We start from the raw sequence: 71,445 nt of genomic DNA, 5'->3' as shown, positions 1-71,445 counted from the left end.
GGTGTACAAGGATTAACAAAGATTATTGTCCACCACTTAAGAAGGTATCAGCTTGTGTACAAAGGCTCTTTGCGACTAAATATTAGAGCCACTTGGATAATAACATGCCTCTCTGTGGACCGACCTCTATCCCCTGAATGACTGTCTCATGTGCTTTGGCTTTTAGTGATGTGTGGAGCCACAGTGGACAACAAAGCATGGATTAGACTCACACTAAGGGCTTGACTCAAGTAAAAAGTAAGTGGATTTAGGTCCCACTCCTATTCTCAGTGACGCTGGTGAAAAAACAACACACTATTGTCTCAATCGCACATCACGCAGCAGGGTGCATATGCTGCTCTTATTGCCCCACCCCCTCATTCCCCCTCAGGATAAACTCACTCAATTGTCTCCTAATCCACAATCACAGGATTTCTATTCCTGTTTGATAACAAAGTCTAAACCAACGCCACCACACAAAATACAGTAGATTAATGTGAAGCCCACGTCTCAGATGTCTGTAAAACATTTGGGAAACAACCCAGAAATGAGTCACTGACATTGAAATAGTCCAATAATTCAAAAGTTAAATGTAGCACTGCCATAAATGGTTTGGATACAGTGATTTATTTAGTGTAAAATCTTAGTGGCCGAGTGGTGGCCTGCATGTTCATGTGTGCTGGTGTGTTGTGTTAACAATATGTAGAACAAAAAATAATAATAATTGTTTTAAAACACGTTTTAAAACACGTTTTAACTATCCTTAGTTATATTTCTCTTTTTATGTACTTCTTTTTCCTGTATTATTAATACAGCACTTAATAATGCATGTGTGAAAGGGTGTCCCTCAAAACTAGAAATTGCCCTGGAAAAAAAGGAGAAGCCAAACTGCAGTATCCTAGAAGGTGGGCACACCTTAACATAATTTTAAATATTAAAGACATTTTATTCCCCACTTCTGTGGGGTTGTATTTCAAGCAGATGAATAATGAATAACATTCAGACAAGCACACTATTTTCTAAAACTGATTAAGCCAAGCTGCAGGCTTCCACAATTCTGTTACTGAAGCTACAGAGAAGTGAAAACAGAATTGCATTTATACAGTAATGTTAAAATCCTACTGGGGATAGACAGGTGCAATTTGATCAAAAACATTTATAATTTATGCTGAACTCTTTTGCATGGTAATGTCCTCATTGTGCGGTTTATCACATTTAAAGTCATATTATATTGATGTATGAATCCATACATTTTTATTCTCTGTTAAGTTGCTATTGTCAAATCAAACGTGAGGGGGAACAGTCGTTGTAAAACACAATCATGCAACAATAAAAGTTCAGTTGCTGTATTTGGATATTGGAGAGCCAACAATAGACACAAGAGTGCATGACTAAATTCCACAGCCTTCTTTGACTTTTCGGCAGCCAACTTAGACTGGAGCCACAGAATAAATGAAAAAGCCCAGACTGTCAGTGAGCTTTGAGCACAGTGCTGCTTTAACCAAGAGAAGAAAGTCTTTTTGTGTTGCACTGGCTGTGCTGCGGTAGCACTTCAATAGTTTCATTACATTAAGATGAGAGAGTAGCAGGTGGCCAGCCTGATCGATGCAGAGTTAGTGACCGCGGCCTGGGGTCCACTTCACAATCAGCCCGTCACATCAAATATTCAGCGGCAGCAGCGGTGACATGGTGAGCCACTGCACCAGAGACAAGGAGAGAGGAAGTCAGACCCTAATGACAAACACTCATTATCACCAGCCTGAGCGCTCTCATCGGAGTTTCACAGTTAAAACTGACACTTATCCCCCAAAGATTATAGCTCTGTGCATCAAATATTAAAGCAACGGCGTGAATTATTGATCCCAATCAATGTTCACAGATCAGAGCTCTCAGCTGGCATAGGAGTCAGTAATGAGAGTAGTATAAATGTCCCAGTGTTTGAACCTGTATATCCTATCAACAAGTGTCACTTTCACATCAGTGAAACTTTACAAACTCTAAGATAAGATAAGATAAGATAAGCCTGGACACTGCGTTCCAAATTATTATGCAAATGACATTTTTCTAAGATTTTCTGAATTGTCAACTCAAATGAGAGTCAGCATAATTTTCAAGTCTTTAACTGGTAGAGGATCATTTAAATGTGGAAAAAATCTCCCAGTGATAACAGTATTTTTTTTCAAAAATGAATATAGTAAAAACCTCAAAATCAGCATTAGGAGGTCAAATTTACTGAAATCAAAAGCTATTTCAATCAAAAAAATCTTAACAGGTCAAGTTATATTTTACCATAGGAGCCCTTAAATCCATTAAACTTGTGAGTTTTTGGACAGTTTCTGCTTGGATTTCTTTGCAGGATGTCAGGCTCCAAAGGTTCTCAATAGGGTTGAGGTCAGGGGAGGAGGGGGTCCACATCATGAGTTTCTCTCCTTTTATGCTCATAACAGCCAGTGATGCAGAGGCAGCATGACATGGTGCGTTGTCATGCATGAAGAGGATTTTGTTAGGGAAAGCACGGCTCTTCATTTTGTAGCATAGAAGACAGTGGTCAGTCAGAAACGCCACATATTTTTCAAAGGTAATTTTCACACCTTCAGGGAGCCTAAAAGGGCCTAAAGGGGCCGACCAGCTCTTTCCTCATGATTCTGGCCCAAAACATGACTCCGCCACCTCCTTACTGACGTCACAGCCTTGTTGGGACATTTTGGCCATCTACTACTCCATTGATTTGACCATCCAGGGTTACACGGCGCTCATCACTGAACAAGACTGTTTGAAAATGAGTCCTCATGTATTTCTGAGCCACTGCAGCCGTTTCTGTTCATCAGCTTCAATGAACAGTTTAGGGGAGGCCGGATAGAAGGTTTATGCACAACTGCAGCCTCTGGAGGGTCCTACACCTTGATTTTCGGGAGACTCCAGAGGCACCAGCAGCTTCAAATACCTGTATGCTGCTTTGTAGCAGCTGTTCTAATAATCTGATGTTTTTGTCAGGCAGAAACCGTCCATATTGTGCCGTTATCTGCACAAACCCGAGTGTGCTCTGAATCATCCAAAAATCTCTTATCTGCATGATGATTACGCTTAATCTTTCATGAAATATCGAAGGTTTTCATACCTAGACCAAGGCATTCAACTATTTCACGCTTTTCATCAGCAAAGAGACCGTTTTTCTTTCTCATATTGCTTGAAAATGATGATCTGCTTAATAAAGTGGAACATCCTTTTTCAGTAGTTTTTCCCTTAACTTAACCTGAAAACTAATTATCCCAGTTCTCTGAGATTAATGTCAGTGATTCATAGAACCCCGAGAGGCGATACCATCCATGAGTTTCATTTTTTTTTTTTTTTTTTACCTTTTTGACACAAAAATACAATTTGCATAATAATTTGGAACGCAGTGTATTGATCTCTCAATGGAGAAATTCACTTGTTCCATCAGCTCTCAAGAAACACTCAGGGACATGCCGGCCATTCAGAGTAAGATCTCCCCTAAACACATCACAAACAAGGACAAGAGATTGATGTTGGCTCCTGTTGCAGTAGCTCGTTTGGCTAGCTTAGCATTTGGCCCGCTGAGTGCAGATGTAGTAGGTTCCCCTACACTGCGTTCCAAATTATTATGCAAATTTGAATTTTGTGTCAAAAAGGTAAAAAAAATAATAATAATAATAATGAAACTCATGGATGGTATTGTGTCTTGGGGCTCTATGAATCACTGACATTAATCTCAGAGAACTGGGATGATTAGTTTTCAGGTTAAGCCCAGTTAAGGTAAAAACTACTGAAAAAGGGTGTTCCACTCCAGATCATCATTTTCAAGCAATATGGGAAAGAAAAAGGGTCTTTCTGCTGATGAAAAGCGTGAAATAGTTGAATGCCTTGGTCTAGGTATAAAAACCTTCGATATTTCATGAAAGATTAAGCATAATCATCATACTGATAAGAGATTTTTGGATGATTCAGAGCACACTCGGGTTTGTGCAGATAACGGCACAATATGGACGGTTTCTGCCAGACAAAAACATCAGATTATTAGAACAGATGCTACAAAGCAGCATACAGGTATTTGAAGCTGCTGGTGCCTCTGGAGTCTCCCGAACATCAAGGTGTAGGACCCTCCAGAGGCTGCAATAGTGCATAAACCTTCTATCCGGGCCTCCCCTAAACTGTTAATTGAATTCTGATGAACAGAAACGGCTGCAACAGGCTCAGAAATACATGAGGACTCATGTTCAAACAGTCTTGTTCACTGATGAGAGCCGTGTAACCCTGGATGGTCAAATCAATGGAGTAGTGGCTAGTTGGTGAATGGCCACCATGTCCCAACAAGGCTGTGACGTCAGTAAGGAGGTGGCATAGTCGTGTTTTGGACCAAAATCATGGTGAGAGAGCTGGTAGGCCCCTTTAGGCCCTTTTAGGCTCCCTGAAGGTGTGACAATGACCTGTGAAAAAGATGTGGCGTTTCTGACTGACCACTGTCTTCTACAAAAACCCTACCCTTCATGCATGACAACGCACCATGTCCTACTGCAAAGAATACCTCTGCATCGCTGGCTGCTATGGGCATAAAAGGAGACAAACTCATGATGTGGACCCCCTCCTCCCCTGACCTCAACCCTATTGAGAACCTTTGGAGCCTCAACAAAAAAAAACTTCTATGAGGGTGGGAGGCAGTTTTCATCCAAACAGCAGCTCTGGGAGGCTATTCTGACATCCTGCAAAGAAATCCAAGCAGAAACTGTCCAAAAACTCACAAGTTTAATGGATTTAAGAATTTTGAAGCTGCTATCACACAAGGGCTCCTTTGGTAAAATATAACTTGACCTGTTAATATTTTTTTGATTGAAATAGCTTTTGATTTCAGTAAATATGACCTCCTAATGCTACAAATTCAACAAATGACCATTTTCAGTTAATTACAAGCTTTAAAATGTATTGAAACGATGAGTTGCATAATAATTTGGAACAGTGGATTTTGAGGTTTTTACTATATTTATTTTTGAAAAAAATACTGTTATCACTAGGAAATTTTTTCCACCACATTTAAATGATCCTCTACCAGTTAAAGACTTGAAAATTATGCTGACTCTCATTTGAGTTGACAATTTAGAAAATCTTAGAAAAATGTACGCAGTGTAGTAAACGTGTGCTTGTGCACAAATGAGTTGGTGAATTCCTTCCTATCTAATCCAATCTGTTTAAATTTACAAAGCACTTTAAAAACAACGCAGGCCACCACGGTGCTATACACAGATCTTACACAAATCACATATAATGCAAAAAAACAAAATAGTAAAAAAAGACGGAAAGTGAATTGGCCTGTCTGATATACAAAGAAAGCTCGTTCCACAATCTTGGACCAGCCGTTGAAAATTCACAATCACCTCTCAGCTTCCTTTACATTTTGGGAACAGCAAGCAGAGCCTGATCTGTAGGCCTCAGTGAACGAGAGGAAGTGCAGGGCACAAGCAAATTACTGTACATAGGTACTGAGGGACCAAACCATAAAGACATTTAAAAACAAATAGAATAATTAATTAAAATAAATTCTAAGGTGCACCGGGAGCCAGTGAATTGATTGGAGAATGGAAGTTATATGGTCAAATTTACGTCCTCCAGTTAAAAAGCAAACGCTGGCACTTTGAACCAACACATTACAACAACCTAAAATTACTTAAATTGTGATAAAAGCATGGACACAACAGCACTGATCTGAGTCCATCCTCACTCCCAGGTTTGTTACAATGGGTCTGGATTAAAGAGCCCAGCTCAACAGGAATGACATTAGTTAGGTAGCTGGAAGAAAACAGAACCATCTCAGGTTTTGGGGAATTAAAATGTTGGAAATGAAAAGCATTGATGCTTTGACTTCTTCCAGGGGCACAATAACAATGGAATGTTTAACGTGGGATGGACCTGGGAGAGGCAAAAGGTAGGATGAAAAAGTAGAGGCCCTTGGGGCACTCCACAAAACAGAGCGGCCGAAGAGGACACTGCGCCAACAACCGGCACTGAAAATCTTCTACTAGCAAAGTAAGACCTAAACCGGAAAAGGGCCAAACCTCAAATGTCCACTCAGTTTTCCAAACACTGCTGTGAGCTCCAACAGCATCAAGGCGACAATGAGACTAGAGTGTGAGGCCAAAAGGGCAGCATTAAACACCGTAATCAATGCAGTCTTAGCACTGTGGACGTTTTTTAAAACCTGACTAAAAAATCTCAGAAATGCCATTTTCATGCAAAAACTTGCAAAAACTAGCTTAACTGCAAGAAGCCAACAGAGGGGGGCTTAGAAATTAGCCAATAGTTTGACAATGCAGAACAATTCACGCCCAATTTCTTTAGCAGGGGTTGAACAACTGCATGTTAAAACTTAAGGGAACAACTCATGGTCAGGCTGCCATTCACAATGGCAAAGAAAAAAACTAGAAATGTGGGACCAGGAGTAGGAGCCAAGGCAAAATTAAAGCAATACTTTAGCACCAAAATCAGCATACTTCTCTCACCAACTTTATGTCACTTTCGGTATGATAAAAAATGTTTTTTCTTAACCAGACACTATCACTCTATTACATTCCTCAGGAAACACCCGTGGTGATGTGGCCCATTATCTGCCGATATATCTACACTATATAGCCTCACTGACTGTAGGTCTACATCTAACATAAGCTATGCCTCTGATGTTGGGATTTCTATCCTCTTACGGTCCACTGTGGTCATTTTAGCTCCACTGCCTCCTGCTCAGGCTTATCTCCCTTTTGTGTTACTTTTAGCAATAGATATTTATTTTAAGCAATGGTAAAGGTCTTATTTTGGGTGTAATTATTGCTTAACTATATTTTGTGGTTAATTAAATAATCTCTATGTATGGAAACAGGCAAGAGTAATTCAGCCTTTATTTAAGCACACAAAATGCTGTTTTAGTGGGATATTTTAGGTACTTTACTTTGGAGCTTTACAGTTAGATTCTATCATTCTATGGCGTTAAAAGGCCTTCAATAATATCGTTTATGGCAATATTTTTGTGGCTCAATACTTCAATTTCTGTTATCGTGACAAGCCTATGGGCAACCCACTGAGACAGCATCAGTGGCAGAGCAGCTGCGAGCCCCTCATCTGATTACGTTATTGACACTGGGCAGGAAATGCAAGTGGGAGCGTGCCTCATCTGAGCGTGAAATACACAGAGGACCGAGGAGCCCCATCATATTTAACTGGTTTACATGTGCCGCTAACAGAAGTGATGGACTAACACGGCGCACCTCCTCCTCCCGCGTGCATCAGGCTGTTTGGTGGATGAGTTAATGCAGAGTGCTAGTTTGCCAGCCTGCGTTGTGTCTGAGCATCTGTAAAGCCCCGGGGTCCGTGCTACAACTGATGATTAGCATTTGCATAATGAGCTAAATGTTAGCTGCTGCTCTAAACTGCTACTTCTCAGCTTTCGGGGCAAACTGACCTCCATGGAAACAAACATGCTGATGTGGGTCAAAGATAGGGATATGCAGCATGGCAAACGAAACCTCTGTGGACTGGTATACAGGTGAAACTCGGAAAAATTGAATATTGCGGGTTAATTTATTTCTGTAATTCAATTGAAAATGTGAAACTAATATATGACATATGACAAGCCTTTGTTTGTTTTAATTTTTAGGATTATGGGCCCCTTTTACTTGATATAGTGCCTTAATGCAGCGTGGCATGGATGCTATCAGCCTGTGACACTGCTGAGGTGCTATGGAAGACCAGGATGCCTCAACAAGAGGAATGACATCTGAAGCCCATGTCCAGGATCCTCTGTGTGTGGTGGCTCTTGATGCACTGACTCCAGCCTCAGTCCACTCCTTGTGAAAGTCCCCCAGACTTTTGAATGGCTTTTTCCTAACAGTCCTCTCCAGACTGCGCTCATCCCTGTGGCTTATGCACCTTTTTCTTCCATACTTGTCCCTTCCATTTAACTTTCTGCTTTGATACAGCACTTTGAGAACCCCCAACTTCTTTTGCAATTATTAGAGGCACTTGTGGTGAATGGGTCTGGGCTCATTAACATTTTTAAAATCTGTATAGTCCCTTTAAGGCAGTAATTAAAGTAAAGGAGCTCAAACCAAGTACTAAGAACATATGCATGATGATTGTTTTCAGAGGGCCCACATTTCTCTGTTTACATTTTTTTTTATATTGATTTCATGTAATATTCTAATCTTCTGAGATTTTGAAGTAGGGGTTTTTACAAGCTGTAAGCCAAAATCATCAACATTAAAACAAACAATGGCTTGACATATGTCACTTTGCATGCAATGAATCTATATCATATATTAGTTTCCCATTTTAAGTTGTATTACAGAAATAAATGAACTTTTACATAATATTATGAGTCAGTCATAACATAGTTAAATATGTAGATCCCGTGATAGGACACTTGTTGAGAACATTTTGAAGAACACTGGCCTACAAGAGCAAAGCAGGCTTGCTCTTGCGGCATTGTTGTAGTTTATTTCCTGTTTTTGCTTTTCTTTTGACCAGTTGTAACAATGCTTTGACTCAAAAAAAAATCACGCTTTGGGGTTGCGACCTAAAAAGCGTGGTAACCCCTGTTCTAAAGTTGGTTAGTTTGGGGCTTCCGACAGTCTTTTACAGTCTTTTTACATCTGCTTTTGTACTGGTATACTGGTTTAAGATAGGTAGCCTAATGGTACTTGGACAGCCGCATTGCAGCAGCGTTGCCACAGCTGATAACCCATAACACAGGAAACTGACAGGTCAAAAGGGTGACTCTGATTATCTGGTTACCATGGCACCTGACAGCGGGGGGCAAGTGCACAATTTGTCCTCAATGTTTATGTAATACAAATTGCCCAAATATGAAGATGTTTCCATTTCCGAGAGGATGACGACCAAATACTTCATGATTTGATGTTTTTGAATAAGCATTGGCCTTTGAGTGCAGCCCTAGAATCAAATACCATGAAGGTTGACGGTGGGGACTTCATGGAGAAAACATTAACAATTGTTTCATAGATTTGGCTAGTTTTCAAAGGTTTACTCAGTTGTACACCAATGCTCTGCTGTCTATTTACCAGATGATAGCTTCTTCCTCCTTGTCTGAGTCAGTCCTCAAACCACAGACGGCGTGTCAAAATGCCTGGTATACACATTCAGATGTGCGTGTCACTGATCTCCCCATCATTGTTTTTTCTGCTTCTCCCCACATCTCCATCGAGCTTGCTCATAATCTCTCTATCTACACATTTATGTGAACGCCCTAGTCAATAGAGATTTCCATGCTTTTAATTCTTTCGCGAGGGGAGCGTGGGGGGACGGGGGGCCTTAAATCTAAAGAGGGGGGGATCTAAATGTAAACAGTGGCACGCCGAGCAGCTTAGAAGGCCTATAAATAGAGTGATAGACCGAGAGAGAAGGCGAGGAAGAGAGAGACAGAGTGAGAAGGCAGTGCTTACGGAATAAAATTTGCTCCTGACAGTCAGGGATTAGTGCTTCCCTGGAGGATTTTCACTCCAAAAACCCAATCTGGAGAGATTGGGAAAAGCACCAGCCTTGGTCATCTTAATTCAGTTAAAGCTTGTGCGGCATAGATAGACCAGTCCGATAAGAATCTCTAATACAGGAGAATAAAATCATACCCTGTTAAAATGGTCATTCAGAACTAAACTGCGACTAAAGTAATTTTAAATGAGAAAAATAAAGAGGCAAAAACAGAAATGAATAGTCAAAGATGAAGACCAGATTTGCTGAGGACCCAGAGTATCCCCTGAAGCAGGCAGAGCACCACAGGGCGACCCCCACCACAGTCTGACAGCCACTGGTGTTGACCCATTACTAACAGACGAATGATGCTGTCCCACAGTCCACACAATCTGCAAACACTGAGAGACACAGCGCTCACAGGCTCATTACCAGCAGATTACTCAGCACCTGATCCCACTGACAACACTGCTACTGTTCCATCACACACAGCAAGATGGTTGGAAAAGTGTTGCATAATTATATGAACAGTTGCAGCAAGTAGTGGCAGTTGAGGCAGCAGGAGAAACCACTATCACCTTCTTATAATGAGCATTGGACAACCGCCATGCAGTCCCACCTCTAGATCTTGAGCCAGGTTAGGAGAATTTAGCTGGAGCTTATTGTGCATATTTTGGGTCGTTTGAATACTCGTTATCGTTAAAGCCCATGCCTCTTTTTACAGTATGCCTCCACATCACATGCTTCCACATAGATTGAAAAAATGGGCCAGTGTATCCGCTGCATCCCCCACCCACATGTGTGCCATGGTAACGGATTTCAGTCTCTCTGGCTACTTTATCTTGTTAAACAAGATAGTTAGCAGCAAGTCTAAGATAATGTACAGTGATAAGAGCAAGCTCTGATGTTCTTCAGCCAATAGAGTACATCCAGAAAAAAGATAATGAATAAATAAAAACCTGTCTGAAGCTATTTCCCGCAACCATTAACTTTCAAATGTGATCACAGGAGGAATTTTCACTCACAAATGCATGAGCGTCAGGTCAAGCTGGACTAAACATTCTGCTGTTGTGCAGTATTTCATTACAGCATATCTTTTAAAGTGATTTTTTTTTTCTACTTTCATAATGTGTTTTCGGTTAGAATTTGGGAGACCCCGTAATAAAACGTAAAAAATAAGCAGCATGGCGCCCTACAACTGGGTGCAGGCGTCCAAAATAAGAAACACAAAGTTGACATTTTGCAGGGGAATGCCGGCGCATGGAGCGTACTCCACACACGAGCGGCTGAGAACTGATGTGCGAAGTGCGCAAATACACTAACATGCTGCAGGCTTCGTTCAGCTCAGGCCCGACTGACTCTCCTGAGTTCCCACAGCAACACATTAACACTTGGCTCTGGCGCGCCGCTGCCAGTAAACAAATCTGTGTGTTGGAAGAACATCTATCTTTGTGGGAACACTTTGATTATAGGCCCTAGAGAGAAAGCACATTTTTGACGTGAGGGCATTCGAAAAATGTTTGATATGTCTTTTAATATATGTTGTGTTGTATTTTATAGTGCTTTGTTTTTAACTATGCTGTCCACTGTAGCACTTTGAGATTTGGCGTCAAATGTAAAGTGCATTATAAATAAAATGTATTATTATTATTGATATGGAATGACAAAGGCTTAATTTGGTGATTTTGAAAGAGGCTGTTTGTATGTATGCAAAGTAGTTACTGGCCACTATTGAACAGTGAATAAAGGGAATAGATAACATCTCGTGACAAGATTTTTTTTGGTTGTTTAGAGGAAATATTTACTTAATTTGTGCAGAATTGTAGATAGAAGAAGGTTGATTTGGGTGCACTGCATAAATTAATCAAATATGTCAAAAACAGATCCTGCCCTGGCGCATTAAAGCTCCGTTATGAAACGTATATACCAGTCATACATATATATGTATGACTGTTCAGCATGGCGCCTTCACTTTCCATCACAGTGGTCTCTACAATGCTTCAAGACCAATTGTTTGTAAGGTTTTCACTGCTGACGGACCCTCTCACCCTCTCACCAGAAAAACAAAAAAATGCAGCTTTAAAGTGCAAACAAGTTTTTTCAAATAATTGTAGCTGTATTTCTGCTGTCCATCTGTTTAGCTATTGGTGTTTTAAATGTTTTAAATTTAAACATAAAAGACTTGACTGGATATTAAACTCTTTAAAAATGTATGGGATTTTGCTTTGAATTGACACTCCAGAGAACACTGTACAGAAATTCTGCTTCAACATCATTATAAAAGGCTAGGGTAATATTGTACTAGGATACTGAGTGATGGTCGAATAATCCAGTTAGAACAGAAGAGTCCGCTACCCCACATAATGGATTTCCCACACAGCAGCTGCAGTTCCTGTGGCTAAAGCAGTTTTCTCCCCAGAATGAATAAAGTATAAGTCTGTCCAGAGTGTGAATTAAAAATCAATAGCGCTGTGAGTTCCAGGTACTACAGCGTGTTAGTGTATGTTGGGGCGGTCTGCTACGGAACAGCATCGCAGAGTTAATTCACTTTCACAGTTTGCCAAGCCAATGAATAAAATATGATGCTCCAGTTTGTGAAAAGCATCTTTAATTGGAATTTCTGCCGAGAAGCTATGAGAGGAAAGATTATGTATCTAAATGCATAATCAACCTGCCTAGAGAGGTAACCCTTTATGCTGGGATTTGTTTTAAATATTGAGTCTCATAGACTTCCAACTTCCATGATAGCAAACATCTGATCCTTAGGTGATAAACCCACAACACATCATAAAATAATTACAAATATTTGCCCAAAGTAAACTGACAAACTTCTGGGAAATAGGCTACACCACATTGCAGTAACCTCCGATCTTGGGAGCCTCTCAAAAGAAAGCACAGGCACACACTGGCCCCTGTCTGTTGGAGGTCACATGTGGGTGTAGAAGACGCATAAAGCAGTGACCAGTGAAGCCCTTTTGACATGTGTGACGTCCACATTGAAGAGCATATTTACAGTAACCTCACAGTGCTGAAGGAGGCTCTTTCCAAGTGTTGTTTCTGGCTGCAACCGCTTCAGGGGCGTTCTGCTCACATCCCACGCTTCCAGATGTGTAGTAAGAGAACCTGTAAGAAATGTTAATAATTAGCTCTGTAGCATATGCAAAAACATAGATCTCTTACATATTTATTTTTCTGTTAATAATATATCTTAATATCAATAAATGCATCTTAGAGTAAGTTCTCATTCATCCAGGTGATTAACTCCATCTTGTAGGTTCTATTCAGAGCATCCTCATTGCAGTTGTTTTAACCTCTTACCCATTTTCTCCAGCTCGGCTTTACCCAAATCTCAAAGCTTCTCAATTGGAGTGCAACAGTGTAATGCCTCATTTGAAAGCAAAGGCTTACAAAAGTGATCGCAATTTTTGTCGCTCTTTTTCTGCGTTTTCATTACATTTTTGTCACTATTTTCTTGCGTTTTTGTCACTTTTTTGTTTTTGTTGTTATTTAGATTTTTTTGAGCTTTTAGATTTGGGTAAAGCCAAACTGGAGAACATGTGCTCGGTTCAGGTGGTGGTTAAGAGGTTAAATGATCTTGCTCAGCGGACGTGGTGGTGACCGTGGATGATGAACATGGCCATGGGTCCAAACCATGTCAGGAGCATATTTCGAACCAGGCCAGGCGCTCTGATCTCTCATATATAATCGCTGTGTGCCATTGCAGTATGATGCCTCCTATGCTTTTCCTTTACAGTTCAGTTTCCAGCCTTGGTGAATGCATTGTTGGGTTCTCTGCTATTGCGTACACAATATATGTCTAAATAACAGTTGTACAGGCTCTGTAGATAAAGAATCTTGAACAAGGTGTTGGTGATCAAACAGTCAACCTTCAGGAAATGTTTCCATTGACTAAGCTAGTCGATCTCAAACTTTTGACAATAATGCCAGCTGGGCAAAAAGTAGATCTAAACCCTTGTCTGGTAACTCTAACTAAGGTCTAAAACTGGACTGAATCATTCGGGCCCAAAGGCTAAATTAGTTCTAAAAAGGGAGCAGACCATAACTTAAGCACTTAAGCAGTCAAAAAGGGACCACAAACAGAAACATGTTTTTCTCTAAATTATACGAAGACCTGCAGTGTAAAGGATCCGACATCACAGTTTGAGAATTATTTTAAATGTGTTGTTAATGTTTACCCATATTTAGCGCTCCCCTTAAAAATGTCAATAAAAAAATGTATTTGAACTAAGTTAACTGAAAATGCCACAAGATACAGTGGGATGGGAAAAGATGGAGCCGCAGTCGCAGCAGCACTGTGAGTGTTTGTTGGATAAATGCCTTGGTTTTTTTTCAGACACATTACACTCTGAACTACAGTTTGCCTTCCTTTGCTTTCTTTTCCACAACCACTCTGTGTTTGACAGGCCGAGCATGGGCAGTACGACGCAGATTGGTGTGAAATTGGCTCTGTTATTTTTGGAGCAGAGTCATGGGGGACCATCGGACCATCATTCTCTCTCTAATGAGCAGGTGATGGAGGCGTAGTCATGGGGGGGAATGTGCTGTCTCAAATACCACACACACTGTACATGAACAGCTGAGGGAGACGCACTGATAAGGTTGAGACAACAGGGACTGAGACAGGGATCGTGCTGTGTAGTTTATACCTTAGGACATATCGTGTGTATCAAACCTAAATTTTATCACTATTCAAATTTGCCTATAAGAATAATGCAGTGCTTTCATAATTTTTGGTTGACTCCAAATCGCTGTTGTTGTTGTTTTAACCAGATTTCAAATGTCTGCACACACAAGCATTATGATTTCATTAAAAGTCAGTTATCCAGTGATGTCACAGCAAATTCTTGAAAAAGGAGAAGCAAAAGATGTTGAGAGATCACACACACCACAGGTTTAATTGTTGAGGCAAGAACAGACATTACCTTTCATAATATCATCAGAGCCTACAGGGACAAAAATACCACACACACAGAATCCTTATCTATAAAATCAGACAACATTCAGTGTCACAGACCAACCCACTGATCCTTCACAGGAGGCACTGTTCCTCTGCTTCTACGAGGAGACTTACTTACACCACAAATAGCTAAATACTGCCCCCTAGTGTAATGCATTCCAGTCAGTCCGGGCAGGGGTCTCCAACCTTTTATTTTTTTTACCCTGTGAGCTACTTCTACTCTTAGAGCTACTAATGCTTCAAAAACACTTGCTTAAAATGTGTCTTAGGTGGAGTTCACCCCGGATATGACATTAGGTTTTTCCTTATATTTTACCATATTGACCCAAATGTTTGCAGATAGTGTTCAGCATGTTCAGAACAAAAGGAAAAAGCATCTAAAAATGTAACTAAAGTGCAAATGCAGCATGGTTTCCCCCAGACATTTGATTTCTGGCATATGTATATTTCTGCACCAGTGTCAGGGCCCCGGAGTGAAACCTTTTTTGGGTGCACACACTTAAATATTTATTGGATAGATATATGTGGTTGCGTCGATGCGTGTATCGTAATATTCTTTTTGAGTCCATGGCAGAGTAATAGTCTAAATTATTAATGCAGGCCTATATCCTTTTTTTGTTCTATTAATCTCACATTACATACAGTATTTTCCGGACTATAAGTCACACTTTAATCATAGTTAAGCTGGGGGTGCGACTTATATATCAAAATATATAATTTCACATTGGTCATTTTTACACTGACAGCCACTAGAGGGCGCTCTAGGCTTGTGTACCAGTATCTGCTACTCCTGTACAGCTGTACAATGACAAATAAAGCAATTACTTATTTATCGTGAGTGAGCAAGAAACTAGTGAAGGAGGACTGGCGAAAAGAGGAGGTTACTGCAATGAAGAATACAAAAAAAAGTTATTTGCGGGCTACAAGCTCGATGGCCACAGCTACAGGAACAAGTTCGCAGATGGGGGCCTGAATAACGTACTGCCGGGAGAGGCTTGTCAATAGTGCAGTTACACCTCTATACTCAGATAGTTGCGACTTGTTCTCCAGAGCGACTTGTATATGTTTTTTTCTTCTTCTTCATGATGCATTTTTTGGCTGGTGCGACTACTCCGGAGCGACATATGGTCCGGAAAATACGGTAGATTGTATAATGCATGATATTTCAAGGTGAATTAAATAGCAAACCAACGGTGAATGCATTGTTGGAAGTATTGCCAGTGAAACTTGTTTTTAAAATGCTGTGGTATAACTAATCTGGAGCCCTGAGTGACCTACAATCGTATCCCTTCTCACTGTGCTTCGGTCTCGTGATGGGCCAAAGCAGGGGGTAAAGTGGTGCCACAGGGACCGTTGAAATGGAACCTGAAAAACATACAGTGGGTTAGGTTGCTGTCCATAAAGTCACTGTGCTTTTTTTTTAAGTCAAGCTCTGAGCCTACTTGAAGCGCATCGTAGCTGGAGTGTCTTCCATGTTGAATTCAGCCACAGGGACACCTGCCGCTGCCGCCTGAGGGGCGAACATGGCTGCTGGGTACACAACAGACGAGGTACCGACCTGTCCAAAGATTAGGATGTAGATTTGATTAGATATTTAGTTTACAAAAGCGTATACTAGTGATTAATGTTCTCCACAAATATAGTCACCCTTGATAAAATTGGTTAACTTTGTAGTTTGACAGTTTCTAACCCAAAAATACAACTTATGATTGTAGCTCTGATTTAATAGGATTGTTTGACAAATAGAAGGCGTTGGGACAAGCTTTCTGTAACAGTAAGCGCAATTTTTGATGAGCTTTATCTCTCACAATTTAGGCCACTGATATCAATGGAGAACTAGTCCTTCCATTGAGAAACACTTGGTTGTCTAATGAGTAACTTCTTGTGTTGGTTCTATCACAATAGCAATACACAGTAGCAAAGTGTGACTGGATTCATTCCACACTCACAACAAGGCACAGGTCGCAGCTGTCCATCGCACTTTCGACTTGTGCGAGGATATTAGAGTCTAGAGTCTCGCCAAACCACACCACAGCTGGTCTCAAGAGGCCAGTACAGCCTTTTTGTTCACACCTGGAATGTGCAACATACAGGTCAGTTTGCTTGCTCAAACTAGTCGAAGGCTGTCCGAGTAACTTTACCTGGGCAACTGTTCGACAGGGATCCGTGCATCTTGTGTGTCAGGGTCTGGAGCTCTGTGGATTTGGTGAAAATTTTATAAAAGATCCTAATTTACAGAAAGTATGTTAGTAATAATAATAATAATAATAATAATAATAATAATAATACAGTAGGGACGGCACTGAGTCCTATTGACATTTTGTTCTCGGAATATAACACAAAATATAAAAATATGCAAACGGTATATCTACAATTGAGAGCTGAAGGACAATTACAAATATGATTATTGATTCACAGCATGTAGATGTTCTGCGCAAAAGGTTTGTACCATCCATTATGAAGTCCTGCAGTCACACCGATTTGAAATGTCAGCTAAATGACAAGTGACATTTACTTTGCCCTCTGATTTTAATTTACACTGTGCAATTCAGGTGTTATTTAGATTTTGACATCTGACAGCTGCCCTGCTTCCCTGGCATTTCATCCACATATGAATATGATTAATATCTATTCGACAAAAAAGTTTTTCATTATTGTTGATGTCTATGGTTCAGCAAATGACGCAGGATGATCTCTTACCCTTTGCCATCCAAGGCAGAGCAGATTGGGCTTTTATAATTCGTGGCTTCGTGACCGCAAGTTAAACAGCGTGTTCTGAACAGGCTTCCTAAAGAGACAGATTTACCCTTTAGAACCATTTAGATTTGGACTTTTTGTCAAATAATCAAAGCAAGAAACTAAACAAGAGTGGGTAGATTATCTAGAATATTTACAATACGTTACTAAATGGACATCAGATTTACCATGTGTTGTAACATTATTAGCATCATTGAGAAACTGATTGGTACCTTGTATACATAATCGTTAAATATATATTGAATGTAAACTGTAAATGGATTAGTGTGAAGAAAAAAACCTAGCTTGATAAACCTTTCCGCGTCGTAGGAAGAGCTTACCATGAATTTCTAGGACATTCTTTGAGCCAGCTCTTCGATGGAGCTCGTCTATGTTCTGAGTGATGACAGTCACTTGACGTCCCTGTTTGCTCAGTCTTTCCTCACACTCAGCTATAGCCAAGTGTGCAGGATTGGGGGTTTTGGTGAGCATGACCTCTCGTCTGAAGTGATAAAACTCCCAAACTCGAGAGGGATTTCGGGAGAAGGATTCTGGGGTTGCAAGTTCCTGTGGGAAAAAAAAAGAAAAAAGAAAAACAAAGGAAACAAAATACTACTTATACTGAATACAGTAGTTCATGATTTATCAAATGTCTGCAAATATGCGTGGAAGTTAAGGGTGTCAGCACAGCCAGTAATTTATATACATTAACAATAATGATAATAATGCATCGGTTTTATATAGCGCTTTTCTGGACACTCAAAGACGCTTTACATTGTATTATTTATTCACTCCATACTTGGTGGTGGTAAGCTACTATTGTAGCCACAGCTGCCCTGGGGCAGACTGATGGAAGCGAGGGTACCAAGCGAGTGGTACAAAGTTATAACCTGATAATAGTTTGTTGTATTTAAGCCAAACCTGTTGTACAAGATTTAAAGCATTTCCTGATTACTTACAAATAATGTATTTATACTGCAGCTAATTCAATCTATTCAATCAAAAATATAAGTTATATTTACAGTATAAGACATTATGGTAAGACATTATTTGTAAGTGTCTGAGTTATCCTGGCCATACACACAAGCACTCCACAGTTTTAGATCAAAGAATGCAGGTCTGAGCCCTATAGTCAGCCCAAGTTTATCATATCATCAAAGCAATTGTCTGCCCTCGTGTCAGCACCTCATGTCGGCATGGGGGAATGTAAGTGAAAAGCAGAGCAGTGAGAATGTCTGTACATATCTTGTGTAAGACAGCAGACCAATCGATGTCTCATTTAGATTTCAATACAGTTTATTGTCACTTCCTTTAGGGAAATTTCCATAGGAGTTTTCATTGGATCTGATTTACAAGAAACATATTACTGCTGTTACTAAGTTTCACTGAGTCATACTAACCACAGGAAGCAGTGCTGCACAACAGCAATGTACAGTAGACTGTGTTAAAATGTCTAACCTGTGCTTGCCATGTTCTCCAAAACCCTCCTGCTCCTCTGAAGGTCGGCACTCCACTCTCTGCACTGACACCTGCTCCGGTGATGATGGCAATATTCTTAGCTTTCGAGAAAATCTCCCTGAAGGCTGCCAGGTCTACTCAAAAGGACAACACAATACAATATTGTCATCATCATCATCATCATGCTCCGAGGGGACAACAAACTTGAGTGATGGTTGTTCTATTTCAGAGACAAAAAACATCTTTGTATACGTGCTGTTCCCAGTTAACTGCTTTTCTGAACCTGCATTAGGTCTATGTTTCCAGGGATTTGTTCTGTGATGAGCTTGTTGAGATCTTTTTTAACAAGTCCGAGCGCTCCAATGACAACTGGGATAGTGTGTGTCTTCATTCCCCACATTTTGCTGAATTATTTTTTGTTTTAATTATTTTTACTTTCATTTATTTATTTAATATTATTATTATAATAAATAATTTATTTTACCGCTTCAATTATATTTACTGTTGGTAAAGAAAACACCACGTTGCGATTGTGGAAGGGTGCCAATATTAGCCTATCAACGATGAGTCTAATTTCGGAACCCTTCACATTGGCGAAATGTTGATGTTATTTATTTATTTATTTATTTTTTGAGCGATTGGTCACACACTGTTACAATACTGGTAATACCCGAATAATACACGAAGAAGAAGAATGGTTTACCTGAACTAGGTCTGGCCATCTCTGGGTTTGGCTTTTTTAGATGAGCATATAAATGCGAATAGAAAAGTCCTCTGCAGGAAATCCGATGCACAATCATTACGAGCAGGTTACTAAAAACAAGTACAAAAAGAAAAGAACAGATTGATCACGTGACTGATTATAATTGTTGTGAAAAGGACTGTTCACAACAGGCATTATTTGTTAACAGACTTTTTCTTTTTTAGCTCAGATGCTAAAAGCTACATGTAGCAAGTTGCACGCGCTGTGGTAGCAAGCTTAATAATAATTACAATTGATAATACTACGCCACAGTTATCTGAGTAAGAACCCCAAAAAGAGCCAGTGGAAAGCCACCTGTCAAGAGGAACTCCAGCAGCTGCAGCACCGACAAGGAAATAAACACAAGTGTGGGAATGTGGGTTGCCAGATCACGATGATGTTTTCAGCTCCTGACTTTTACATTATAAAGCGACAAAACATAACTGTGATTTTCAGTCACCTTTTAACACATAATACATAATACAATTGATCTTCTCAACGTCTAAGCCAAATAAATGTCCATATGGTAAAATGCTGAAAAGTAACACACAGCCTATTACCCAAACAATCTTTCTAAAAATGTATTCCTTTGTCTTGAGACAAACAAAGTTTTGTTAATCATTCACATGATTTGACCACCTTAACAGTAGAACGCATATGACCAGCCCACCATTTGTCTTACCTCCTTCTAGGCCTTATTAAAGCAGTAATGATGTAGTCTATTACTGTGTACAACAGATCTATTTGAAGACAGTACACGAAGTTTACAGAGGAAACATTTGTCAACTGTATTTTTCTTCTGCAGTGTGATGTGCAGACACATATAGGTAGCCTATACCTGGCAACGTAAAACACATACAGTAGCAGTAGATGTCCGCATGAGGGCGCCACAGACTTGACCAATCGTCAGTGTCATTTGGCAATAAGAATGTCATTGTGGTAATCTGCATATACTCTACTAAAAACGATAAGTCTTAACGTCTAACTCATGGTCTTCACGGAGTCCATTTTCTTGCGTGTACACATGGCACATTTGAACTGGATTGGTCTGTCAGTAAATGCAGCCTATTCCCTCATACATTTCTTTTGTCTGATTATCAAAGGCAACGCCGGTCTGACTGTCGGCAAGTTCCTAAGAGCTGAAAATGTAGCATCGTTTAGTCTGCAGGAGAAGACAGTCTCCTCATCAGGCATCCCCTCCTCCCCAGCACATTACAATAGCCTCTCCCCCCTCCCCTCCCCTCGCCTCTCTTCCCACACTGTCTGCCTGAGCGGGTGCACCACTGGCTGCTGTTGCGGCGGCGTATTCCTCACAGTCCCGCCGCTCGCCAGTGGACACTGCCCGGCTGGCCGAACATGGCGGCGGCCCTGGAGAAGGATGTGGACCGGAGACCGATCCGGAGGGTCCGCTCCAAGAGTGACACGCCTTATATCAACGAGGCGAGGATCTCCCTGCACCTGGAAACAGGTATGGGCAGCGTGGGTACGCCGCGTACAGGCGGACAGCAGAGCTGGATGTCTTGGGGGCGTTTTCTTCTTCGTGCACTCGCAGAGAAACGTTCTTTCTCTCTGAGAATGGTTCTTATCAGTGTAGTGGGTTTGCATGACTTTAGGATTTCATTGTGTGACTCTCATGCTACCCATGGTGCTCCGCTGCACCTCACTGGGAGCTAACCACTGTGACTCATGCATTGACTGATGCGAAGGGAACATTTTTGCTCAAACCCGGTGTACTGTCAAAACACTCGTGAACGCGGAACAATCTCCTAAATTAGACGTAATTTGGACTAAAGCCAGCAGGGAAAGCGGAAAACTTGACTGCAGAAAAGCTGTTCAGCAGCCTATTATTGTTGATAAGGAGAAGAATGCCATGCATGCCAAAGATCCACAGTTCACCGTGGTGGTGAAACATGTTAGCAGGCATAAGTTATTATTGCCGTCTTTGCTGCTATGGTCGCGGTATAAATGCCGACCCAGACGCTCCTGATAAGCGTGAAGAACTAGATCAACTTGACCGTATGGTTTGTGTCATGTAAAGGCTGAATGTGGAGCTGTCCACCGGTTTATGGTGCTGAAGATTCCATTGTGTGCAGAAAAGGCTTATTTTTCTCTTTTCTCCCTTGCATTATCCATAGGATTTTTACAAAGACTCTGCATCCCATAGCTTAGCCTGGACCCTCCTACGGAGTTGCCTTATGTGACAAATCCCAGTCACATGTAGATATGCCATCAACTCCAGGAGAAACTGAAGCCTGTTTGTCGGGTGTAAGGCCAACTGTGGCTAGCCAGCTGTTGTTGCTTTGCTTTGTGTTGTGTGTGGTTCTGCTTAGCTATACAGGTAGCTTGGTTACAGTGCAAGCCATTACTCAGCATTTTAGTGGTCAAGTCACGCCAAATCACAATTTAAAAAACAATTGTCTTTAAAGAAAGTATTGGCGATAAAGGCAGATGTTAGAGACTTTTTCTTGACGCTTTGTCATCTTTATTTACAATACCTATTCTCATAGAACTACTTTAGGTAATGGCATATGCCAAACCTGGCCATGGGTATATAAACTTCAGCTTATGTTTTATGATGAGTGATATTGAGCTGATTAAGTATTGTTTATGCCACAAGTTGGAATTATGTTGGTGTGTCCTGCTACTGTAAGCATAATCTTTGAATCTGCTTTCTACATGTGAAGTTAATATTTTGCATCAATCTAGTAAATCCATTTTTACATGTCTCCAGCACTTTATTGGCCCTTGCCCGTGGACGTAATGCTACAGTGGACTTAATAAGCATGTTTATGTGCTGAACATATGTGTGGGTCGGTGACATTATATACGGATTTAGTAAACAAGAGTTTGTCATTACAGCTCAGGCCAGATGGCATACTGTAGCTCTTGACCTTTTCCTCTGGCTGCACATTCAGCTTATTCTATTACAGCATGGTTAACGTGACCAGGGTGCCACTGTATTGTCAAGTGTTGCTAAGCCTCATTCATCTCATTCAGAGGTTAATGGTTTAGGAGACAGCAGTCCAGTTCAGTACAGTCAAATGTTTCACAATATTTTTTGACTGTTACTAGGTACATTCAAAAATATAGCACAGTGTAAGCATTCATTGGATAAAGATCATAAATAAATAGCTTTGTTATCTCGACTGGAAATCTCAAATGTGAGAGAAAATGTTGTGGTCATTTTTCCCGACTTGTGCAGAGGTGAATAGGATAAATATGTGATAGGAAATTCTTTCATTTTTTAGTAAAACTGCTTGGACAAAATTGTCAGACTTCATGGAACTCTCCTGCAAACGTCTGCATTAGCATGTCTGATAGTGCATCAAGCCGTGTGACTGCACACTTTCCCAAGGCCTTGAGGGGAGTGTGAGAAGTGCCTAGACAGAATACAAAAGCACTGGAAGAAAATGCAAAGTCTTTAAATGCAATGCCATACTTCCCCTGGCTGTTTCCCCGCCTCCCCAAAAGACACTCTCCCCTCTTCTACACAAGTGTGTTCAAGTAAAACAGGCTCTGCATTGTGCTCAACGCTTAAACCTAAAGACAGGGATTCAAATGTTATGAAAAAATCTGCAGAACTCTTGAAATGTATCCAATACATCAGTATTTTCTGCCCAGTGGATTGCTTTAAAAATATTGCATGCATATACTGTTTATTATTGTTATGAATCTACTTTAAAGTTAGGGTATGTAGCATGGAAGACAACATGGGTTGAGTTGCGATTGCAGTCAAGTCAAGTTTACCTCAAATCTGGGACACAGATACAGTAATTATTGATTATAGACTAAAACTTTGAAAGTATTGCAATATGACTTTTCTGACTGCCTCCATAAGTGAATGTAAAGTTAAGCATAATAATAATAATAATAATAATAATAATAATAATAATAATAATAATAATAATAATAATAATAATAATAATATTAAAACAAATAATAAGAATCTTTTGGATTTATATAGCGCTTTTCAAGACACCCAAAGCAAAAATGTCCACAATTGCTCCATATACTTCTGTATGTCAAATTTACCTTTTGACACATTTATTTTATTTTATACAATAATACAATCTTTGATCTTTGAGCATCTAATAACTCAGCCAGTGAATAGAAAATGTATTATTCCCAGTTTGTCCCGTGTGGTTATTTACACGGGGCTTGATTTTGTAACTAATGGGATATAGACAAGCAAACGACAATGGCTATCCTTCGGTGTCTTTGTCTTAAGTGTGCTTATCTGCCGGTGAAGTGTACCTCTCAAAACAGATGACACACACTCAGAGAGGTGACTCATATCCTTGTGATCTCCCAAGTCTCACATTCACACTTTTTTTTTTCTTAAGGAAGTGTACACAAGCATGTGCGCGCACACATGCACACACAAAGGCTCCTAGGCGCTGCTGTCCTGTCACTTTGTATTAGCCTACCTTTGAGTGGTTCCAGTCAGGAGGCGGGGAGGAGGGTAATCCAACTGTCCCAGGAGTAATGCAGGAGGAGGGTGAAGAGGGAGCCAGAGAGTCAGTGAACTTTGGGTAGCCATTGAACTCACGCCAAGGAACTGGACTTCGGGCTTCGGGATGGAGTCTGTAGTGGTTTTGGCAACACAAAAATGACTGTTTCAAAATATAAAACCAAAAATACTGCTATTGTTGTTGCGATATTCAAGGCAGTTGTGTCAGTATCACAGAGCGTCATTATGGATGATTTGGGAGACTTTTTGAGGAAAATGTGTTAATATTTTTTTTTTCTCATTTAAATAAATACATGTGGCTGATTCATAACCTTAAACAGAGCTGTTATGCTAACCTCAGCTTAATAAAAACAAATGCTTTCTTCCAGTATTATTTAACACACAAAAACATTCCACTGTCTCATCCAAACTCCAAAATTAGGGGCTGTATCTGCTGTAAGTAAGTAAGTAAGTAAGTAAGTAAGTAAGTAAGTAAGTAAGTAAGTAAGTAAGTAGGTAGGTAGGTAGGTAGGTAGGTAGGTAGGTAGGTAGGTAGGTAGGTAGGTAGGTAGGTAGGTAGGTAGGTAGGTAGGTAGGTAGGTAGGTGGTAATTGGGTAAGTAGGTAAGTAGATAAGTAAGTAAGTGCTTTATTTGTCATTGTACAAGTTGTACCTCCTCGGTTTGCCCCTGTTTCAAAGCATGGTGTCCTGCACTGGTCAGCTCCACCTCCTCCTTCCTCTTCCTCTTGCGCAGCTCCTTCTGCTGCTTTCTTCAGGGCCATTATGGACTCTACACAGCAAAAAAAATCCTACCAAAACCCACAAAAACACGGCAAAGACATACAAAAGTAAAACTTTGTGGAACACAGAAACCACAAATGCAGTTCACAGAAAAAGGCAAAAAATTCTGCTATACCAAGAGAGAGGGAGGTTGCCTGCGTGTTTTCATGTCGCCATGACACTCTCCCATCATCAATACATAATAGGGTTACTATGTTAATTTAGGCATTATTACACTCACACAAAATCTCCAGTGAGAGTAAAATGGTTGCCAGCCAAAAGGGAAATCTAACTAGTGTTTGGCTAGAATCAATGTTTGTGTTGATCGTGATGCTTTTTTTTTTTTAATTGCTAAGTTTGTGCTTCAAATCAGGCGCTAAAACAGGCGCTTTAGTTAAGCAAATAATTTTTGATCATCATTTTTATATCAAATGGGAAAGATTTTAGCCTCTACAATGTGTTGTATCATGGCACATTCATTTTGCATACTACATCTCTGTCTGGATGATAGTGTCCGCTCTGGGCCTAAATTAGCCATACACTCAAAGATGATGAATAGGACAGAAGCCCAGATCCCATTTTCAGGGGATATGTGCAGCGGCGGTGAGATCAGCAGATAAAGGGTCAATTGAAGAGGAGCAAATCTTTCTTGGTGTTAGTTGGATGCTAAATCATACCGACATTACACCCTGACCCAATGTACGGCAGACGAGGTGATCTAAAGCAGCCGGAGCGGGAGCGTGTTGGTCAAGCGCAGAGGGTTTTGCTTGAGGGTGTAGTTTAAAAATGATCAGAGGAAAGTGAGCCAACACTGATCCAAATCAATGCCACTACTGATCACTTTATCCAATATTTAAAGGCGATTACAACTGTTACGTATTGATTTACCACAAACAATCCCGGAATATAGCAAACAATGATCGACTTTGAATGTCCAAACTCAGGTATATTCCTGTTACTGTTGTTGTTAGAGCTGTCTGGACTTGCACCACGGAGATGTGAGTCACAGGGCAGCCAGGTCAGGATACATTGATTTTAGCGTTTGCTCAAAAGTGTGGCCACCTACAGTAACTCGCAGAGGCCATGGCTCCTCTGCGTCTCCGAGAAATGTTTTTTTGCCATTTAGTTCAGCGATATATCCAATACTATCTTGTAACAAAACAGTGGACTCTCATCCTACAAGCCAGTTTCATAGCAGTGTAAAGACAACCTAAACATTATGAATCTTCTTTTAATTTGCAGGGGGGTTATTTTTGCTTGATTTATCAGTTAATGGTAATGTTCTTCTTTTAGCGGTTTGCAAAAAGGCTTAAAACCACCATAAAACCTGGCAACCCAAAGTGTGGGGGTCATGCAGCGGTCTGATCATGATCACTTAAGCGACCCAAACATAAACAACTTTTACAGTGAGTATCTCATTGTTACAACCATTATCAGCAAAACCAATATTTGAGTTGAAAATGTTTTTTTTTTTTTTTTCAAGGCAGTATTTGCTGTTTTGCTTCTTTTTTTTGAATTACTTTTTATTTTATTTTATTTTTTTTCAAAAGAAATATAAACCATGTACCGTAACTAATATACAAAAACATACACACAAATGTAAAAGAGACAAACAGACAAACGTACGAAAATGAGAAAAAACGAGGAGGGGAGACTTTAGTTTGTCTTGTATACAATTGTTTACATTTGCCGTTTACCTTTAATGTGCATGATATGAACAATATAAATGATATAAATGGCCTTAATACGCAAATAAGTTATCAGTCAGCGTTGATTTTGTGGCGTATTATGTTCGTTTGTTTGATTTGGGACAGCACATGCCTACACACGCATACACACGGACACAAAATGATTATTTTTAGGTATCCTTTAAGTAGTACATTTGTATAAAAAGCAACTTTGGTTATTACTCTTCTTCTTCTTTAGCTTTTTTATTAAAACAAAAACAAAAAAAAACATTTCAACATCCGCCGCATAATCAACGCCAATCTACAGTCTTTATGTACTTTCCATTTCTTATATAAACCATTTTTTGTCGAACTCATGGCCCGTGTTCCTTATTTTGTGAGTTGTGAGTGAAAATGTTGACTTCATATCGGAGACGAAGCGCAGTTTATATGGGACTAAAGCTATCTGAACATGTGGAATACGTTGGAGACAGTTTATGCTGGACATTGCGATCGTGAGATGATGTTTTGTGTTTGCCATTGTAGTGTCGGTTTGTCATGCTCTTGCTTCTTGTTGTGCCTATTCCTATACTGATAGCAGACATATAGATTACTGTTGGAGTGATTTAGGAAGCCGAGCGTCTCACACATGGAGAATAATCTGACAGCTTTACTTGGCACCCAGGAAGGATCCCTGTCTGTGAGGTGATGCACTGTGCTGTATAAGCACTTCACACATACACACACTTCCCTGGTGACAAGTGAGCTGCTGTTTTCCTCTTCTTGCACCTGAAAAGGCCCATGCTTGTCAGACACACTCAGACATGAAGTCCATTACTGTCAGCGGGACATAAGTGTAACCTCCGCCCTGACAAACAGCGGCTGACGGTCTTAAACAGAGGCATATCCGCCCACAACAAGCCAGTGTCTGCTTAATCTGGGCCCTATTTTCATTCAGAGAAACAATTGGAATAACTATGAGAGTGTATCAGGTAGGAGTGTTGGACTGGCCTTATTCATTTTGCCTCATAAATTTAAACTGTATTGATACATTGGCATTGTTGCAGCCTTTTTGTGATTGTATGCTAATTTTGCCAATTTTTTCTTTAGAATATGAATGGTGATAAGTTTAAGTGATAAATTAAGGTGATGAGTAACTTTTTTGTGTAGACTTCATTCAGTAGCCTATACTTACAGTGGCAAGACAAAGTAAGTACACCATTTCTCACATTTCTGCCTTGTTGTTGGTCAATAAATGTGTGATTTTCATATTTATCAAAACTACAGGAATGATTAAACAGTGTCTGCTTAATCTAATACCACCCAAACATTTACATTTTATCATATTTTTATTGGTCACAACATGTAAACAGTCACAGGACAGGGGGGAATAAGTAAGTACACCGCCTAAATCTCACTGAACTGCTGCAGTTTTGTAAAGAGGAATGGTCATCCTGATTGTTGTGAGCGTCTAAACTGTCGGGCTGTTTTGTTGCCTCAGGGCCTGGGCAACTTGCTATCATCAATAGAAAAAATAATTTGCAGGTTTATCAAGATATTTTGCAGAAAAAACGGAGCAATTCACAACATGCACGCGAGTAAGTGAACCCCTGACCCTTCTTTTGCAGAAATAACTGCTTCTCTGGAGTTGCAGATTAGACGCTCACAGCGATCAGGATGAATCTTGGACCATTCCTCTTTACAAAACTGATATTCAATGAGATTCAGGCGGTGTACTTACTTATTCCACGCTCTCCTGTGAATGTCTACATGCTAATGGCCAATACAAATATGATCAGATGTAAATATTTGGATGGCACTAGTTTAAGCAGACACTCTCAATATCTCATTAATTAGTTGTCTTGTGGACATTATTGTGTTGCTCTGGCAGTTTTAGTCCTTTATACACCCCGTGTCAGCTCGCCAATTTGGTTCAGTGTAGAAGCCAACCTAATAAGCCTTCTAGTGACGTAATTAATGAGGCCTACTTGTCAAGTTGCTGACAGCAGAGAGTTTGACTGGTTTGAAGAAGGGGTCTTGCCCTCATTTCAGCCTTGTTAAATTAAACGCCCCTGTCATCCTGTGATCCGAGACTGCTGAATTTGAAAGACCCACACTGCTGACTCAGTCTTCTATTAGTGCAGCACCATCTACAGTTTTTTATAAAGCACAAATGGGACGTGTAAACACACTTTGCTATATACATTGTCTCTGCTGCTGCAACACAACTCACAGAGTACGCTTGAGCTGAGTTGCCTGGCTGTAGAAAGATCAGTCAGTCACGGTCCGCAGAGAACCGTGGTTTGCCGGGAGTTTGTTCCCCCTGCTGGCTAGGATATGTAACTACAAGAGGTTATCTTCATTTCGCACGTTTGTTTTATATTTAGGCAATGCATTACACAGTTAGATATTTGTTTATAATGAACTTAAACTTAAATTAGTTGACAAATAAGTAAACAGGCCTATATCGATTTTTGAGATAATGCATGAGTTAAGGGGAGACACTACAGGCAAAACTCTTTTTTTTTTTTTTCAGTTTTCAGGTTTGGGGCCAAATTGGTCTCTGAACATACAAGCTTCCACCCGGAAACAGAAAATATGACTAATCTTCACAATAACATGTTTAAATATTGCGCTGATTCAATGTTCCCCCATAGACTTATATGGGACAATGCAATTTCAAGGGCCTTTTTCTCAAAACACATTTTTCTGTCATTGTGGCGACACTATGTCCACGTCAGTCGGACCTAAAGACTTCAAATTTTCCAGCCTTGGACTGAACAATATTTGGAAGATTTTTTCAGAGGGATTTTTTATTATCTAATCCCTAAGCCCTATTTATTGAGTTCTGAATGTCAAAAAATAAGGCGAAAATTATTATTTTTTACAAATTTTTCCACAAAAAAACTGCTTATTTTAAAACTAAACAAGAAATCCAAAATCCCCTCTGAAAAAGTCTTGGCAACTCATTCATCAATAAAATGAAACCATAAATTTGAATGTAGCTCTATCTGTGTTCTCTATCTTGTTCTTACATGAAAAGATAAAATGACAGAAAACTTGCAATGTATTTTTTTTTCTCACATTCAGGGGCGGACTGGACTGGCCATATGTCCATTCTGGAAGAGCACAGAAGGGCCACTGGCTCGAGGGCCACCAGTCCCGCCTCAACCGAGCTTTACCCAAATCTAAAAGCTGAAAAGAAAAGCATCAAAATAGCGAGAAAAAGAGGATGAAAAGTCAACAAAAACATGAGAAAAAAACAGACAAAAAAACCCTACAAAAACGTGAGAAAAACAAAACAAAAAATGATAGAAAAAATAATTTAAAAAACAACAAAAATATGACAATAATGTGGCGACGTGACGAAAAGTCTCCATCACTTTTGTAGGTCTTAGCTTTCAAATGAGGCGTTACATTGTTGATCTCCAGTCGAGAAGCTTTTAGATTTGGGTAAAGCCCAGTATAAAAAAAACATGAATCTAAAAGGAATTACGTGGTGTATGGTGCACCACAAGGTTCAATTTTGGGACCACTATTATTTATCATTTATATTAATGATTTTGCTTCTGGTTCTACGACCGCCTTTCCAGTTCTTTTTGCTGATGATACCGATCAAAAAATAATAATAAAAAGCCGAACTGGGGAAAATGCACTCGTTAATGTTAAGGCGGGTGGTAAGAGGTTAAAATATGAATTTGTGGAAGTGCACAATTACGCTAATTTGGGCCAGGCTGGTTACAGTCCAGGGCTGTTATTCAGTCCCAGTCCGCCCCTGCTCACATTTATGCCAGTGATCTACAGCAAAACTTTCAAATTGATATATGTAAATATGCATTATGCAAGTTGAATTACATGTGCACGCTCCAGAGTCTAGGTGGTGCTTTTCTCATCAAATGTGATCTTAAATAACTTCCTGACTTTGCTCTCGGGTGTTTTATTATGAAACCGAAGAGCGGATGTTACGCGCCGCTTTGCTGTGCGCTTCTGGTGGAGGCTGCGCTGCAAAGCATTTGAATTCCTCCCTCCTCCACTCCTCGAGAGCAGAGGGCGTCAGGGCGAGGGGTCCAGCCACTGTTGTCCAGCGCGAACATGGCGGAGAGTGGCGATGTGATGTGGCTATGGTCCCACACTGAGACCCAAAGTCCCATCACCTCGGTGCCCGTGTCGGAGCCCGCTCCAGCGCAGGAGAAGCCGAGGAAGAGGAGAGCTTTTTGCCTGTCCAGGATGAAGTCCCGTAGCGGCAGCAGCAGCGGCTCCGAGAAAGACCACCAGCATCAACAACCCGCTGTGAACAACAACAACATACCGTTCATGATCCACTGTCAGATCGGCAAAGAAATCAAACACATCTGCAGTAACTGTCGAGGAGCCGAGCTGGAGGGTGAGCGTCTGTTTGGGGTTGACTATGGGATCTAGGGTTTTGCTGACAACACTTTGAAATGTTGTCAATCGTCACTGACCGCTCCCTCCTGCCATCAGGCACCATGCTGTCCAGTGACCACTGATCTTATCTCTACTTACTTGCACTCTCTGACCTTTAGTGTCATCTCCAAAACAGTAAAGTAGCTTATAAACAAAGCTGTCCTTATTCCTGGAGGTGTAAGTGTGACTAATGCATGATTACTATGTGATTAATGCTTAATAACATAAGGTTTAATAAGAGCATAACATGCATGTTTTGTTTGTCTCCCAGTGCATGACAAACCTTAGGCTATTTAATACTAAAGAGTTTGCCAATGAGTTTTTGTTAAGTTATATTAGTGGGTAATAGTATTAAACAAATCTGAATCAGCTCTGATGTGCCCTGTTTGAGTCTAAGATCAGTAGACTTCATGGATGACCGATGATGGATGCAATGAACTGCAGAGATCCATAAACAGTGATGAGTGTAACAAAGTCAAAGTTGTTAGATTTTGCATTGTACCTGGGTGAGTCAGCCGTGTTTGCAGGCAGCACTAGCAAAACAAGGCCTGGGTTTGACTGAAGGAATGTGGCCCTGCAGAGTGAGTCTGACTCATGTACAGCTGCTGCTCTTCACCAATGGGGGGGTCACATAGGCCAGTACAGCGGGGCACCTCGCTAGATTGCTCAAGGGCTGTGACCCCCACCATTTGATTTATTAAAGAAATACCTCACCACAGACAGAGAACGTGAGACCTTTTCACCTCTAGGGTCTGACAGTTTGATATTTACTATGCAGCTTGATGTGACTAATACAGTAATAATGTTTTTAATTCACTGGGCTTGCCACTCTTACATTCTTATACAGGTGCGCAGTTTTGGCAGTGGATGCTAGATTGGGGTGTTGTTGGAGTTTTTTGTTGTTGTTGTTGAAGATCAAGCTGATGGCTTCTATCGGACGTCCCATTTTTTAGAGGATCACCTCAAGGCTGCCCCTTGCAGAGGCTGACTGATGGATTTAGTAGAATTATACAACTAGTTAGATTATCGAAGTAACAACCAAAAACATACACACACACACACACAGTATGAGAGCAGTGTAGTAGCATTGCTGCCTCTCCAGATACTCAAAATAAAATAGCGTATTGAATATTTTATGTCTGTATAACCCACGTCTTATCACATTAGTGTGATGAGTGGACACTAAATTTCTTGACCTAAATAAAGGGCCACATTGAGAAATGTATTAGGGCTTACTGGATTTAATATTTGTTCTCTCTGATATGGGATTGAAGCGGATTTTTATATTATGGGCTACATGTTCTGTAGTAGTGTATTGATTAAGTACTTTATAAGTGGGAACTTGGGAAATATATAATGTTAGATCATGAAGTGAACACTGCTACATATGCCCACAGCCCTGTACTTTCAGTTCTGGAACACTTTCTTCTTAATTGCTGCTTCTACAGTGTTGCTTCTTTGCAAGTTTTTTTTTTCTCATGGACTTTTAATGTCTCTTGTCTTGCCTGCTAGTTGTACCATCTGACACTTTAACGGTGATTTACAGTGATCCAAATAAGCTTTGCTTGATTTCATTATGGGCAAACCTCTGAGGGATCCTTCACAAATACGTGATCTTTGATGTTCTGTTCCTCACATCCAGATTAAAGCTCGAATGTGTTTTAGTTACTTAAAGGAGCTATACCTGATTTGTCTCTAGTTATGGAACAAAATTTGTGAACTCAGAGGCTTGTTTTCTAGCATTCTTGTGAAAGAGACCCTGAAAAGTGACCCTGCATGTTGTGAAATGTGCCTTTAAACATGTCCCTGTGAAGAATTGGGATGCTACAAATATGTTAGGAAGCTTAGGGATGAGTTTGTACCCCCACCAACATTTCAGCTTTAGTGGCTTCCTCTTTCATTGATAAAATCAGGTGTAGGGCCTTTAATTTTTTTTTTTTCCTCAACACAAAATAAACTAGATACGAAAAAGAGAACTAAAACTGTTGAAAGCAACCGTGGAATCAGTTCAATCGTCACTAAATGAAGTTAAAAGTTTTATAATACCATCAGTGCTACAATATCATCTCTGCTTCACCCCTCATTCCACAAGTCATGAGGCAGCCTGTGTGTTATTTATGACATGGATGTTATGTGTTTTCCAGCTGAGGAAGTGGAGCGGCTTGCGGCAATGCGCTCAGACTCACTGGTACCAGGGACACACACTCCGCCCATTCGACGGCGGAGCAAATTTGCCAACTTGGGGCGACTTTTTAAACCCTGGAAATGGCGAAAGAAAAAGAGTGAGAAGTTCAAGCAGACGTCTGCAGGTGAGAGACAAATAGCCATAAAGGAAGTACCTCCATTATCAAGCTCTCGCAATGGTAATCTTGCTCAGCCACCAGTTCCTCTCCAGCGGCAGACGAATGTCTCCCTGATGTCCCTATCAACAGCAGCAGTGATGTATGGTCGCACTGGGCCTGTGCCACAGAGCAGGGTGATATAGGGGCTGCTTTACAGACCTATATGGTGATGGCCATTTAAGGCTGGACATGCAAAAAGCGTATATTATACCTTATCTTGATGTGTTGTATAGGTTTGCGGGAGTAATGCACATTATACTAGATGTGTAATTTCTGTTATTTTGCTGTAATGAGCTTAAACAAATATGTGTATTTATAACATATACTGTACCATATTCCCTCTTGTGGACACTAATGTTCTCAGACCTTTTAATCGAAATAAGTAGAAAGAAAAAGTAGATGCCCCTTCCGTATAAGGAATGAGTAATATTGTGTGTGTGTGTGTTCTTGTACTTACGACATTGTGAGGACCAGTTTGAGTTTTTAACTAACAATGTGAGGACATTTTTGGAAAGTGAGGTTCAGGGTTGTTCTCTGCGTAATACATTATGTCTATGAGTGTCCTCACTAAGATAGCAGTACAAGATTTTGTGTGTGTGTGTGTGTGTGTGTGTGCGTGTGTGCGTGCGTGCGTGCGTGTGTGTGTGTGTGTGTGTTTGTGTGTGTATGTGTGAGGTGCTAGGGAAGCGAATGGCAGTGGTGCTTCTTAGCTGACTGAACAGATCTATATCCTTTTCTCTTTGAGAGGCGCTAACACACAGGAGTGTAATGTACATTGTTGTAGCCACATCAGTAGCAAACCCTGCACTGAACAGGTCCCACCGAGTAATGATGGTTTCTGGCCTTATCACGCCCATGCACTGTATATAATATCAGTATAAGATTTTTGCCAGTTTTCACTTTCATTAGTATTATATCAGTACAGATTACAATGGTCGTTTCACATTAATGATGAAGAATGCCAAAAATAGGACAAATGACCTTATGTTTTACCTGTGTTTTTTGCTCTGCAGTGTTGGAAAGAAAGATGTCTACTCGCCAAAGCAGAGAGGAGCTCATTAAAAAGGGCGTTCTTAAGGAGGTCCAAGAGAAAGGTGAGACTTCAGGAAAAACCACAAAGAGTCATATCCTAAAATCAACATCTGATTATCCCACGTAGCCTGTCTCTATTCTCTACTGCTTACAATATACAGACAATAAACAAAATCATAGCGTCTTACCAATTGAACGTCATGTTGCAACTTATCGCTCTGTAGTTACTGTACTTGATGCATATGAGGAAGGTGCATATTTTCTATAGAATACTTTACACTGCGTTTAATGTTAATCTGCAATTTTGTTACAAGGGCAGCTCTCCCTTTTTTATCATGGACGTCTGTGGGATAATTATTCTACTTCCATGTCTCTCCAGACACCTCCTCTGCACTTGAGGAGGTTAAGATGGAGAATGGCCAGTCTGCAGGGGATGTTTCTGAGGGCACCGAGTTGATGGAGGGAGCCACTGCAGCTGTCGGTAAGCATAAGTACCATTTTACTTTTTAATTACTCAGGGAGCTTTTATCTTATATCTTATTTCTATTTTTTGTCCTTAGGTTCACTGGAGTTTGCAATACCCAGTGATGCTCAACAGGACCAAGCTCAGAAACCTAGCCAGGCTCCACATACGAAGAAAGCCACTGTGTATGAAAGCAATGAATCAACACTCTCCAGACCTCCTGTGCTTCACAAACAACCTCCAGCATTGCCACCCAAACCCTTCACAAGACTACCAAACCATATAACAGGTACGGATATGAATATACTGAGGTTCAAAGTCATGCTTAAGCAAACTCATAAACAACAGTGTACTGTGTTTGAAATGAAGACGGGACCCCTGTGAAGTTGCCATGTATGTCTGTGAAGCTGTCTCCGCCTCTACCTCCAAAGAAGCTCCTGATCTCTGTACCCACAGGGAGCATGGACCCTACTTCCATCACCTTCCAGAAGTGCCCTGCCCCTTCCAGCCATGCCCAGGTGGGCGGACACTCTCTCCAGTATGGTACACTGCCTGTTGCCCTTCATCCTCCAAGCCGAATCATCGAGGAGCTAAACAAGACCCTAGCCCTTACCATGCAGAGATTTGAGAGGTAAGCTCTGACATTTCAACTGTTTGCTAAGTTTGTATCTCAAAACACTGTCTCATCAAGGAACCACCCATACATTCACGCTCATTTTTATAAACCAGTGTACATACTACAGACACTGGAGGCAAGGCGGGTCAAGTGTTGTGCTCAAGGACACCACAGCAGAATGCACTGGTGAGAGATGGGATGAAAATGGTTACTTGGGCGATATGATATGACTAATGAATTGGCACATATGTTTGTTTTGAGGCTTTTTTATCTCAATTTTGTATTTGATTTTATTGATATTTTATTTTACATATATACTTGCTGAACCTGGACCTTTTAATTAAACCTCAGCTCAAACAAAAATTAAGGCTTTCCAACCCAGTATTTACCTTTCAATAGACTTGAATCTTATAAAGCGTATATGACGTATGTGTGTATGACTGGAGTGGTAGATCAAGTGGCAAAACTACTGGATGACCCCACATGATGGGAATCCTGATCTCCTCTGTCATTGCATGCATACTATACCTTATATTATATACCATAAATAGATGTTGTGTTGTATTTGGGCTGCTGATTGGCAAAGCTAGTAGACGGTATTCTTGCTGGTTTGGTGATGTTTTAAAATGCAGGTCACATTCCGGGGTCTACGTCTCCCCATTCATCTCTGTGATTGGTTGCCTGTCGTCTGTCGAAGAGCTACCCCCTGAGAAAAGATTCATTTTCTCAGGGGGTAGCTATGTGTTCTGATGTTGTTTTCAGTCAGGGGGAGTTGTGTAGGAGTGTAATGCACACTGTTTAGCACAGAGATTCCCAGTAGGTGGGTCAGGACCTTAAAGTGGGTCTCCAGAGGCCAGATTTTGAGGGTGGGAACATCTCAAGGCAACACCAGCAACTAGGGCTTGACGATTTTTTTCATGAACTTAGACATATCTTTTATACAAACCTCAGCTAAAACAGTAACCAATGCTTTCCTCCACTATCATTTAACACTCAAAAATCTTCCTCTGTCTCAGCAAACTCCAAAACTAGTTGCTGTGTCTGCCAAAGAAATGGCGATTATAAAGTCCCATGGCGATTATTGCGACTGACCAAAGTAGGGATTGCAATTTGGATTAGGCAAGGACACCAGAACAACTCAATGCACTGATTATATTTCTATTAATTGCCCAGCCCTACCAGTACCCCAGCTGTACCATGTTGTAGTGACAACTGAGAATACATAATGAAAACAAATTTGTATTTTTGAAAATTCTGACTGTTTTGAGGCTAGTATTGATTTGCTAATTCAAAGATATTTTGGATAACTTTTTGACCTACAATTTCCGATTACGAGAGCAGTATTTTAATAGGACTTGATGCAAGACACATTATACCACTGTATTCACGTAACCTTACCAAAACACCCGCATTTGACAACTGAGCTTGAGATTGGACTAGTGATGACCTTTTTAACTTCCGCAGCTCCATGATGCATGGCGTTCCCACGGTCATGATCAAGTGTGACGACGACAAAGAGAATCTCCCCAGTGAGGCAGACTACGAGGACATGCCTGATCTGTACAAGGACGAGGAGGAAGAGGAGGAGGAAGACGATGAGGAGGAGGACGATGAGGAGGAGGAAGAAGACGATGAGGACGAAGAGGACGAAGCACTGTTTACAAGTAAGCCTCGGAAAACTTACTGTTGTTCACTCGCTTTTCTACTCTAATGTATTGTATTGTGGGATGAAAAAGGGAAAGGGGGATATTGGCTCAGGTATTATAAGCTGATTTTGGTTGCTTGGATTGCTTGGATTGTAAGTGAATATGTTAGGATGAATACTGAATATATTAATTAGGGTGGTGGTATTCAGTTTTGTACAATAGTGCTAATGACTGACAAATCGAGAAATCGGGACTAATGCACTGCTGTCTAGATTGATAAAGCTGAGCCGCGTCAATATCACTTGTCCATCCAGGCACACTGGCCATGAAGGTGTTACGAAAGGACTCTCTGGCCATTAAGCTGAGCAACCGTCCATCAAAAAGAGAGCTGGAGGAGAAAAACATCCTGCCCATGCAATCAGATCAGGAGCGGCTCGAATACCGGCAGCAAACGGCCACCAAACTCACCAGGTGAGCTCAAGAGATTTACCACTCAATGCAAGCCTGCATTCGCCTTTTACCAATAAGAGCTATCATAGTGTGAGCTAATGGGAGCCGCTAATGTATGATGAGAGCCAGAAGGGCAGGACACCGACAAATGAGAGATTGAAAAATGGTTTGAACTCATACATTTATCAAGTTTTAGACACATTAATCAGGCACATTGTTATCTTTCAATGTATTTATTCATGATTAGAGCTAACTTCATTGATATTGGCTGATTGTATGTCAACATATAGTATCTCAATACTACTACTCAATACTATCTCAATAATGAACCGACTAATGTAAAAAAAATAGAATAAAATAAACAAATCTGGATTTATATATGTTTTTTTTTTACCCAGGCGGTTGAGTCAGCGGCCAACGGCAGAGGAGCTTGAGCAGAGGAATATTCTTAAACGTAAGTTTGCACACTGTGAGTAAACATTTAAAATGAGTCACCAAATGGACTGTGCTATGTTTTTCAATTCAGCTCGAAATGGTTTCGAGGAACAAGAGGAGAAGAGAGAGATCAAAAAGCATCTATCGCGAAAGGTACCATGCGATGATGATGGGGTCAAGTAGTACTTTTAACAGTTCACATACAGTGAGGAAAAAAAGCATTTGGTCCGAAATCCAATAGAAAGTGGGGGGAACTGACCAAATCCTTTTTTCCCCACTGTAGTTTAATCTTGTTCATAGCCTTGGAGGAGGTGTCAGGTGGTTGCTCTAGTGACTTGAAGCTATGACTGAAACCATTGTTTCATCACCATTGTTTTATTCTCGCAGATCAAGATTTTTTGCTGTTAGGGAAGGTGTTTTGTTTTCGAAAGGCTTAAGCACGGAAACCATTCAAATGTCCTGACGCACCTTTGTGGAATTAACTGATTTGATTTCAAGAATTATTTTTATTTTTATCGTTTTTTCCATTTATTTCAAAATCACAATATTACTATGAAAATAGAAAATGAGCGCTGCTTCGAGTCCCACAAGTGTAACAGGTTGTAGTGAACTCCGGGTGGTCTTCCAAGGAGTCGATAGTGCATGAAAATAGAGAAAAATGACTGCCTATGAGTGTAGAATGCAGTCAAAGAAGGTTAGGAGGCACTCCGTAGTTATCAAAAATGAAAAATCCTTTATTGTGGCATGGACAGAGTAATTAAAAAACGCCAACGCGTTTTGGCAGCTATGTAAGACATAACCTTCTTTGACTGCATTCTGTACTCATAGCCAGTCATTTTTCTCTGTTTTCACACAATATTACTATATTGCCTGCACTAAAAAGAGCAAAAGCATTTGTAGTTCCCTGTTTTATACCATTTCGCTGCGACAGCAAATTTTACATTTCTATAAAGCATCAATAATTGTACAAAAAAACAAACAATTAATTGGAAGTCTCATGACACTCTTGTGTGTATATAAATGTATTATGAAGGATAACACTTGCTGTGCATGTTGTGATGGATAGAATATTTCATATTTTATCAATGTATGGGAAAATTCAGGGTTCAACTTCTACATTCAGGATAAGAACACATACAGTACTTACCTTCACCACTGGATGGCAACATATTCCGCATAATGCACTTTGGAGTTGACCATTGTTCCTGAGCAGTGAAGAGAAGGTATTGTTTCTAGCCACATGCCACATAAGCAATTTTGTCATTTTGATCATGTTCATGACTGGGTGTTCAAAGATTGTTACTGTAGTTTGATATTGTTTTTTAATCATCCTTTTGTTTTTATTTTTAGCTCAGCCAAAGGCCTACTGTCGAGGAACTGAGGGAGGCGAAGATTTTGATTCGTTTCAGTGATTACGTGGAAGTGGCTGAGGCTCAAGATTACGATAGGAGGGCAGACAAGCCATGGACGCGACTAACAGCGGCTGATAAGGTCCATACATTCAATAAAACTCACAATAAAATAGAACTCAGCTAACGGTAACTCATTAACTTTTCAGGCTGCCATTAGGAAGGAGCTGAATGAGTTTAAAAGCACAGAGATGGAGGTGCACGAGTCCAGTCGACATTTTACCAGGTTGATTTCTACATCTTCCTCAACTTGTCATGATCGTACTTATTTGGAATTATTAACTACTAAAAATCTATTGCAGCATTTGTTATATTTGTTATATATTTGTTATAACATTACTGAAATGACTGTATGTATTAATGTATATACTAAATATGCTATTGCAATATTGTTTTTTATTTAAGCTTGAAATTGATATTCATACATCTTTCTGTCTCTAGGTTTCATCGACCATAAGTTGTGTGAGACTTCAGTAGTTTGTCTTTCCTTCCACACAAGCCTCGAGTGCTGTCCTTGGACTCTGGAAGGCGATGCTCTCTGGTATTGCTGTCAAAGTAGAAGACAGGTGTGGACACTACATGTGCCCGGGAAACCGAAAGAAAGAGACAATTGAGACTGAGATGAATGAAACTGGGCTTGTGTCTCCTATTTGGAGATTTTGCTTCTTGATATTCAAAAGTTTACTCTTGTTTATATAATGAAAGGGTGCTGAGGTAACTCTCAAGCACTTTTTATTATTTTGAAACCGACTGAATGGGTTTTAGGGGTTGAACACAGAATCTGTGCCAATAATGGTTTGATAAAGTTTGGAGGGAAGAAGGCAACTTTTTAAATTTCTTTTTATCCAAGGATAGTTTTCTTGCTTTTATCATTTCTCCAGTCTTCATGTGAACCTCGTTTTTAGGAGTTTACTGGTTTAGTTAAGCAGGAAAAAAGGCAGTTCTGTGCTGATAGGCAGCTGATTATGAAGCCAAAATGTCCTCAAGTCAAAACATCAAACTCACCGATAACTGCACAAATTGGAAAACCACCATAAAATCAACCAAGCAATAATTTATTTGGTTAGTCTTATTGTTGGGTTTTATGAAATCACTAACACATTCATATGTCACATCATATCAAACCAAAGCAACTAAACTTGCCAATGAGGTTACAATTAGAATAAACCATCTATTGTTTAGAGTTCAGTAGCCTTCTGTCACTGTGCCTCCAGCGTCGTTTACAGGTCTGGGACAATTGCCAAATTGACAGTTATTTTTAACAGTTATTTTCTGTAGATACAGATCACGTTGCTGTACTCTGAATGAATGCCTTTTAAATTGTTCTCAAGCATCTACTGGGAATCTGCCACCTTATGTTTTCATTGTTTACAGTCTATTCAAGTACAGTACATAGTGTTACAAACATATTTCTGAGGGAACTGGCTGTATGTTTCAATGTGTTCGTATGTCTGAGATGATGTTGGTATGATTGTGTTCAAAATGTTATTAATCTCAGAATTATAAAATATGTAAATAACAGAGAAAATAAGCCAGTCTTTTCAAATGTTTTTGTAAAGCAGAACAACTGCATGTGAGCATTAAGTTATTGTGAGTCTTCTCTGATGTATGCACTTTCTTAAAGAAAGAAACTAATTTTAAAAGTTGACTAGTCTGTTCTTGATTTAATGTAACTATTGTCCATCGGGGTTAAAAAAAACAGCAGTAGAGTCCTTTTGATCAGTTTTATTATTTGACGGTAGTTTCTTTTGGAGGTTTCCCCCCCGTGTTTATGAAATATGTACAGTATACACAGAAGCATCAAAACAATACTTTATACTCAATATACAGTCTTTCTGTCAAGAAGATGGGGTCGGCAGTTTCCTTTGTCTATGTGCTGTGCATTGGCGTACCACAATATTTGTGCCATAGATCAATGGCTTTTGCCACAATGGCATCTGTATTCTCTTGTGGTATCTGAAAAAGTAAGAATATTATAGGATCAGAGGCACTGCATTTCTACAAAATAAAACCAAAACGCAGAATGCAATGTTTTAATGGTTCAGATGATGATTTTACTTAATAGGTTATTTATTTGTAATCATTCAAGACTCCAGTCGCTTCTTCATGCCGTCTCAAAACCTGAATTTCTGAGGTTGGATCAGCTATATCAATTTCATACTTAACACGCATCCTCATTTTATACCTCAATTTTCTGTGTCACAGCAAATATACTTAAAATGCTACTCTCAACATACATAAAGGGACTCGGACCTTTTTTCCTAAATTGGTCAACTTTAAATCTAAAAGTTCTACAGGGCTTTATGGAACTAAAAAATATAATAATAATTTGTGTTCCACAAATTATTAATAAATTGTGTTCCATGAACAATATGTGATTTACTCACGTTGCATAAAAACTTGACAACCCCGTCAGGTCGGTTCAGGCCCATTAACACAATTTTGTTGCTCAGAAGGATTTCCAAAGCAACAAACACAAGGATTTTACAGGAACCACTTATCACCTTGTCCCACACCCTGAAATACAAGACACATGATGTAAAACCTGGGCAACAATGCATTGATGACTCCATATGTGTAAATAAATACATAAAACAAAAAGGTCTGACCTCTGGAGACTGGACTCAGGAAGACAACCAGCAAAGCAGCGTCTAAACCAGAGGTTATAAGGCAGCTGTGCTAGAGTTCCTGTCTGCTTGAAATGGTTAAGCAACCGAGGCTCCTCCTGACTCAGATAGTGTTCAAGGCTTTTTGGCTTTGACAATCAACAAACTGTTTTCAGTATTTAAACAAATGAAATATAAAATATATATATTCCCAGTACAAAATAAGCTTCATTGCTTACCAGGTGGGGTAGAGAGTCTCCAAACTTTATGTGGAACTGATTGACAAAACATTTAATGAGCCAGTAGCAGTCAACTGGATCATCAACAATCTCATCCATGGCTCGGCTTATAGACAAGAAATCTTCATTCTCTTCATCCTTCGCCAAACAGAAAACAACATCAGCATGAAGGAAAAAAAAATACTGTATGTAAGAATACTGCATAGTTTGCACTGAACTAAATGTAACCATTGTCAAGTGCCAATGTGAATGGCTTGTAGCATGACCTTACCGGGGGTGAAATTTCCGAGCATCTAGGAAGCACCTGGCTTTCTAACTGGAACATCCGTAGATAAACATGAGTGGATGGTGTGGAAGCATTGATGTATCGCGTCACCTCCAGCGCCTCCACAATGTCCAGGTATTGCTCCTTCCTATAACCACCAACCAAAGCGTTTGATTCGCTGTGGGGTGGCAGGATGCCTGTTGAAATAGATAGTAAGTAGCAAGATAAAGCATGTCCTGTGATATATGAACTGCCATTGTAAATGCAGTTTCCTTACCTAGTAATACTTTCCATACATGGATTCTGTACATGGATGGGAGAGGGAATCTTTGGCTAAATGTACTCAGCTTTTCCAAATCTGGAAACAAAGAAAGAAGTAAGCGCTTGTTTGTTTGTTTGCATGCTTTGCTGAACAGTGTAACAAAAACTAACCAAGGGGATTGTCTTTGAGCAGTATTTCCAATGATTTCTTCTCTTCAACTCCCCTAAAACCAACTTTTTCATAATAGGCAGATCGGAAGTTTCTCTGAGGGTCGTCAGCCATAATGAAACCTGTTCAACACAAGAGTTAAATGTATGACAAGTCTTGCTGATGTCATTATAAGGATGGGGATCAGCAAACAACTGCAAGTTCTTACTTAACATTATCATTTAAGCAAATACAAAATGCCATGCCAAAGAAGCAAAGACAATTTGTGGAAAACGTATGCACAAAAGACTATGCATAACATTGTATTTAGCCTACCTCAATCATTTAAGCACCAAGTTAGCAGATTTATTTATTCATTTATTATTATTATTATTATTATTATTTTTCAAATATAGGGTAGTAAATCTCTTTAACATATGTTGGGAAGCAAAACATCACTCAAGCAGTCAGTAAACTGCTCCCATCACACTGAGAGAGGAATAGCTTATCAGCTGTCATTGGTGTATGATCAACATGATCATCACGTTACCTTTACTTTACTTCAGATGGAGCCCGCAACCAAAACACTCCAAAATCCCATTTGCAAAAGATCCGTATATTTCAGCTGAAAATGCCCAAACCAAATGATGGCAACACTCTGCTTCATTGTAGATAAAAACCCATGAAATGTGAGAAACTAAAAAGAGATCGCCTCTTCGCCTGAGAAACTAAGGCATTTCCTTTCTTTAACTTCCGTGTCTACCAAACTAAAAACGGCGACCTCTAATAAAAACAAAAACAAAAAAGAAATGCTGCTAAAAAATACGTAACTAGACACTTATACAATTATTTTAATATTCAAAGTCTTATTCAATTCTTAGTTAAGCGATAAGATTAGTTACTTTAGCCAAGTGCTCATGCTCTGAAAGGGCTCGTGTTAGACTTCCTGTCCCTAAGCCCCGCCCTCCAGTGATGCACGTTCTTCTCTGTGGGTCTGGATCATAGTCTGGATCATATGTCAAGTAATGTATATTTATGCAAGGATTACAAGATTTTGGCTTATGTTTTTGCTGACAGAATAATGAACTCGAGGACATGAATGCCAGTCTGCATTTATAAAAGGGAGAAACATTCACAATCATATTAGATTGTTTTTTCATCTGTTGGATTATTGGACTTTGTTGATCAAGACAGTCTTGTTTTTAGATTTTGACAAGGCGTTTTGTACGTTAGAACATTCTTTTTTGATCAAAGCCTTATATTATCTGGGATTTGGAGATTATTTTTGTGCAATAATCAGAATGTTTTGTTGCCTATATAAATTTGCAGTGTCTCTTAACCCAGGATTTACTCCCAGATGTCTTGTGCAGCGTAGTATCCGTCAAGGATGTACATTGTACAATTTCCCCCAAATTATTTATTTTAGGTACTGATTTTTTGGCCCTTTCAATAACCCCATGATTCAAGGAATCACACAATTTAAAATTAGTCAATTTTCTGATGACGCAGCTTTATTTTTACAAAACAATCAAATGGTTAAAAATAATCTTGACTCAATTTCTTAGTTTTCAAAGGCTGCAGGTCTACAGTTAAATGTTAAAAAATGGGAGATTTTTCCTATACTGGTCATTAGGGCTGGGACAAAATACCGGATCGGACTTGGATCGCAATACTTTGTGCTGCAATACTTTATCAAGTATCGCAATACTTTTAATACATGCGTTTGGAGGCATATTTATTACACATTCCTTTGTTTTCCAGTAACAATTACACACCACCTTGTTCTTGTTACTTTTTGTGTTAATGCACTTCAATCTTAACACTTCAGTAAATGTCAAATGTCATTTGGTTTATAAACTTTGGACATAGGACTTTTTTACACATTTTAAGGTAAACATGTTACTTATAATTACTTACTGTATCGCAATACATATCGGATCTGCTCCTGAGTATCGTGATATGTATCGGATCGTGACAAAAGTGGATCATCCCTGCCCTACTGGACATACATGCCATCATGACAGTATTTCATCAATAAGGGTTGAAAAAGAGGTAAAATATTTGGGTATATTGATTTCTGACAAAAAGGTCTCAGCCGCTGGTTAACTCGAGACTTGACTATCTTTGGTAGAAACCTACTTTCTAAAGCAGAACGTGTTTCTAAGGTCACATATGCTTGTCACTCCATGTTTATTTCATCACAAAATATTAAGAAAACAAATTATATATTTTTTTTTTATTTTTATGGAAAAATAAAGTGCATTACCTTCAATCAATGCTCTTGACTTTGAAGCCATGGTTGGCACGCTCAAGATGAAATGGTTAAAATCCTTTGTGATGCATAATAACACCATGTGGTTTCATATCCCGAATTCTTTATTAAAACAACTAGGGGGCATTGAATTCCTTTTGCGTTGTGATTTTCAGATCACCAAAATACCATTAATATAAATTCTTTTGGAAAATGATATTTAGTCATAATTTGTCACCTCATAACTCAACTTTGTGGAACAATAGAACGGTTTTAGCTAATGGATAATCTATATTCATACAAAACTGGTTTGAGAACAATCTAATTAATAGACTGGATAGCAATGGTAATTTTCTACATTTCTCTGCTTTTAACAACCTAATTTGTGAAAGGAAAGTTTTTGATACAATTTGTAAATCAATTCCACGGTCATTGATTCAGTTAATTCAAAACACACTTCAGTATTCTCTCAGGTAACAATTTCATTACCAACATTGAAGGTGAATACCTGTGATTTTATTGATTTTAAATGTAAAATGTGTCTGCGAGAAATAATTAATCACGACTACAATGTTACTTCTTTCAGGGAATTGGACTGTTCAGACAATCATGAAACAAAAATCAAGGCGCAGTCCGCATTTACTAAATGGCCAATTTCCCCAAACGTGAAGGAGACTCATTTTAAGTTAATATATAATGTATACCCTGTCAACCAATTTCTTGAAAGAAGATTCAAATTCGATGTTGACCTATGTATTGTTCTGCAACCAAGATGTTGATACTATTAGCCATTTGTTTTTGAATGTCACTGTTCAAAGGTTTTTCTGGAATGATGTCCGGAGTTGGATAAATTTAAAGCTCAGTATTCCCCCTTTGAACATGTCACATATTTTGTAATATGGACAATTTGGACTCTTCATCATCAGTCGTCATTAATATAATTTTACTTTTGGCCAAATATCATATTCACTGTTGCAAATGGAGGGGAAACACGCCCTCCTTTCCCTGCTTCATTTACAAATTTAAAATGTACTACAGCTCCTTAAACACACTAAAAGACTGGAAAACTGCATGGACAATCAGCCACCAAGTTTCAAAGTTTTTATTTTCAGGAACATACTTTGAAACTGTAATAGTTGTTATTTTGCCGAATGCTCTCATTGTGTGGTTGAATGTTTTGTTCACTCCTAGGTTTGTAGTCTCTACAAGAGTTTGTGTCATTTTGCTTTGATAAAAAATATATATGTAGATTTATAGATATAGATATATATTGATATAAATAAATGAAAATTTTGTTCAATATGTTAAGGGCAAAAGGACAATGCATCTCAAATGTGACGCATCAAACATGGAGAAATGTACTGTATTTGGAGAACTTCTGGTTGGAGTTATTATTTTACACTTTTATATCCTTTTTATATTCCTTGCTTTGGATACTAAGAAAAAATAGGTATGGCTAATCCCAATTTACCAAATTGGCTTCAACAAACTGTTCTAGACTAGATTAAAAACACATGGGGCAGAAATATGTAAAGTTTGAGTCTTTATTAAGAGCAATTGTAACAATATCAACTCAGTGTATTATAAGAAAAGTAATAAAAAACCCAATAGCCTTGGTAACATTAAAGGAGACATCATGAAGACAATACATTCTTGCAAGTTGAAAAGAACCTTTAACCAATTAATAAGATAGCCTACTGATACTGTGTATACTTTTGAGTGAAATTGTATAAAGGTTTAAAAAATACACTCAATACGACACACACACAATAATCATGTATGTGATATAACCAACCTCACATTCACAATTTAAAAATCAACACTCTCAGTTTTGTTTGTTTCTGTAACAGAAAAATACATTCAACACAACACAAGCAAGAACAGATAGGATTATTTTGAATGAAAGAAATGAAGGCGCTAAAGAAATCATACTTTTTTATTTTGTGGATGAGTAAGTGGTGAAGGTTGTGTGACTGTGGCGGCTAGTTATTGAGCTTGATCCCAGGTCAACGCTGCTTCTGCGGGAGCCCAGCCTAGACCCACTCCTTGAGCCTGACTGTGACCCTGGGGCAGATGAAGCATTATATGGACTGCTGATCCCTTTGGAGGATACTGATGAGGCCTGCAGCATCATTACACCAGTATCTTCTTCCACTAGGCAATTGTCAAGGGCTTGTTTGTAACAAATTTTGAGTTTGCTCTTAGGGCACGTCAGATTCTTAGTGTGATTTTTAACATCTTGGAGCTTCTGAGCTGTTCTCACATCTACCCAGCCCAAGCTTAGTGCATCTTGAAGGTTTCTTCTGCAGCCCATTTGTGGGTCATAGAGTCCACCTGTCACAAACTGGTATTCTATGAATCTATTGCCTGCCTCGTATGGCAGCCATCTTTCCTTAATGGCCTCAGCAGCAGACATCTTTCTCTTTGTTTTAACATCCTCAAATCCCACAAATGCCTTTTGGGCAGGCTTGAGTCTATTGCACATGTCTTGCGTTATTATTCCCATGCGTAATGCCTCTTGAATGCCAACTCGTTGGCCATTTGCTGGATTAATTATTCCACCAGTGCAAGCTTGGGCCTCTAAAAGTCTTTGGCCAGTGATGGAATCCACAAGACCACGATTGACAGCTTCGGTTATAGTTATTTTCTCTAAAGAATCTGTGTCAAAGACGCCACCTACAGGATTCTGCTCTGTCATAACTATTTCAACTGGGGGGGTCAGAGTGATGGAAACACTTGAAGCACGATTAGCCGAATTAGCGGAGTCATCACTCATTGATGAGTATTGCTCTGTAATGGTGGTGGTTCTAGTTGTTGTCATTGTGGAAGGAGTTGGGGATAGTGGTGACATGATGGTTGAAAATGATATATCTGATGATGTTGGAGAGACTGCGGATAATGCTGATGTCAGAGAGGATGTACTTGCTCCTGCACTAGTTTTGGGTGTTACGGTAGAAGATGTCACATATGAAACTTTTGAAACTGTTTTAGAGTCTGATCCAGCAGGCTTAAATGTATCACTGATGACCCTTCTTGATTCCAGTGATTGTGATGTTGGAACAGCTGACAATGATGACAATGTTTGTGAAGATGTTTTTGACATTTCACCAGTTTGGGATGCAAGCGTAGATTTTACAGATGACATATTTGAAATTGCTGACTGTCTTGCAGAATCAAAAGCATCATGTTTAGTTTGATCACGAATGGTGTCAAATATCTGAGAAGTTGTGGTTGATGTTGAAGCGGATGGTGATATTGGTGCCAGCTCTTCACTTGTTTTAGATGTGTATGTTGTATATGTTTTCACAATGGATATGGCAGACTTTCTTGTAGAATCAAATGCATCACGTGTTGTTTTATCGATAGTGATGTCTGATGATTGAGTGGCTGAGGATGATGCAGCCGTGGATGGTGATGTTACCACTGAAGTTGTGCTTGGCTCTGTACCAGTTTTAAATGTGAATGTTGAAGATTTCGCAGAAAAGGCAGATGCTCTCGCAGAGTCAAATTCACCATGTTTACCTTTGTCACTGGTAATGTCTGTTAACGGTGACGTTAGAACAACTGATGTTTGTGAAGATGGTGCCGACCCTGTGCTGATTTTGGATGTGAATGTGGACGATTTTACAGAAGATCTGTTTGAAACTGCAGACTCTCTTGAAGAATCAGTGACAGGTTTAGTTTGTGATGTTGCTGCGGATGACGATGATGCCACGAAAGGTGAACTTGGCTGTGCACTAGTTTTTGATGTGAATGTTGAAGAGATTACGGAAACAGCAGGCCCCCTTGTAGAATCAAAAGCTTTGTCCATGATCTCTGTTAACTGAGCAGCTGAAGACGGCACTGCAGTTGATGGTGACGTTGGTGGCAAAGATGTCTGTTGGGCTGACTCTGCTGTGGTTGTGGATGTGGATGATTTTACAGAAGATGTTTTTGTAATTGCAGTATGTTTTGTAGAATAAAATGAACCATGTCTAGTTTGGTCACTGAGGGTGTCTGGTAGAGCAGCTGAAGCAAGTGTTGTCGATATTGTTTCCAGTGAAGACGTACTTGGCTCTACACTAGTTTTAGATGTAAATGTAGATGTTTTGACTGAAGATATATTTGAGCGTTTAGTAGAATCAAAGGTGCTGCTGTCTGTAGACTGTGCCGCTGAGGGGGATGTTGCAGATGAAGATAACGTCTGTGTGGTCATACTTGGCACTGCAGTCAAGTTTGATGTGAAGCTAGATGTTTTTACTGAAGAGACATTGGACACAGTGGACTGTTTTTTAGAATCGGAGGAGCCATGCTTGGTTTTATCCCCAATGCTAAGTTCAGCAGCTGACGGTGATATTGTAGACGACATTGTCAGTGAAACCGAACTTGGCACTGCACTCATTTTAGATGTAAATGTAGATGTTTTGACTGAAGATATATTTGAGTGTTTAGTAGAATCAAAGGTGCTGCTGTCTGTAGACTGTGCCGCTGAGGGGGATGTTGCAGATGAAGATAACGTCTGTGTGGTCATACTTGGCACTGCAGTCAAGTTTGATGTGAAGCTAGATGTTTTTACTGAAGAGATATTGGACACAGTGGACTGTTTTGTAGAATCGTAGGAGCCATGCTTAGTTTTATCCCCAATGCTAAGTTCAGCAGCTGACGGTGATATTGTAGACGACATTGTCAGTGAAACCGAACTTGGCACTGCACTCATTTTAGATGTAAATGTAGATGTTTTGACTGAAGATATATTTGAGTGTTTCGTAGAATCAAAGGTGCTGCTGTCTGTAGACTGTGCCGCTGACGGGGATGTTGCAGATGAAGATAACGTCTGTGTGGTCATACTTGGCACAGCAGTCAAGTTTGATGTGAAGCTAGATGTTTTTACTGAAGAGATATTGGACACAGTAGACTGTTTTGTAGAATCGTAGGAGCCATGCTTAGTTTTTTCCCCAATGCTAAGTTCAGCAGCTGAGGGTGATGATGCAGACGATGTCAGTGAAGTCGAACTTGGCACTGCACTCATTGTAGATGTGGATGTAGAAGATGCTACAGAAGATCTGTGTGAAACTGAAGATAGCATTGCAGAATAAAGTGGACTTTGTTTAGTTTTATCAATGATGATATCTGCCAAATCAGGTAGGGTTATCATATGCGATTGATACTTGTACAAAAGGATCTGGTTTATCACTCCTTGTTCCACGAGTTCATTAATATCAAATTGTCTCCCTGTTTGTCTGTCAACAATCACAAGATGGGTTGAACCATCTGAAGCAGGTATTGTTACTTCCTCCCAATCACACTCTTGTTGGGCCAACTCCAAAAAGGTTTCCTCGTCAATATATCCCTTGTCATAAGCTTCGCGCACTGACATTTCTTTATTAGTCTCTGGGTCCACAATAACAACTCTTCTTCTTCGTTTCTTCTGGGTAGTCTCAGGCTTTTTCTTATCAAAAATTGGCAAAAGAAGAAGCCCTGTTGTTTTGTCTTTGATGCAGCGCTTCTGAAGATCCAGATAGGTTAAATTCTCCTGTGTATTTGGGTCAAAAAAACCTTTTGTGTCATCACTGTCATCCGTCAGAATCTGGTTCATTTTCTCATCAAAGTAGCCTTTTTTATAGGCTACACTAACATCAATACGGTGGCTATGTTCAGGGTCAATAATACCACCACTGGCAATCTGGGCTTCCAGTAAACGAATGCCATGGCCTTTTTCTATCAGACCATTATCCATAGCTTGGAAAAGGGAGATAATTTTGTCAGTTCCCGGCATTTTATAGCCAGTTACTGCTCTTTCTGCAGACAGCAACTTGTTCCTAAACTCTGGCCCAAAAAGTCTTTTACTGAAGGCCTCACTGACAGACAAGTAGTCATTGTTGACAGGATCAATTATAAAACCTGACGCTGCCTGGGCTTCAAGCAATTCCAAAGTAGTTCCTGGTCGTAATATACCAGTTTTCATTGCTTGATAAAGGGGCATAACTCTGTCACAGGCTTCATGATAGATACCTGCTATGCAAGTGGACCCTCTCAAATAAGGACGTAAACGATCTTCAATATCCTGATGGGTTATTTTCCCTTCTTTCAACAGGTTCACCTCTGACTCGTCCAACAATTTGGCCTCAACAAGTTCAACTAGTGACACTTGGCGCCGGAATCCCTTGAAAGTTACACGTTCTTTGGGCTCTGGAAGCAGCAAAAGCCCTGTAATTGGATCAGCTGTACACTTTTTCTTTAAGGAAATGTAGTCAGTTGCTTGTTGAGTTTCAGGGTCCAGATAGACTTGGGGAACTTCCTTTAGTCTGTTGTTTATATCATCATCTATTAGATTTCGTGCCAATGCAATGTCCCTTGGGAAGAAGATGCTCAGAACTGGATCCAATATTCCTCCAGCAGCTTCTTGGGCCTGAAGCGCTCGCAAAGCTGTATCCTTGTCTATTAGTCCTCTTTTAAAGGCTTGTCCAGCTGACAAAAGATCATTTGTAGTTGGGTCTTTGTAACCTACTGCAGCTTTCTCGGCTGCCAATAATCTTGATTCATCATCTTTGTCTACAAAACCTTTGGCACAGGCTTCCTTTACTGTCATTCTTGTATTTGTTTTCGGGTCAATGATGAGCCCTGTGGCTGCTTGAGCCTCCAAAAGAAGGTCAATACAATCTGGAGGCAAAGTTCTATTTTTCTTTGCATCTGTGAAAGACATTTTCTTCATTGGTCCAGCTGCCACACCTACAATTGAGCCTGTTCCTTTAAGGAATGAACTTTTGTCTATAGTCACATCATACATTGATATGACTCCCTTTATTAGCTTATCAATAATACGTTCATCAATTACACCACATTCCAATAACTGCTGTGCTGAAATGGACTTGCGGACACCATCAAAAATGAGGTTGGAAGGGTCAATATCTTTAGATAATGGTACTAGTTTTTGCCCCGTGTTTGTGTCAGTAATGCATTTTTCTCGCAAATCATCATAGCTGATGTTTCTTCCGGTTTCTGGGTCAATGTAACATTTAGGGTTGGCTTTTAATGCTTTCCACGTGTCTTCATCCAAAATTTGACGCCTAATTGCAGCGTCTTTAGGGAGAAACATGCCCAGAGTTGGATCCAGGATGCCTCCTACTGAAACCTGAGCTTGCAAGAAACGCATTGCTGTGTCCCTTTTAATTAATCCTTTCTTCATGGCTTGATACAACGACAGGGTGTTCTCAGAATCTTTGTCCTTGAAACCAAAAGCAGCTCCTTCAGCTTCCAGTAATTTATCTCTACTTTCATTGTCCAACATTCTTTGTCCATATGCCTGATTTACAGTAAGTTTTCTGTTCTTTCTTGGGTCAATAATGTGACCTGTGGCAGCCTGGGCCTCCAACAATAAATCTGCGCTGTCTGACGGAAGAAGAGAAAGTTTTTTGGCTTCAAAAAGAGACATTTTACACCGTTGCAACGTCTGAACTCCAGCAATAAGTCCAGTGCCTTTCAGATAAACTTTCAGCTCTTCAGAAACTTGTGCAACCGTCTTTCCACCTTTTATCAACTTGTAAAATGTTGTTTCATCAATGATATGATAATCAAATAACTCTTGTGCTGATATTTGCTTGTAAAGGCCTTCAAACATAATTTGAGAAGGATCTTTTTGTTCTTGCATTGGCAGAAGTATCAGGCCTGTGGGAGAATCAACTCTGCTCCTTTTCTTCAGCGTATTATAGCTTACCATTTCCTCTGTGTTTGGATCAATATACAGGCAAGGATTTTGTGTTAACTCTTGATAAAGATTTTCATCTAATATATGTCTTTTAATAGCAGCATCTTTTGGGAGAAAAACACCGATTTTGGGGTCTATAATGCCTCCTGTGGCCTCCTGGGCCTGTAACAGACGTAGTGCAGTTGTCTTGTCAACAATACCCTTTTTCAGTGCGTCAAACACTGATAGAGGGACAGATGAGGTAGGATCCTGAAAACCAACAGCAGCAGCTTCTGCTAATAATAGTTGGTCACGGGTGTGAAGATCAAACATTCCTTTACGGTGTGCCTCATCAACTGTTAGCCTCTGATTTGTCTTGGGGTCGATGATGTGACCTGTGGCAGCCTGAGCTTCCAACAGAAGATCTGCGCACTTTGGCGAAATCAATCTTTGTTTCTTGGCTTCAGAAGGGGACAATTTCTCAAAAGCACCTTTTGTCACACCAGCAATTGGACTACTCCCCTTCAAGAATATCTTTATCTCCTCTGATACCTGAAGAACAGTTTTCTCTCCCCTTTTCAGTTGCTTAAATGTTGTAGCATCTAGGAGGCCACAGTCAAGTAACTGTTGTGCAGTGATGGATTTACAAACGCCTTGAAAGATTAGTTTGGAAGCATCAGCTTTTGCACTGACTGGCAAAAGAAGAAGTCCTGTGCGAGGCTCAATCTGGCACTTTTTCTTTAACTCATCATAACTTACATGGTTTCCATTTTCTGGGTCCAAGTAAAAAGCAGGATATTGCTTCAATATCGAATATGTACTTTCATCCAACAGGTTGTGCTTGATAGCTGAGTCAATAGGTAAAAACACACTGAGAGTTGGATCAAAAATGCCACCAACAGACAATTGTGCCTGTAAAAGACGAAGACCCGTTTTCTCGTCAGTTACTCCTTTTTTAATGGCCTCAAAAACAGAGAGACGTTTGGATGAAGATGGATCTTTGTAACCGTCTACAGCACCCTCTGCAGCCAGTAATCTTTCTCGATCCTTGATTTCTAAAACATTTTTAGCACAAGCTTGATCAACAGTTAACTTCTGGACAGTCGTGGGCTCAATGACATAACCTGTGGCAGCTTGTGCTTCCAGGAGTAGATTTGCACACTCTGGTGTCAAGAGCATTTGTTTTTTGGCTTCAGTTAAAGACATTTTACCTTTATTTTCAACAATTATCCCAGCAATTGGGTTATTCCCTTTTAGATAATGTTTTATATCTCCAGACACCTCTGTTAAGGACTTCTTTTTTGCAACCAGATAATTCAGTGTAGACTTGTCGAATATGCCACATTCACATAATTGTTTGGCTGTTACTGGTTTGCGGACACCATCAAATAAGAGCTTGGATGCATCCCCCTTCTCAGTGACTGGTAAAAGAAGCAGGCCTGTGTGAGGCTCTGTTTTACATTGTTTCTTTAAATCATGATAACATGTGGCTTCCTCTGTTTCAGGGTCAATGTAGCACTTAGGATTTTTGTCCAAGATACGGCTAGTGTTGGTATCAAGAATGTTGCGTTTAATAGCTGCGTCTTTGGGCAGGAAAACACTCAGGCTTGGATCTAAAATTCCTCCAACAGACTCTTGTGCTTGTAGCAGACGAAGTCCAGTCTGATTGTCAATATGCCCCTTCTTTATGGCCTCAAATACAGACAAAGGTTTGGGTGAAAACTGATCTTTGTAGCCCAAAGCAGCTTTTTCTGCTGCCAGTAATCTTTCTTTATCACGAATGTCAACTAGTTTACTGGAACATGCTTCATTTACAGTCAGCCTCCTATTATTTATAGGGTCAATAATATGTCCCGTTGCAGCCTGGGCCTCCAAGAGAAAATCTGCACAATCTGAGGGTAAAAGCATTTTCTCTTTTGCTTCAGTGAAAGACATCTTTTCATTTTTCTCATTAATAATGCCAGCAATTGGCTCAGATCCACGAAGGTTCACTCTTTTGTCTAAAGATACCACTTGGACAGACTTTTTTGATCTCTGAAGGTCGTCAAAAGTTAGCTTGTCGAGGATGTCACATTCACGTAATTGTTTTGCAGTGACTTGCTTACATACACCATCAAAAATGATCTTGGAAGCATCACACTTTTCAGAGATGGGAAGAAGTAGAAGGCCTGTTTGAGGCTCTGTTTTACATCTTTTCTTTAAATCATTATAACTTACAGCTTCCTTTGTTTCCGGATCTATGTAACACTTTGGACTCTGGTTTAAGAGGCGGCTAGAATTATCATCCAAAATGTTACATTTGATTGCTGAGGCTTTAGAAAGGAACACGCTCAGGTCTGGATCTAAAATACCTCCGACAGACTCTTGTGCTTGTAGCAGACGAAGTCCAGTCTCCGGGTCAACAAGCCCCTTCTTCATGGCCTCAAATACAGACAGAGGTTTGGCTGAATATGGATCTTTGTAGCCCACAGCTGCTTTCTCTGATTCCAGCAATCGTTCTCGATCCTTGGGGTCCACCACTTTTTTAGCACATGCTTCATCTACAGTCAATTTCTTATTGTTTTGAGGGTCAATAATATGTCCCGTTGCAGCCTGGGCTTCCAGTAGCAAATCTGCACACTCTGGTGTCACAAGCATTTCTTTCTTTGCTTCTGATAAGGACATTCTTTTGTTTTGACCAACAACAATTCCAGCAATTGGCCCAGTCCCTTTAAGGTTCCCTATTTTTTCTGCAGACACCTCTTTGATGGACTTCTTTCCTGTCTGCAGATCCTTAAGTGTGGGCTTATCTATGACTTCACAGTCACTTAATTGTTTTGCTGTCACAGGCCGACGGACGGCTTCAAAAATGAATTGAGAACCGTCAAGTTTCTTGGTCACTGGTAAAAGTAGCAGACCTGTTTTAGGCTCTGCTTTAAATTTTTTCTTTAAATCATTGTAACTTATGGCTTCCTCTGTTTCCGGGTCAATGTAACACTTAGGATTCCGTTCCAGGGTATTGCTAGTGTGTTTATCCAGGATGTTATGTTTAATAGCTGCGTCTTTAGAGAGAAAAACACTCAGATTTGGATCTAAAATTCCTCCAACAGACTCTTGTGCTTGTAGCAGACGAAGCCCGGTCTCAGGGTCAACAAGACGCTTCTTCATGGCCTCATGAACAGACAAAGGTTTGGCTGAATATGGATCTTTGTAGCCCACAGCAGCTTTCTCTGCTGCTAATAATCTCTCTTTATCACCGATGTCGACCACTCTATTGGTACATGCTTCATTCACAGTCAGTTTTTTATTGTTTCTAGGGTCAATGATATGGCCAGTTGCCGCCTGGGCTTCAAGAAGCAAATCAGCACACTTTGAGGACAAATACATTTGCTTTTTGGCATCTGTTAAGGACATTTTTTCATTCTCTGGAGTTATGATTCCTCCAAGTACACCAGCACCTTTGAGATTAACTTTTTTGTCTGCTGATACCTCTGGAACAGACATTTTTCCTGTCTGCAGTTTCTTCAGTGTTTGCTTGTCAAGAACTTCATATTCATGTAACTGCATTGCTGTCACAGGCTTACGGATACCATCAAAAATAAGCTTAGAAGCATCCAGTTTTTCAGAGACAGGTATAAGTAGAAGGCCAGTTTGAGGATCTGCTTTACATGTTTTCTTTAAATCATTATAATTTACAGAGTCTTCTGTTTCAGGATCAATGTAACACTTAGGGCTCTGGCCCAAAGACCGTTTAGTGTTTTCATCCAAAATATTACGTTTAATAGCTGTCTCTTTTGGGAGGAACACACTCAGTTTTGGATCTAAAATACCTCCAACAGACTCTTGTGCTTGTAGCAGACGAAGTCCGGTCTCAGGGTCAACAAGGCGCTTCTTCATGGCCTCAAATACAGACAGAGGTTGGGCTGAATATGGATCTTTGTAGCCCACAGCTGCTTTCTCTGCCTCCAATAATCTTTTTTGATCATCGGGGTCCACCACTTTTTTAGCACATGCTTCATCTACAGTCAACTTCTTATTGTTTTGAGGGTCAATAATATGTCCCGTTGCAGCCTGGGCTTCCAGCAGCAAATCTGCACACTCTGGTGTCACAAGCATTAGTTTTCTGGCTTCAGCCAAAGACATTATTTTGGTTTGACCTACAAGTATACCAGCAATTGGCCCAGTCCCCTTCAGGTTAGCTATTTTATCTGTAGACACCTCTTTGACGGACTTCTTTTCTGTCTGCAGATCCTTAAGTGTGGGCTTGTCAATGATTTCACAGTCACTTAATTGTTTTGCTGTCACAGGCTTGCGGATGCCATCAAAAATGAGTTGAGAACTATCAACTTTCTTGGTCACTGGTAACAATAGCAGACCTGTTTTGGGCTCTGCTTTACATCTTTTCTTTATATCATTATAACTTACGGCTTCCTCTGTTTCCGGGTCAATGTAACACTTGGGATCCTCATCCAGGGCACGGCTTGTGTTTTTATCCAGGATGTCACGTTTAATAGCTGTCTCCTTGGGGAGGAACACACTCAGATTTGGATCTAAAATACCTCCAACAGACTCTTGTGCTTGTAGCAGACGAAGTCCAGTCTCAGGGTCAACAAGACGCTTCTTCGTGGCCTCATGAACAGACAGAGGTTTGGCTGAATATGGATCTTTGTAGCCCACAGCAGCTTTCTCTGCTGCCAATAATCTCTCTTTATCACCAATGTCGACCACTCTGTTGGTGCAAGCTTCATTTACAGTGAGTTTCTTGTTGTTTTTAGGGTCAATAATATGGCCAGTTGCTGCCTGGGCTTCAAGAAGCAAATCTGCACACTCTGGTGTCAAATACTTTTCCTTTTTGGCCTCTGTTAAGGACTTCTTTTCATTCTTCTCAGTTATAATTCCAGCAAGTGGCTCAGTTCCCTTGAGATTAACCTTTTTGTCTTCAGATACCTCGGGAACAGACTTTTTCCCAGTCTGCAGATCCTTAAGTGTGGGCTTGTCAATGATTTCACAGTCACTTAATTGTTTTGCTGTCACAGGCTTACGGACACCATCAAATATTGCCGGTTTGTTTGACACTGGCAAAAGAAGAAGACCTGTTTGAGGATCTGCTTTACATCTTTTCTTTAATTCATCATAATTTACAGAGTCTTCTGTTTCAGGATCAATGTAACACTTAGGGCTCTGGTCCAGGGACCGTTTAGTGTTTTCATCCAAAATATTATGTTTGATAGCTGTCTCTTTCGGGAGAAACACACTCAGTTTTGGATCTAAAATACCTCCGACAGACTCTTGTGCTTGTAGCAGACGAAGCCCATCATCTTTGTCAACAAGCCCCTTCTTCATGGCCTCAAATACAGACAGAGGTTGGGCTGAATATGGATCTTTGTAGCCGACAGCTGCTTTCTCTGCCTCCAAAAATCTTTCTCGATCATTGGGGTCCACCACTTTTTTAGCACATGCTTCATCTACAGTCAATTTCTTATTGTTTTGAGGGTCAATAATATGTCCCGTTGCAGCCTGGGCTTCCAGTAGCAAATCTGCACACTCTGGTGTCACAAGCATTTCTTTCTTTGCTTCTGATAAGGACATTCTTTTGTTTTGACCGACAACAATTCCAGCAATAGGCTCAGTACCCTTGAGATTAATCTTTTTGGCTTCAGAGACCTCGGGAACAGACTTTTTCCCTGTTTGCAGATCCTTAAGTGTGGGCTTGTCAATGACTTCACAGTCACTTAATTGTTTTGCTGTCACAGGCTTGCGGATGCCATCAAAAATGAGTTGAGAACTATCCACTTTCTTGGTCACTGGCAATAATAGCAGACCTGTTTTAGGCTCTGCTTTACATCTTTTCTTTATATCATTATAACTGACGGCTTCCTCTGTTTCGGGGTCAATGTAACACTTGGGATCCTCATCCAGGGCATGGCTTGTGTTTTTATCCAGGATGTTGCGTTTAATAGCTGTCTCCTTTGGGAGGAACACACTCAGATTTGGATCTAAAATTCCTCCAACAGACTCTTGTGCTTGTAGCAGACGAAGTCCGGTCTCAGGGTCAACAAGACGCTTCTTCGTGGCTTCATGAACAGACAGAGGTTTGGCTGAATATGGATCTTTGTAGCCCACAGCAGCTTTCTCTGCTGCCAATAATCTCTCTTTATCACCGATGTCGACCACTCTATTGGTACATGCTTCATTTACAGTGAGTTTCTTATTGTTTTTAGGGTCAATGATATGGCCAGTTGCTGCCTGGGCTTCGAGAAGCAAATCTGCACACTCTGGTGTCAAATACTTTTCCTTTTTTGCATCCGTAAAGGACTTCTTTTCATTCTTCTCAGTTATAATTCCAGCAAGTGGCTCAGTACCCTTAAGATTAACCTTTTTGTCTTCAGATACCTTGGGAACAGACTTTTTCCCAGTCTGCAGATCCTTTAATGTGGGCGTGTCCAGGACTTCACATTCATATAATTGTTTTGCTGTCACAGGCTTACGAACGGCATCAAAAATGAGTTGAGAACTATCAACTTTCTTGGTCACTGGTAGTAATAGCAGACCTGTTTTAGGCTCTGCTTTACATCTTTTCTTTATATCATTGTAGCTTACGGCTTCCTCTGTTTCCGGGTCAATGTAACACTTGGGATTCTCACCCAGGGCACGGCTTGTGTTTTTATCCAGGATGTCACGTTTAATAGCTGTCTCTTTGGGGAGGAACACACTCAGATTTGGATCTAAAATACCTCCAACAGACTCTTGTGCTTGTAGCAGACGAAGTCCGGTCTCAGGGTCAACAAGACGCTTCTTCGTGGCCTCATGAACAGACAGAGGTTTGGCTGAATATGGATCTTTGTAGCCCACAGCAGCTTTCTCTGCTGCCAATAATCTCTCTTTATCACCGATGTCGACCACTCTATTGGTGCATGCTTCATTTACAGTGAGTTTCTTATTGTTTTTAGGGTCAATGATATGGCCAGTTGCTGCCTGGGCTTCAAGAAGCAAATCTGCACACTCTGGTGTCAAATACTTTTCCTTTTTTGCATCTGTTAAGGACTTCTTTTCATTCTTCTCAGTTATAATTCCAGCAAGTGGCTCAGTACCCTTGAGATTAACCTTTTTGTCTTCAGATACCTCGGGAACAGACTTTTTCCCAGTCTGCAGATCCTTAAGTGTGGGCTTGTCAATGATTTCACAGTCACTTAATTGTTTTGCTGTCACAGGCTTGCGGATGCCATCAAAAATGAGTTGAGAACTATCAACTTTCTTGGTCACTGGTAGTAATAGCAGACCTGTTTTAGGCTCTGCTTTACATCTTTTCTTTATATCATTATAACTTACGGCTTCCTCTGTTTCCGGGTCAATGTAACACTTGGGATCCTCATCCAGGGCACGGCTTGTGTTTTTATCCAGGATGTCACGTTTAATAGCTGTCTCCTTGGGGAGGAACACACTCAGATTTGGATCTAAAATACCTCCAACAGACTCTTGTGCTTGTAGCAGACGAAGTCCGGTCTCAGGGTCAACAAGACGCTTCTTCGTGGCCTCATGAACAGACAGAGGTTTGGCTGAATGTGGATCTTTGTAGCCCACAGCTGCTTTCTCTGCTGCCAATAATCTCTCTTTATCACCGATGTCGACCACTCTGTTGGTACATGCTTCATTTACAGTGAGTTTCTTGTTGTTTTTAGGGTCAATGATATGGCCAGTTGCTGCCTGGGCTTCGAGAAGCAAATCTGCACACTCTGGTGTCAAATACTTTTCCTTTTTTGCATCTGTCAAGGACTTTTTTTCATTCTTCTCAGTTATAATTCCAGCAAGAGACCCAGTACCCTTGAGATAAACTTTTTTGTCCGCTGATACCTCTGAAACAGACTTTTTCCCAGTCTGCAGATCTTTAAGCGTTGGCTTGTCAATGACTTCACAGTCACTTAATTGTTTTGCTGTCACAGGCTTACGGACACCATCAAATATTGCCGGTTTGTTTGACACTGGCAAAAGAAGGAGACCTGTTGGAGGATCTGCTTTACATCTTTTCTTTAATTCATCATAATTTACAGAGTCTTCTGTTTCAGGATCAATGTAACACTTAGGGCTCTGGCCCAAGGACCGTTTAGTGTTTTCATCCAAAATATTATGTTTGATAGCTGTCTCTTTCGGGAGGAACACACTCAGTTTTGGATCTAAAATACCTCCGACAGACTCTTGTGCTTGTAGCAGACGAAGCCCATCATCTTTGTCAACAAGCCCCTTCTTCATGGCTTCAAATACAGACAGAGGTTGGGCTGAATATGGATCTTTGTAGCCGACAGCTGCTTTCTCTGCCTCCAATAATCTTTCTCGATCATCGGGGTCCACCACTTTTTTAGTACATGCTTCATCTACAGTCAACTTCTTATTGTTTTGAGGGTCAATAATATGTCCCGTTGCAGCCTGGGCTTCCAGTAGCAAATCTGCACACTCTGGTGTCACAAGCATTTCTTTCTTTGCTTCTGATAAGGACATTCTTTTGTTTTGACCGACAACAATTCCAGCAATAGGCTCAGTACCTTTGAGATTAATCTTTTTGTCTTCAGATACCTCGGGAACAGACTTTTTCCCTGTTTGCAGATCCTTAAGTGTGGGCTTGTCAATGACTTCACAGTCGCTTAATTGTTTTGCTGTCACAGGCTTACGGACGCCTTCAAAAATTAGTTGAGAGCTATCCACTTTCTTGGTCACTGGTAATAATAGCAGACCTGTTTTAGGCTCTACTTTACATCTTTTCTTTATATCATTATAACTTACGGCTTCCTCTGTTTCCGGGTCAATGTAAAACTTGGGATCCTCATCCAGGGCACGGCTTGTGTTTTTATCCAGGATGTTGCGTTTAATAGCTGTCTCTTTGGGGAGGAACACACTCAGATTTGGATCTAAAATACCTCCAACAGACTCTTGTGCTTGTAGCAGACGAAGTCCGGTCTCAGGGTCAACAAGCCGCTTCTTCGTGGCCTCATGAACAGACAGAGGTTTGGCTGAATATGGATCTTTGTAGCCCACAGCAGCTTTCTCTGCTGCCAATAATCTCTCTTTATCACCGATGTCGACCACTCTATTGGTGCAAGCTTCATTTACAGTGAGTTTCTTATTTTTTTTAGGGTCAATAATATGGCCAGTTGCTGCCTGGGCTTCAAGAAGCAAATCTGCACACTCTGGTGTCAAATACTTTTCCTTTTTTGCATCTGTTAAGGACTTCTTTTCATTCTTCTCAGTTATAATTCCAGCAAGTGGCTCAGTACCCTTGAGATGAACCTTTTTGGTTTCAGAGACCTCGGGAACAGACTTTTTCCCAGTCTGCAGATCCTTAAGTATAGGCTTGTCAATGATTTCACAGTCACTTAATTGTTGTGCTGTTACAGGCTTACGAACGCCATCAAAAATGAGTTGAGAACTATCAACTTTCTTTGTCACTGGTAGTAATAGCAGACCTGTTTTAGGCTCTGCTTTACATCTTTTCTTTATATCATCATAACTTACGGCTTCCTCTGTTTCTGGGTCAATGTAACGCTTGGGATCCTCATCCAGGGCACGGCTTGTGTTTTTGTCCAGGATGTTGCGTTTAATAGCTGTCTCCTTGGGGAGGAACACACTCAGATTTGGATCTAAAATACCTCCAACAGACTCTTGTGCTTGTAGCAGACGAAGCCCTTCATCTTTGTCAACAAGCCCCTTCTTCATGGCCTCAAATACAGACAGAGGTTTTCCTGAATATGGATCTTTGTAGCCCACAGCAGCTTTCTCTGCTGCTAATAATCTCTCTTTATCACCAATGTCGACCACTCTGTTGGTGCAAGCTTCATTTACAGTGAGTTTCTTGTTGTTTTTAGGGTCAATGATATGGCCAGTTGCTGCCTGGGCTTCGAGAAGCAAATCTGCACACTCTGGTGTCAAATACTTTTCCTTTTTTGCATCTGTTAAGGACTTCTTTTCATTCTTCTCAGTTATAATTCCAGCAAGTGGCTCAGTACCCTTGAGATTAACCTTTTTGTCTTCAGATACCTCGGGAACAGACTTTTTCCCAGTCTGCAGATCCTTAAGTGTGGGCTTGTCAATGACTTCACAGTCACTTAATTGTTTTGCTGTCACAGGCTTACGAACACCATCAAATATTGCCGGTTTGTTTGACACTGGCAAAAGAAGAAGACCTGTTTGAGGATCTGCTTTACATCTTTTCTTTAATTCATCATAATTTACAGAGTCTTCTGTTTCAGGATCAATGTAACACTTAGGGCTCTGGCCCAAGGACCGTTTAGTGTTTTCATCCAAAATATTATGTTTGATAGCTGTCTCTTTCGGGAGGAACACACTCAGTTTTGGATCTAAAATACCTCCGACAGACTCTTGTGCTTGTAGCAGACGAAGCCCATCATCTTTGTCAACAAGCCCCTTCTTCATGGCCTCAAATACAGACAGAGGTTGGGCTGAATATGGATCTTTGTAGCCGACAGCTGCTTTCTCTGCCTCCAATAATCTTTCTCGATCATTGGGGTCCACCACTTCTTTAGCACATGCTTCATCTACAGTCAACTTCTTATTGTTTTGAGGGTCAATAATATGTCCCGTTGCTGCCTGGGCTTCCAGTAGCAAATCTGCACACTCTGGTGTCACAAGCATTTCTTTCTTTGCTTCTGATAAGGACATTTTTTTGTTTTGACCGACAACAATTCCAGCAATAGGCTCAGTGCCCTTGAGATTAACCTTTTTGTCTTCAGATACCTCGGGAACAGACTTTTTCCCTGTTTGCAGATCCTTAAGTGTGGGCTTGTCAATGACTTCACAGTCACTTAATTGTTTTGCTGTCACGGGCTTACGGACACCTTCAAAAATTAGTTGAGAGCTATCCACTTTCTTGGTCACTGGCAATAATAGCAGACCTGTTTTAGGCTCTGCTTTACATCTTTTCTTTATATCATCATAACTTACGGCTTCCTCTGTTTCTGGGTCAATGTAACACTTGGGATCCTCATCCAGGGCATGGCTTGTGTTTTTATCCAGGATGTTGCGTTTAATAGCTGTCTCCTTGGGGAGGAACACACTCAGATTTGGATCTAAAATTCCTCCAACAGACTCTTGTGCTTGTAGCAGACGAAGTCCAGTCTCAGGGTCAACAAGACGCTTCTTCGTGGCCTCATGAACAGACAGAGGTTTGGCTGAATATGGATCTTTGTAGCCCACAACAGCTTTCTCTGCTGCCAATAATCTCTCTTTATCACCGATATCGACCACTCTATTGGTACATGCTTCATTTACAGTGAGTTTCTTGTTGTTTTTAGGGTCAATGATATGGCCAGTTGCTGCCTGGGCTTCAAGAAGCAAATCTGCACACTCTGGTGTCAAATACTTTTCCTTTTTTGCCTCTGTTAAGGACTTCTTTTCATTCTTCTCAGTTATAATTCCAGCAAGTGGCTCTGTACCCTTAAGATTAACCTTTTTGTCTTCAGATACCTCGGGAACAGACTTTTTCCCAGTCTGCAGATCTTTAAGTGTGGGCTTGTCAATGACTTCACAGTCACTTAATTGTTGTGCTGTCACAGGCTTGCGGACGCCATCAAAAATGAGTTGAGAGCTATCCACTTTCTTGGTCACTGGTAGTAATAGCAGACCTGTTTTAGGCTCTGCTTTACATCTTTTCTTTATATCATCATAACTTACGGCTTCCTCTGTTTCCGGGTCAATGTAACACTTGGGATCCTCATCCAGGGCACGGCTTGTGTTTTTATCCAGGATGTCACGTTTAATAGCTGTCTCTTTGGGGAGGAACACACTCAGATTTGGATCTAAAATACCTCCAACAGACTCTTGTGCTTGTAGCAGACGAAGTCCGGTCTCAGGGTCAACAAGCCGCTTCTTCGTGGCCTCATGAACAGACAGAGGTTTGGCTGAATATGGATCTTTGTAGCCCACAGCAGCTTTCTCTGCTGCCAATAATCTCTCTTTATCACCGATGTCGACCACTCTATTGGTACATGCTTCATTTACAGTGAGTTTCTTGTTGTTTTTAGGGTCAATAATATGGCCCGTTGCTGCCTGGGCTTCAAGAAGCAAATCTGCACACTCTGGTGTCAAATACTTTTCCTTTTTTGCCTCTGTTAAGGACTTCTTTTCATTCTTCTCAGTTATAATTCCAGCAAGTGGCTCAGTACCCTTGAGATTAACCTTTTTGTCTTCAGATACCTCGGGAACAGACTTTTTCCCAGTCTGCAGATCCTTAAGTGTGGGCTTGTCAATGACTTCACAGTCACTTAATTGTTTTGCTGTCACAGGCTTACGAACGCCATCAAAAATGAGTTGAGAACTATCCACTTTCTTGGTCACTGGTAGTAATAGCAGACCTGTTTTAGGCTCTGCTTTACATCTTTTCTTTATATCATCATAACTTACGGCTTCCTCTGTTTCCGGGTCAATGTAACACTTGGGATCCTCATCCAGGGCACGGCTTGTGTTTTTATCCAGGATGTCACGTTTAATAGCTGTCTCTTTGGGGAGGAACACACTCAGATTTGGATCTAAAATACCTCCAACAGACTCTTGTGCTTGTAGCAGACGAAGTCCGGTCTCAGGGTCAACAAGCCGCTTCTTCGTGGCCTCATGAACAGACAGAGGTTTGGCTGAATATGGATCTTTGTAGCCCACAGCAGCTTTCTCTGCTGCCAATAATCTCTCTTTATCACCAATGTCGACCACTCTATTGGTACATGCTTCATTTACAGTGAGTTTCTTGTTGTTTTTAGGGTCAATGATGTGGCCAGTTGCTGCCTGGGCTTCGAGAAGCAAATCTGCACACTCTGGTGTCAAATACTTTTCCTTTTTGGCCTCTGTTAAGGACTTTTTTTCATTCTTCTCAGTTATAATTCCAGCAAGAGGCCCAGTTCCCTTCAGATTAACTTTTTTGTCTGCTGATACCTCTGGAACAGACTTTTTCCCAGTCTGCAAATCTTTAAGTGTTGGCTTGTCTAGGACTTCACATTCATGTAATTCTTTTGCTGTCACAGGCTTACGGACACCATCAAATATTGCCGGTTTGTTTGACACTGGCAAAAGAAGGAGACCTGTTTGAGGATCTGCTTTACATCTTTTCTTTAATTCATCATAATTTACAGAGTCTTCTGTTTCAGGATCAATGTAACACTTTGGGCTCTGGCCCAAGGACCGTTTAGTGTTTTCATCCAAAATATTATGTTTAATAGCTGTCTCTTTCGGGAGGAACACACTCAGTTTTGGATCTAAAATACCTCCGACAGACTCTTGTGCTTGTAGCAGACGAAGCCCTTCATCTTTGTCAACAAGCCCCTTCTTCATGGCCTCAAATACAGACAGAGGTTGGGCTGAATATGGATCTTTGTAGCCGACAGTTGCTTTCTCTGCCTCCAATAATCTTTCTCGATCATTGGGGTCCACCACTTTTTTAGCACATGCTTCATCTACAGTCAACTTCTTATTGTTTTGAGGGTCAATAATATGTCCCGTTGCAGCCTGGGCTTCCAGTAGCAAATCTGCACACTCTGGTGTCACAAGCATTTCTTTCTTTGCTTCTGATAAGGACATTCTTTTGTTTTGACCGACAACAATTCCAGCAATAGGCCCAGTGCCCTTGAGATTAACCTTTTTGTCTTCAGATACCTCGGGAACAGACTTTTTCCCTGTTTGCAGATCCTTAAGTGTAGGCTTGTCAATGACTTCACAGTCGCTTAATTGTTTTGCTGTCACGGGCTTACGGACACCTTCAAAAATGAGTTGAGAGCTATCCACTTTCTTGGTCACTGGTAATAATAGCAGACCTGTTTTAGGTTCTACTTTACATCTTTTCTTTATATCATCATAACTTACGGCTTCCTCTGTTTCCGGGTCAATGTAACACTTGGGATCCTCATCCAGGGCACGGCTTGTGTTTTTATCCAGGATGTCACGTTTAATAGCTGTCTCTTTGGGGAGGAACACACTCAGATTTGGATCTAAAATACCTCCAACAGACTCTTGTGCTTGTAGCAGACGAAGTCCGGTCTCAGGGTCAACAAGACGCTTCTTCGTGGCCTCATGAACAGACAGAGGTTTGGCTGAATATGGATCTTTGTAGCCCACAGCAGCTTTCTCTGCTGCCAATAATCTCTCTTTATCACCGATGTCGACCACTCTATTGGTGCATGCTTCATTTACAGTGAGTTTCTTGTTGTTTTTAGGGTCAATAATATGGCCAGTTGCTGCCTGGGCTTCAAGAAGCAAATCTGCACACTCTGGTGTCAAATACTTTTCCTTTTTTGCCTCTGTTAAGGACTTCTTTTCATTCTTCTCAGTTATAATTCCAGCAAGTGGCTCAGTACCCTTGAGATTAACCTTTTTGTCTTCAGATATCTCGGGAACAGACTTTTTCCCTGTTTGCAGATCCTTAAGTGTGGGCTTGTCAATGACTTCACAGTCACTTAATTGTTGTGCTGTGACAGGCTTACGAACGCCATCAAAAATGAGTTGAGAACTATCAACTTTCTTGGTCACTGGTAACAATAGCAGACCTGTTTTAGGCTCTGCTTTACATCTTTTCTTTATATCATCATAACTTACGGCTTCTTCTGTTTCTGGGTCAATGTAACACTTGGGATCCTCATCCAGGGCACGGCTTGTGTTTTTATCCAGGATGTTGCGTTTAATAGCTGTCTCCTTGGGGAGGAACACACTCAGATTTGGATCTAAAATACCTCCAACAGACTCTTGTGCTTGTAGCAGACGAAGTCCAGTCTCAGGGTCAACAAGACGCTTCTTCGTGGCCTCATGAACAGACAGAGGTTTGGCTGAATATGGATCTTTGTAGCCCACAGCTGCTTTCTCTGCTGCCAATAATCTCTCTTTATCACCGATGTCGACCACTCTATTGGTACATGCTTCATTTACAGTGAGTTTCTTGTTGTTTTTAGGGTCAATGATATGGCCAGTTGCTGCCTGGGCTTCAAGAAGCAAATCTGCACACTCTGGTGTCAAATACTTTTCCTTTTTTGCATCTGTTAAGGACTTCTTTTCATTCTTCTCAGTTATAATTCCAGCAAGTGGCTCAGTTCCCTTGAGATTAACCTTTTTGTCTTCAGATACCTCGGGAACAGACTTTTTCCCAGTCTGCAGATCCTTAAGTGTGGGCTTGTCAATGACTTCACAGTCACTTAATTGTTGTGCTGTCACAGGCTTACGAACGCCATCAAAAATGAGTTGAGAACTATCCACTTTCTTGGTCACTGGTAACAATAGCAGACCTGTTTTAGGCTCTACTTTACATCTTTTCTTTATATCATCATAACTTACGGCTTCCTCTGTTTCTGGGTCAATGTAACACTTGGGATCCTCACCCAGGGCACGGCTTGTGTTTTTATCCAGGATGTTGCGTTTAATAGCTGTCTCCTTGGGGAGGAACACACTCAGATTTGGATCTAAAATTCCTCCAACAGATTCTTGTGCTTGTAGCAGACGAAGTCCAGTCTCAGGGTCAACAAGACGCTTCTTCGTGGCCTCATGAACAGACAGAGGTTTGGCTGAATATGGATCTTTGTAGCCGACAGCAGCTTTCTCTGCTGCCAATAATCTCTCTTTATCACTAATGTCGACCACTCTATTTGTACATGCTTCATTTACAGTGAGTTTCTTGTTGTTTTTAGGGTCAATGATGTGGCCAGTTGCTGCCTGGGCTTCGAGAAGCAAATCTGCACACTCTGGTGTCAAATACTTTTCCTTTTTGGCCTCTGTTAAGGACTTTTTTTCATTCTTCTCAGTTATAATTCCAGCAAGAGGCCCAGTACCCTTCAGATTAACCTTTTTGTCTGCTGATACCTCTGGAACAGACTTTTTCCCAGTCTGCAGATCTTTAAGTGTTGGCTTGTCCAGGACTTCACATTCATGTAATTCTTTTGCTGTCACAGGCTTACGGACACCATCAAATACTGCCGGTTTGTCTGACACCGGCAAAAGAAGGAGACCTGTTTGAGGATCTGTTTTACATCTTTTCTTTAAATCATTATAAGTTACAGAGTCTTCTGTTTCAGGATCAATGTAGCACTTAGGACTCTGGTCCAAAGAACGTTTAGTGATTTCATCCAAAATACTACGTTCAATAGCTGTCTCTTTTGGGAGGAACACACTCAGTTTTGGATCTAAAATACCTCCAACAGACTCTTGTGCTTGTAGCAGGCGAAGCCCATCCTCTTTGTAAAGAAGCCCCTTCTTCATGGCCTCAAATACAGACAGAGGTTGGGCTGAATATGGATCTTTGTAGCCGACAGTTGCTTTCTCTGCCTCCAATAATCTTTCTCGATCATCGGGGTCCACCACTTTTTTAGCACATGCTTCATCTACAGTCAACTTCTTATTGTTTTGAGGGTCAATAATATGTCCCGTTGCAGCCTGGGCTTCCAGTAGCAAATCTGCACACTCTGGTGTCACAAGCATTTCTTTCTTTGCTTCTGATAAGGACATTTTTTTGTTTTGACCAACAACAATTCCAGCAATTGGCCTAGTCCCCTTAAGGTTTACAATTTTTTCTGCTGACACCTCTTTGACGGACTTCTTTTCTGTCTGCAGATCCTTAAGTGTGGGCTTGTCAATGACTTCACAGTCACTTAATTGTTTTGCTGTCACGGGCTTACGGACGCCTTCAAAAATGAGTTGAGAACTATCAACTTTCTTGGTCACTGGTAACAATAGCAGACCTGTTTTAGGTTCTACTTTACATCTTTTCTTTATATCATCATAACTTACGGCTTCCTCTGTTTCCGGGTCAATGTAACACTTGGGATCCTCACCCAGGGCACGGCTTGTGTTTTTGTCCAGGATGTTGCGTTTAATAGCTGTCTCCTTGGGGAGGAACACACTCAGATTTGGATCTAAAATACCTCCAACAGACTCTTGTGCTTGTAGCAGACGAAGTCCGGTCTCAGGGTCAACAAGACGCTTCTTCGTGGCCTCATGAACAGACAGAGGTTTGGCTGAATATGGATCTTTGTAGCCAACAGCAGCTTTCTCTGCTGCCAATAATCTCTCTTTATCACCGATGTCGACCACTCTGTTGGTACATGCTTCATTTACAGTGAGTTTCTTGTTGTTTTTAGGGTCAATGATGTGGCCAGTTGCTGCCTGGGCTTCGAGAAGCAAATCTGCACACTCTGGTGTCAAATACTTTTCCTTTTTTGCCTCTGTTAAGGACTTCTTTTCATTCTTCTCAGTTATAATTCCAGCAAGAGGCCCAGTTCCCTTCAGATTAACTTTTTTGTCTGCTGATACCTCTGGAACAGACTTTTTCCCAGTCTTCAGATCTTTAAGTGTTGGCTTGTCTAGGACTTCACATTCATGTAATTCTTTTGCTGTCACAGGCTTACGGACACCATCAAATATTGCCGGTTTGTCTGACACCGGCAAAAGAAGAAGACCTGTTTGAGGATCTGCTTTACATCTTTTCTTTAAATCATTATAAGTTACAGAGTCTTCTGTTTCAGGATCAATGTAGCACTTAGGACTCTGGTCCAAAGAACGTTTAGTGATTTCATCCAGTATATTACGTTTAATAGCTGTCTCTTTAGGGAGGAAAACACTCAGTTTTGGATCTAAAATACCTCCAACAGACTCTTGTGCTTGTAGCAGACGAAGCCCTTCATCTTTGTCAACAAGCCCCTTCTTCATGGCCTCAAATACAGACAGAGGTTTTCCTGAATATGGATCTTTGTAGCCCACAGCTGCTTTCTCTGCCTCCAATAATCTTTCTCGATCATTGATGTCCACCACTTCTTTACTACAGGCTTCATCTACAGTCAACTTCTTGTTGTTTTTAGGGTCAATAATATGGCCCGTTGCAGCCTGGGCGTCCAGTAGCAAATCTGCACACTCTGGTGTCACGAGCATTTCTTTCTTTGCTTCTGATAAAGACATTTTCCTTTTATTTTCCACTATGATTCCAGCAATCGGTCCAGTTCCCTTTAGGTTTACTTTTTTGACATCTGATACCTCGGGGGCAGATTTCTTTTCCGTCTGCAGATCCTTAAGTATTGGCTTGTCTATAACTTCACAATCATGTAACTGCTCTGCTGTTACTGGCTTCCGCACACCATCAAATATCAGTTTGGAAACATCCAATTTCTTATTGACTGGCAACAGTAACAGTCCTGAGTAAGGATCTGTTTTACATCTTTTCTTTAGATCGTCATAACTTACATCTTCCTCAGTTTCAGGATCAATGTAACACTTTGGACTCTTGTTTAGAGATTGATGAGTATTTTCATCAAAAATGCTGCGCTCAATAGCTGTGTCTTTCGGAAGAAAAACACTAAGGTTAGGGTCTAAAATGCCTCCAACACACTTTTGCGCTTGTAGCAGACGAAGTCCGGTCTCATTGTCAACAATCCCCTTCTTCATGGCCTCAAACACAGAGATAGGTTTGGCTGAGTATGGATCTTTGTAGCCCACAGCAGCTGCTTCTGCGGCCAATAACCGGTCTCGATCACTAATGTCCACCACATCTTTGGTACATGCCTCCTCTACAGTGAGTTTCTTATTATGTTTCGGGTCGATTATATGGCCTGTCGCAGCCTGGGCCTCCAGAAGACAGTCTGCACACTCTGGTGACAAAAACCTTTTCTTTTTGCCTTGTGTCAAAGACACTTTTTCTTCATTATCAGTCACTAAACCAGCAATTGGCCCTGTGCCCTTTAGATTTACTTTTCTGTCTTCAGATACATCTGGAACAGACTTTTTCCCAGTTTGTAGATCTTTCAATGTAGGATTGTCTATAACTTTGCAATCACGAAGCTGCTTTGCTGTCACAGGCTTACGGACACCATCAAAAATTAGTTGAGAAGCATCCAGTTTATCGGTTACTGGCAAGAAAAGCAGGCCTGTGTGAGGCTCTATTTTACATCTTTTCTTCAGTTCATTATAACTTTCACTTTCCTC

At 40.5% G+C, this 71,445-nt stretch overlaps 4 protein-coding genes across 5 annotated transcripts; 1 reads left to right on the top strand and 3 right to left on the bottom strand.

Moving 5' to 3' along the window:
* Positions 1-15,277: 15,277 nt before the first annotated feature.
* On the bottom strand, positions 15,278-19,747 carry LOC306976629 (NAD-dependent protein deacylase sirtuin-5A, mitochondrial-like). The gene is made up of 9 exons (XM_079574624.1): positions 19,692-19,747; positions 19,338-19,447; positions 18,635-18,768; positions 17,518-17,743; positions 17,141-17,228; positions 16,582-16,635; positions 16,390-16,513; positions 15,883-15,998; positions 15,278-15,805 (listed from the first exon to the last, which is right to left on the bottom strand). Exons 2-9 carry the CDS (start codon positions 19,432-19,434, stop codon positions 15,733-15,735), a joined length of 912 nt encoding a protein of 303 aa, XP_079430750.1. The 5' UTR covers positions 19,435-19,447; positions 19,692-19,747; the 3' UTR covers positions 15,278-15,732.
* Positions 19,748-20,628: 881 nt separating this feature from the next.
* On the top strand, positions 20,629-40,692 carry phactr1 (phosphatase and actin regulator 1). 2 transcript variants are annotated; one of them, XM_079574620.1, is made up of 13 exons: positions 20,629-20,844; positions 32,843-33,007; positions 34,054-34,134; positions 34,452-34,553; positions 34,633-34,824; positions 34,905-35,166; positions 36,616-36,815; positions 37,112-37,268; positions 37,646-37,701; positions 37,774-37,835; positions 39,033-39,173; positions 39,241-39,317; positions 39,533-40,692. In XM_079574620.1, the coding sequence occupies exons 1-13, from the start codon at positions 20,733-20,735 to the stop codon at positions 39,546-39,548; spliced, it is 1,623 nt and encodes a 540-aa protein (XP_079430746.1). In that variant the 5' UTR covers positions 20,629-20,732; the 3' UTR covers positions 39,549-40,692. The 2 variants fall into 2 exon arrangements, with proteins under 2 accessions (XP_079430746.1, XP_079430745.1); XM_079574619.1 differs by lacking the exon at positions 20,629-20,844 and adding an exon at positions 30,296-30,657.
* Positions 40,693-40,823: 131 nt separating this feature from the next.
* On the bottom strand, positions 40,824-42,753 carry tbc1d7 (TBC1 domain family, member 7). Its single transcript, XM_079574626.1, has 7 exons — positions 42,634-42,753; positions 42,479-42,559; positions 42,208-42,398; positions 41,937-42,074; positions 41,701-41,846; positions 41,479-41,608; positions 40,824-41,047 (listed from the first exon to the last, which is right to left on the bottom strand). Exons 1-7 carry the CDS (start codon positions 42,743-42,745, stop codon positions 40,961-40,963), a joined length of 885 nt encoding a protein of 294 aa, XP_079430752.1. The 5' UTR covers positions 42,746-42,753; the 3' UTR covers positions 40,824-40,960.
* A 3,724-nt stretch (positions 42,754-46,477) lies between these two features.
* On the bottom strand, positions 46,478-62,208 carry LOC306976475 (epiplakin-like; the record flags this gene model as incomplete). The annotated part of the gene is made up of 2 exons (XM_079574407.1): positions 46,478-60,207; positions 62,008-62,208. The coding sequence occupies 2 exons, from the start codon at positions 62,206-62,208 to the stop codon at positions 46,798-46,800; spliced, it is 13,611 nt and encodes a 4,536-aa protein (XP_079430533.1). The 3' UTR covers positions 46,478-46,797.
* Between the last annotated feature and the right edge of the window lie 9,237 nt (positions 62,209-71,445).

This window comes from Gobius niger, assembly GCF_951799975.1.
Source record: "Gobius niger genome assembly, chromosome: 17".
Taxonomy (NCBI): domain Eukaryota; kingdom Metazoa; phylum Chordata; class Actinopteri; order Gobiiformes; family Gobiidae; genus Gobius; species Gobius niger.
This window is presented reverse-complemented; position numbering and strand designations above follow the sequence as displayed.

What these genes read in the sequence shown, in the direction of transcription:
- LOC306976629 (XM_079574624.1), bottom strand. Translation starts at nt 19,434, where the DNA reads ATGATTGTGCATCGGATTTCCTGCAGAGGACTTTTCTATTCGCATTTA. An exon ending in TCTGCCTTGGATGGCAAAGG is followed by an intron (nt 16,636 to 17,140) that starts GTAAGAGATCAT and finishes CCAAATCCACAG; the next exon opens with AGCTCCAGACCCTGACACAC. An exon ending in GCTGCGACCTGTGCCTTGTT is followed by an intron (nt 15,999 to 16,389) that starts GTGAGTGTGGAA and finishes ATCTTTGGACAG; the next exon opens with GTCGGTACCTCGTCTGTTGT.
- phactr1 (XM_079574619.1), top strand. Translation starts at nt 30,366, where the DNA reads ATGGCGGAGAGTGGCGATGTGATGTGGCTATGGTCCCACACTGAGACC. An exon ending in GTTCAAGCAGACGTCTGCAG is followed by an intron (nt 33,008 to 34,053) that starts GTGAGAGACAAA and finishes TTTGCTCTGCAG; the next exon opens with TGTTGGAAAGAAAGATGTCT. An exon ending in GCAGAGGAATATTCTTAAAC is followed by an intron (nt 37,702 to 37,773) that starts GTAAGTTTGCAC and finishes TTTTCAATTCAG; the next exon opens with CTCGAAATGGTTTCGAGGAA.
- tbc1d7 (XM_079574626.1), bottom strand. Translation starts at nt 42,745, where the DNA reads ATGGCTGACGACCCTCAGAGAAACTTCCGATCTGCCTATTATGAAAAA. An exon ending in TGTATGGAAAGTATTACTAG is followed by an intron (nt 42,399 to 42,478) that starts GTAAGGAAACTG and finishes CTATTTCAACAG; the next exon opens with GCATCCTGCCACCCCACAGC. An exon ending in CCTGAGTCCAGTCTCCAGAG is followed by an intron (nt 41,609 to 41,700) that starts GTCAGACCTTTT and finishes CTTGTATTTCAG; the next exon opens with GGTGTGGGACAAGGTGATAA.